The sequence below is a fragment of the Ictalurus punctatus genome, chromosome 17, assembly GCF_001660625.3.
Source record: "Ictalurus punctatus breed USDA103 chromosome 17, Coco_2.0, whole genome shotgun sequence".
NCBI classification, from domain to species: domain Eukaryota; kingdom Metazoa; phylum Chordata; class Actinopteri; order Siluriformes; family Ictaluridae; genus Ictalurus; species Ictalurus punctatus.
This window is the reverse complement of record NC_030432.2, coordinates 5572898-5643684: the sequence shown is the minus strand read 5'-3', so window position 1 is coordinate 5643684 and position 70787 is coordinate 5572898. Positions and strand designations below refer to the sequence as shown.

Sequence of the window (70787 nt, the reverse complement as noted above, 5' to 3'; positions counted from 1 at the left end):
TAATCCTCGAGCAAGGATTTGATTTGGAGTTTCAACCATTACAGTGGCTCCATCTGGTGGTTCATGTATGAACTAATACCTTAACAGTATTAAGTATTGTGTCCTCATGTTGTCTGTCTCAATTGGATGATAACATTAGCTTGTAGCATTTGATTATATAAGAGCAGGGAGAGGAAACAGGACACTGTACCATATGTGTTTACATAAGTAGATTATTTTTTATTACTACCATAATACAGAGTAAGAGTGCAGAACTATCGCTAGACTGTATTCAGGAGAGAATGTCCTTCTGAATGTGCTACATGTGCATTATATTTTGGAGTGAATGTTTTCATTGTTTATAACGGGGTTGTTACATTTGAAGACATTTAAAAGGACTAACACTGGAAATAAATTTGAATTCGTCCTTTGGTGTGGATATTTTTCAAAAGTGAACATGAATAACTGGATGGAGCCAATGATTCAGAATTGTTATTATTATTAGTTTGTAATAATAAAAATAACAAAAAATAATTACGGGCATTTTAATTTTTTTATTATTATTATTAATAGAAATATGTTGGATTAGCATATTGGTTCCATGGCTTACCGGCTGTAAAAGTTTATGTGTAGATTTATTATGGGTTTCTACTTCTCTCTACTCTAATCGATGCCTCCTCGCCTCATGTATCCTACACCCTTCAGGAAAGAAATCGATTAAAGCTGCCGTCGTTAAGGACCTACCAATTCGTTACACGTGTTCAGAGGAATTGTGGAGATGGGAAGCTTCTTGAGTGAAAAGACACACAGACTTTAAAGTCTTGTAAAGGGCATGACGCAAACCTAAGGTACATGTTCTCCACCTCCACCTTTACATCTGGAACATTCTGCAAGCCTCCATATAAGTGCGTTCATCTGGCACACTGAAAATATTAGACGATATAAATTGAACGAAGACCACAATAAATCCAACTGAATGTGCATTCTTAGTATATTTGACTGACAAATACCTACCCACTTGTTGTGGCACGAACATGAGCATTTAGTGTATAAAATAATGTTTTTTACTGAGTTCATTCAGTTTGTACTTAACTCACACTGTGTTGTGTAAAGAATATCATCAATCAATGTCATCACTTTAAGGAGCCGCTTCATTAACAAGGACATCTCATTAGGAGCATATTTTTACCATCGATTCCTCTGTCTACACTTTCCATCCCTGCAACCGTTCCTCACGTCCTCAGAAAGAGGAGCCAAGATGTGTGGAAGGGAAGCAAGGAAAGGAAACGAGGAAGCACAATTAGAAATGAGAAGAGCCCTGTATCTATCTCACACACACACACACACACACACACACACACACACACACACACACACACACAGAGAGCGAGAGAGACAAGCCAAATAAGCATGCCGAATATATATCCACCTAGAATATAGATACCATAAGAGTTGTTATAAGATTCCCTCGATAATATTGTAAATATGAACATCTGTATATAATAAATGCATAACAATGATGCAATAAAAAATGTTTTATAGAATTTTAATTGTCATCTTTATTTCGAATCATTTTGTACACCTTCTATAAATCTGCACCACTTTGGAGGTTATCATTTATGGTAGTGTTCAGCACCAGGAGTAAGATCAATCTTGATGAAACAGGCTATATGTAAGCTGATTTTGTGAGCTTACATCAGCCCAAAGCTTACATCAGAGCTCAGCAAACATGGAACAATCATGGTTTCAGGCGCAAACATTTACTTTCTAGACCTTCTTCAAACAGTTTACAGAATGGGAAGGCTTATGAAGCACTTTCTGTAGTTTGTTTGGTAAATTTACATTATAAGTGTTTGTATTTGACTTTGTGCAAATACTATTGTGTTTTTTTATGTATGTTTGCCCTTGAAAAGAATAGAATAGAATAAAACAATGGACATTAAATATAATAATTACACATCCGATACATATATGACTTCCCGAATTTATCAAGCGTCCACTTGGTGGAGCTACAGCAAGATTATTTACTTCCATACACCCATAACCCGATGAGTGATCTGTATCGACACACCAAACGAGCATTTATGCATTTTAATGAAATTTTAATTATTGATATAATTGTAAATATATTAAACCAAGAACATGACATTAGTGTTGTTAGTGTTGGCCAAAAACCCAGGCAGGCAGAATTCACAAGCAGAGTTAATCGGAGTATGTCTAGGAACACAGGAAGTAAGAATCCTGGAAATATGCCTTAGAAATGCAGTACAAATGAGGTTTTTGGACTATGCGGCATGCTGTGGACTTTGCTGTTTATGGTGGACGTGACAATGTTTGACTGAATTTTAAATAACAGGTGTCAGAAACTGTTTGGCCTTGTCTCAGTGCCAGCCTTATTAGCATGCACAGTCCATGGCCTTTGCAGTTAGGACTTCTTTAGTGTCACTGAAGGAAGGATTGTGGCGGAAAATGTACACTTTGGTTCTGTGAATCTCAGTATCACATGATCGCACCGTGTTCGCTTCACACTGTTCATCACCAATGACCAAACACCTCATGGCATGCATTTGACGGGCACAGACCTAACCGCTTCATGCAGCCTTTTAAAGATGTGGACTTGGAAAATGTATATTATTTTGGTCCGGAGATTATGTGGGGGGTGGGGTGGGGGTTCAGGGGGTGGGGATATATGTTCTATTCTTTTCTTATTAGAAGCATAAATAATTCAGTTTATTTATGTAGTCACCGTAATTAACATATAACTTGGTTGTGCTTTGTTGATCCCTTTTTAGGATTGTAATTTAACTCACTTGTGATTTGCTTTTAATGTTTGTAAAGTCGATGAAACATGAAATGTAGTCACTCCATACATTACCCTACACAAGCAGAGTCGTTCACGATTTTATTTCAAATTTTATTTCAATTTAATGGAAGACAGTATGGGAGAATTTCCATAACCAAACCATTTGACCATGAGCAGCAGTAGCTCATATTCATTTACACGTCCTATTACACTCACTCTAAAATTCAAAAATATCTTACTGTACCTAATATATATTACTATCCCTATAATTAATTCCCATTTGCATATTAAAAGGTCATGCTACTGAGTGTTTAAGTCACTAACAGAGTCTGTTACTTTGCTTAAAAAGAAAACGTCTTATTAACGGGGTTGACGCTGTAAAAGATTTTTAAAAATAATATCTACAACAAACAGTAAAACTTAAGCAAATTACCGTACACATCCACCGTCACAAACGCTTGTAAATGAGTATTTTCCACTGGGGTAATGAATGTGTTCGAGACAAATCAACAGAAATACTTAAGTCCATGACAAAGTCAATAATAGTCAAACATCTTAATTCAAATAGAAGAAAGAGACCACTTAATAATAACGAAAAAAACGAGCTCAATGTAGTTTGTAGCACCCTGAAGAAAAGGTTTTACTTGATATGGAATGCTGTTATTATAACTTCTTTAACCTGTTTTGCTCCACAGCATGACTCTTAGAAAATCTTTTTGGCATTTAAGAAAAAAAAAAGTCATTAAAGTTTGTAGTAGATGGCCACTCTTTTTGAGGAACACGCATATTTCTAATAAAAAACCCCTTGTTCTGTAGAGGACTGAACTCAGAAGGCTGAGTGTGCAGTTTTTCTCGCATGTATTGCACACTCCTCTACTGAGAGCAGCTCTCGCCCAATAAAATATCATTCAGTCACTTCAGACCCAAAGCTGAAAGCAGACCCTTGTAGTTCCTATCAAGACTTCTAGCTTTTTGTGTGTACCAGTCTTATATGATGGGTCTGACTCACTCAGAGTCCCTCAGAGTCCCTGTTGCTTCCTCATGGCGTTTTTGATGTTCCACCTCTGGCTAGTGCAGGCCTGCAGAACCAGCGCGTAGCCGAAGGAGACGTTGGCCTTTACCACCTCTAGGCAGCGACCTGTGGCCCGGTTCACAATCGATTCATTCTGCAAGTACAATTTGAATGCATTTATGGGCTGTGAAGTACTAACAGAAATATTTGCAGCTATTAAATTAGTAATAGTAAATTAGTACTATGTGGTATAATAATGACTTTTCCTACAACCCATGCACCACATGCTATAATAGACCAAAGTAGGATGCCATTATCTTGAATAACTTTAAATGTAATTCTGTTAAAGTGGTGAATTGTTTTCGCTGAAAAAATGATTGCCACCCCACAGTTATTATTTAGTGATGCCTCTCCTGGACCAAACAACAGAATGAGTCTCTTCCTATAATACACTATATGGCCTAATGTATGTGGACCCTGGACCTTCATACTCATATGTGGTTCTTCCCCAAATTTTGCTGTAGCATACAGTTGTAGCTCAGTGGTTAAGACGCGGGACTACTGATCCGGAGGTCGTGAGTTCAGATCCCTAAATCCCTTAACCCTAAACGGCTCGGTTGTATAAATGGGATAAAAATAAAGTTACTCTGGATAAGGGCGTCTACCAAATGGCGTAAATAAATGTAAATGTAAGTGATCATTTCCCTTAACAGAATTTAAATGGCCCAAACATGTTCCTGCACAACCAGATATGGAGTGGAAGAACTCGAGTGGCCATCACAGAGCCCTGACCTCAACCCCACTGATCACCTTTGGGATGAATTGGAACACCAATTGCACCCCAGACCTCCTCACTCAACATGCCTGACTTCACTAATGCTCTTGTGGCTGAACTGACAAATCCTCTATAGCAACGCTCCAAAATTATAACAGCAGAAAGGGGGACTAAATGTGGAATGGGATTTTCAACAAGCACATATATCTAAAGGCAACTGTACAAGGATCTTGGACCACTTCCTGATACATAGCACTTCAAGTCATAGGTTTGGGTATGTAGACTGCCCGCTTTAGTTTCAGACCACAGTTTTTCAATATGGTTTAAATCTAGAGACTGAGATGGCCATTGCAAAACACATCAAATCCATCCATCTTCTATACCGCTTTATCCGTGTCAGGGTCACGATGAAACCTGGAAACCTGTCCCAGGGAGCATCGGGCACAAGGCGGGGTACAACCTGGACAGGGTGCCAATCCATTGCAGGGCACACTCACATACCCATTCATACACTACTGACACTTTGGACATGCCAATCAGCCTACCATGCATGTCTTTGGACTTGGGGAGGAAACCAGAGTACCCGGAGGAAACCCCCGGGAGAACATGCAAACTCCACACACACAGGGCCATGGTGGGAATCGAACCCCAGACTCTGGAGGTGTGAGGCAAACATACTAACCACTACCCCACACATCAAATCAGTAACTGATAATCCACTATGCAGTGAGGATCAGCTGCTTCTCCTTATATGGGAACCTCCTGGTCAGCACTAAGGGGGGGCGGGGGTGTGTGTGTGTCTTTTTTGAACATTTGTAACGTGCTTACATGGTGCTCACCACCTACTTTCACCAAATTTTACAGACTGAAAATGACCTCAATGCTTTCATGTAAGCTGTGGTGAGTCTGAACACTTTTTATCCTCGCTAGAGAACAGTTTCACCACTTGCGTTATTCTCCTCCTTAGTAAGAGAGCAGGATCATCATTTGGAGAGATTCTCATTCTCTTCCTGAAATATCAGCACTACTTATGAATTGTGTTTGTTATTGTCTGGCGGGGTGCACTCTCAGAAAACGTTATCAACCATTGTGTGGAGTTTTGTATGCGGTTTCCACTAAGCCACTCTCGCAGTCTGGACTGAAAGGAGGTAGAAAGAAAGGTTATGTATTGTATGTAACTGCGGTTCAACTAAGTGGAGGACTGCCAGACTACTTACATTACTTGTGTTTATTATTGTTATCTTTCATTTTGTATAGTGAGTGTAAAATTTGAATTGTGAATAATACAAAATACATTTGTCCATTTTCTTGAAGCATGCCATTAATTTGGGAGTTAACTGTAATATACAGCTTGAAGTTGATAGTTTTACCTGTACAAAGTTCCATGTCTTTTGGCCTATGTTGGCGACTTTGTCGCAGTTGACAAGCTGAGGGAAGCTGCTGATCATGTCATCAATCACACAGCTGGTGTCATCTCCAGTGCTTCCCAAAGGTCCCACAAACAGGTATCCCTCCTTAGTATAGCGTCCAAGCTAGCAAACACAAACACCATGGTCTGTGTACTCTGTTAATAATGTACCTGGACCCTACAGTGACCCCTACACTGAAAAGTTTAGTGTTTAGTTCTTATTGACTCTAATGCATTTCTTGTAAGAAAATATAACATTGTGCAACAGTCTGGAGAAATTTATTAATTTACATATGAATCCTACTAATAGCCAGTAGTGACATTTCAGAATATGAAGCCAAATATATTGTTGCTTCGCTACCACTGATAAAAAAAAAAAAAAAAGTTTAAAAAACTGTGCCATGTAAAAAAAAAAAAAAAAAAAAAAAAAAACTCCCCACAGGCATAACCCATTTTCAGACTGCAGTCAGAGGAGGTGTGTTTGAGGTCAGATTTCTTGAGCAATAGAGCTGAGACTCTACCTGTGGATTCCAACCGTGGCAAGGGTGAAGGGTTGCTGTGTGGTTCTCCTTCACACCCTGATCCACACACAGATGGGTCACGTTGGAGTTGCGAATCTGCCATTCAAACACACACACACACACACACACACACACACACACACACACACACACACACAAATATACTCAGCTCTGGCCTTTTTTCCACTAGGAAGTGTATTATTGCGTCATGACTCTCCTAACTCTCTTAACCCTTTACTCTGCTATAAACAAGTGGGTGGAGCCAAAAAAAGAAGATGTGATGCCTTCTCAAAGCCATATATCTGACCAATTATTATTGTTACTTCAAGACCTCTATCCTGAAGTGACTTATACTCACTCTCATGTTTTACTTACTTCTCCATAAAACAGAGTGTTGTTGTATCGCCTCATCTCTGGGTAGATATTATCGAGGTACCACTCAAAGTTTTTACACTGCAATTTTTTCCTCAGTGCCACACGCTCTGATATGTCCCCATAATCAATGCCATGGTTCTACATACACAGAGGCAGTAGAAAGTGTATTATAAACCTTCAGAGAAAGCATGCAGCATATCCCAATGTTGATTTATCACCTCTGAGAATATTTGAAAAGAGATATGGCTCTGAACCAGTTCCTCACCACTGTTGGAATGTTCCAAGCCAGGTAGACATTAGACTTGTACTCGTCCAACCATACTTCAGCCACCCGCAGTGCATTGCGCCTGGTGTGAAAAGCGATGTTGCTGTGGTACGGCTTCTTCGTTCTGGCGACGTGAGCCACCCGAGAGCATGGCAAGACCTCCATACTTCCTCCACACATCCAAACCTTGGATCAACCCACACACATAACAGGTTTTTTTTTTTTTTTTTACATTGTTTATGCTCTTCCCAACTGTTAAAAACTTCATATCAGCCAGTAGTAGTAGTCAGTGCTGTAAATAAAACATGGAGATATTTTGGCACACTAACCCTAATTCCAAGCTCTATATTTTCTCCACCATAGACATCCATGCCCGAGTCCAGCAGACCCAACTCTCCAAAGTAGTGCCGGTTTGCCACGAATGAACAGCCTATCATTGCAGGCGTCCTGAAATGCACAGTATTTCAATATTATATTTTTGCTCTAATACAGTTTGATACACACAAAGAACTAACTATTAACAGTTACCTTTAGCCAAAAGTTTAGGCTAAAGGTATTCAATCTCAGTTTTTCACAACTCTACTCATATTCATACCATACATTTCTTTTGGAAGTTAAGAAATCTACTTCGTTCACATCAGAGGCGATGTTAAAGCAATCTATTAGAGACATTTATTTCAGCTTTAATTCATTATATCAGAATTCCAATGGGTCAAAAGTTGTCTCTTTAAACATTCTGGAAAATTCCAGAAATTACGGGATTATTTTTAGAAGCTTCTGATTGACCAGTTGTCAAAATTAGTTCATTTGCCTTTTTGCCCTTGATACCATGTGGAAAGCCAAGCAATTTGATACCTTGATAGCAAGGGGAAAGTCCTCAGAAAAAAACATTGTGAATTTCCACAAGTCCGTTTCCTCCTCAGGATCAATTTCCAAACAACTGAAGGTACCACGAGCATTTGTGCACACAATTGTATGCAAATAAAAATCATGGGACCTCACAGACACTGCGTCATTTGCTAGTGATCGCCAGTCTCCTTGGAGGAATCTTTTTTGATCAGATGAATCCAATATTGAACAGTTTGGCCATAATGATCAGCACTAAGTATGGAGGAAACGGGATGAGGCTTTTAATATGAACACCATGGATAGCATGGATAACAGTGCTGTCTAACAGTTAAATTTCTAGATTTAAAAACTCAACTCATTCCCTCTGCCTTTTAAAAGTAGAAATCTACTTCATGGTCACAGTTTCCTTTTCTTTACTTGCAAATCAAACTTTTTTTTTGTCCAATTTTGTGGAAAATGCAAGGTATATTCTGGAAAATGTACATATATACACTAGGATACAGTGTACAGTCCCCTGTGAAAGTATTAGAATGGCATGTCCAATTATTTTGATTTTGCTATAAACTGAAGCCATTTGGGTTTAAGATTAAAAAAAAAAAAGTGAATGAATATCAGATGATAGATCAGAATTTCAGCTTTCATTTCCTAATATTTACATCTAGATGTGTTAAACACCTTACCTACATCCAAATCAGGTAACTGGTATAGGAATCACAGACCTACAGGAAGTACATCCTATGGACAAATGAGTCAAAGATCCACTTGTACCAGAATGATGGGAAGAAAAGAGTATAGACAAGGCAAAGAAGTGGAATATTTTACAATGGTAAATAAAAAAAAAAAAAGTAAATCAAATGACTTAAACTGAATTGAGTGTGCATTTCACTTGTTGAAAGCAAAACGTCGCAAAAGAGCAAGCGGGAACTGAAGACAGTTGCAGTAAGGGCCTGGACCAGCATCACCACAGAAGAAACCCAGCATCTGGTGATAAATTTGGGTTCCAGACTACAGACAGTCCTTGACTGTAAAGGATTTGCAACCAAGTATTAAAACTGACAATTTAATTTATGATTGTTAGTTTGTCTAATTACTTTTGAACCCCTAAAATCAGGGGGGATATGTATGAAAATTGTTTTAAACCTATCAGTTGTTTTAGTCACCCGATTTGGATGTAAAAATCTTAAAATTAAAGCTGAAAGTCTGCACTCTGAGCATATTCATTAGTTAATTCCAACTACAATATACTCTGGTAGACAGCAAAAATAACAGCAACTTTCTCAGTGTCCAAATATGGAGCCGACTGCAGTTGGGTAATATTGTGTTCTTTGAGACAGACTAGTTTCAGCTGAAATGACGTGATTTTAGCTGTGTTTATGTGCTGACTACAGTTAGGACACAGTTTTCCAGTACAGTGAATGCAAATGTCATAATTTTGTCTGTGTATATTGTTTTCTCTTTGCTATGATAGTGTTGGATGTTTAGCTGGAGTAGACAGTACTGGCCCTAATCAGGCTATCAGGGTTATCAGGTTACTTAATGTTTATGAAATATTAACGGTGTGGGATTATGCAGATTTTAATACTAATACTTGATTGAAAAGGGAAATATAATGCTTGCACAAAGGTCTACTGTGAGAAGGTTCCACCAGTGAATGACACTGTCATGCTAGTGGTATGGTATTGGGGTAGTGGTGGTCCCTTTTCATTGATTGAATGGGTTGAATATGGCTGAGAAATTGTTTCTAAAAAAAAAAAAAAAATACAGAATAGAATCACGTCCATGCAAAGTGACCTACAGCGCCCTGCAGAACTATTGGCACTCTACTGGAAAAATACTAGTTTCAAAATGATCCGCATGCTTATTTCGTGTGGAAATGATAGATTCATACAGTAAGTGTGGAAACATCTGTTTTCAGATAACACACCTGATGGGTGCCGAGGTATCTCCCTCATCCCACCATTGTTTTGGAGGACTGATGTACATGCACCACAGCTCCCAGTTGAAACCATGGCCTGAGTTCTCGTAGCGTTCCAGGCCAAATGATTTATGTTTAATGTTGTCTATTGAAGGTAGGATGATCCTCTTGGGGTCCTGCTTAATTCTGGACAGAACTGGTTCAGCCCTAATGTGAAAGACAAAAGGATGCCATCATTAATACCTGAACTAGATATTCTCACTTCTCAACCTAGTGGTTCTCAGTTTTTTTTGTTTTGTTTTGTTTTGTTTTTATTTTTTAATCTAAGAACCCCTTTTCTTGATAGTAAGTGTTGCTTGGGCCCCTCCACCCACTGCTTTTCTCCACAGCTATCACTGGAATGCATGTACAAGAGACTGTTGTGATTCAACAGTGCTGTGGTATAATGTTCAATAATGTCTACTATGTTTAAAACACCTCACTCTTTTAGATTTGGCCAAAGCACAATTTATAAATGAACAAAGTTCAAAATAACTAAGTAGAGATACAACTTTGGATGGCTGGCCCCCAGTTTGAGAACCGCTGCTCTAGACGGTCCCTTTTTTTTAATCACCCAGAGAGCTTCTTACCAAACAGGAGTGAATTCTACGTGGGCATCGAAAAAGCCTGTCACCTCCCCTGTGGCCATTTTCCAGCCCTCGATGCGAGCACGGATGAGGCCCTCTCGCTTCTGATTGCGCACGATTTTGACAAGGCCTGGATACCGTTTGTTGACATATTCTTCAAGTGGCCCTTTCAGTTGCTCTGTCACACACATGGAAACACAAACAAAAACTGACGGATGAATCTAGCCAACCCAATGTACATAAAAGGAACAGCTTTCTTGCGCTATGCGTGTCCTTCTCTTTAGTGTGTGCTTGAAGAATGTGCATCTCTGCCACTGAAAAAAAACCCCAACAACTTTACAGTAAGTTGTCATCTACATACATGCATCTACAATGATAAGGGCACAGACGGCTAGGCTACTTGTTTGCCCGCTTCATCATCTGAACAAAAAGGATCGCTACCCCTCACTTTGATGGATTGCTGGACCTCTGCCACTTGCTCGTGCCTAGAGTGTTCTGGAAATAGAACTGTCTCTTGAAGAAAGACTAGCACACGTAGTATGATGGATCAGACACAGGCATCGTTATTCACGACAGGAGCAAGGAACACTGTGAACACTTGCCCTAGTTTATCAGGGATGACGTTCCAAGTCAGAAATGGGCTGGTGGACTGTGGACCGTGTATTAAGTGGTAAAATGTAAACCAGGTCCTGAAACGCAACAGTCCTCCTGCACAGTTTATTTCCAGTGTGGCTGGTTGTAATTTGCAGGTGCTACTGACGAGATCATGCTCAGTTGGATTAGGTGTTATAATATGTATAATTGTCGTTGATATTTGTACAAACCAGCACACTGTTTAAAAAACAATCTAGACGGGCCTAGATTTCCTAGATCACAAGTCAACCAATTTGAGTCGTTTAGTCATTTACATCACCACAGCAAGTAATATACAGTATGAAAATACATACCGTAGCATTAATTTGAAAAATGCTTGATGCTACTAAGTCCACTTACATAACGCCACACAGACAAAGTTAAGCTTTTATTTTTAGGACATTTCCTGCATTGCTCCTTGACCACACTACACTAAACACTAATTATTAGCTTAATGCTTTTTTTTTTTTGGTCTTTATAAGCAACATAGGAGGTACAGTACATGGAGGTACACATGATCCATCTCTTTGTTTCTCACCATCATCGCTGTTATCGTCTACTAGGATGATCTCCTTCAGCAGATGAGGTGGAGTGTGATTGACGGCCGAGTGCACAGATCGCAGGATCACCGACAGCGCCTCGTTCACAAAGATGAATATAAGGGAGATCTGGGGCAGGTCTCTGGGATAAAACATGTTTTTGCACCTTGAGAAACAACAACAAAAAAAGACAATGTCATTGTCACATACACGAATAAATATCACTGTTCCCTTCATATCAAGTATAAGTATTCTCCTGCAGTTTTGGTTTGCACACTTTCAGTCCCAGAACTTGTGGGAGTGATGTGAAATAAATCTATTTATAGCGTCTGCTTTGGAAGGCGCTTGTTGTGGAGTATGGTGTTCGTGGGCATGGCTGACTACATCTTGGGATTTGCATTTCCTCTCTCAGCCTGGCTATGAGGTTCAGAAAGACATGTCAGTGGTGCTGCACGAGATATCTGCATAATATATCAGGAAATGTCCAAAAGTATCTGGGGTGTGAAATGGCATTGTGGACTTTCAGAACAGAAAAAATGTTTATAAGCCTGTCCACTGTTTGTTCTGCACATTACATTAAGTAATAAATGTATACCGTATATGTGTACGGATCTGTTTGGTAAGTTATGAGTCGTACTAAGGAAATAATGATTATATCTGTCACTTACAATGACTAATTTGGACAAGTTGGTCCGATTAAGGCACAATATTTGCTCAAATGAAGGAAATAATGCTTACAGTATATTAGGCATTGTAATTTGCACCACAAAGTGTGGTGTAAATCATAGACAGCACTAAAAATGGCAAACCAGTGTTAAACTAGTGTTAATAATCTCTCGTCAGACCGCTGAATAAATGATCTTTGACCGTGTAAGTACAGGGTCTTAAGAGTCTTGCTTACTTGCTGGGCCGATAGTCCGGGATGGACCTGTCCAGAGAAATCCTGTCACTCAGGAATGCATTGTAGCCGTACTTCTCCTGCAGGTATTTGGCTTGCTTTTCCTCCTCAGGTGTCAGTGTGGAAGGAAAGCCACCTTTGCCCTGGCCTCTGAAGCCCTCAATAAGCCCAAGAGATTTGGACAAACCTGTTGAACGTCGAAAGAACTCAACTGTCTAACAACATACGCAATAGAGACGTCGAGACAGTCACAGAGGAGTGAAATTACCATTTAGCTGTCTGTAGACCACATCTTCCAATGAGCCAAGCCTCTTCAGCAGGACCTCATGACTCACGCTTGGGTCCGAAGAAGATCCGTTGAGGCGAGAGTGACCGTTAACAATTTTGTTCGGCCGTACATCACACTTTCCCCAAAAAGTGACGAAGCCAGCTACCACGAACACGTTCAGCACCACCAACACCTTCCATCTTCTCATCATAAACGCCATTAAGGACAACAGCAACCTGAATCGGATCTTGAACGAAGTGACACCGATTAATAATCAGACGCGAAACTTTATCTCAAAAACACACTGCGGGTTAATCAGTTGTTCTTAATGCTGTCTCAGTGGCAGTAATCTCTCACTGGCTTTGCAGTTTGATGGATCATTTCTTACCATTTCGTCCTGAGGAGATGCATCTCGCTCCCAGAACTAGACACGTTTCTCCATGAGCTTTCATCCAGTGGTGTTGAGGTTAGCCAGAGAATGACATTGTCAGGAAATTGTCTGTTCCTGTGTGTGCGCTTTCACAAAAGCAGTAAAGCGAATGGTTTGTGCTTGAAGGTTTTCGTCCCCCGGGTCTGGAGGTGAAAGTCTGTCTCTGTGGAAGGAGTCCTTAAAAATGCTGAATGGTAAGGGTGTTGCAGGGGTCACGCAGATACATATGAACACAGAGATGATGATGATGATGATGATGATGATGATGATCAAAAGCCTCCGACCGGTGAAGTAACGATGTGAGAAACGTGCAGCTCGCCTCTGGATTCAGTAGAAAGAGCATCACAGTGACAATCCTCTGTAGACGCGCTATGAGACAAACCGCGGAGCGCAAAATAAATAATCCACTCCAAACCGCCTCTGTTTGTTCCTCATCTCGACAGGTAAAATGTTTTCATCTCGGAACGCTGTGTTGTTAAATATTATCCCCGTGCTGAATATATGTTTAAGGAGGGATCCGTATGTATGGCTCCGTCCCAAACCGCATACTGCCCTCCTAAATAGTGTGTCAAAATTGTGCGACTCCTATGCTGGTAACTATGGTAACCCGTGGTGCTGTAGTGTAGGCTACATCTTTGACAATGCGTGCTATTTAGTGTGGCAGTGTGCAGATTTGGACGCAGGTAATGTGTTTCGAAGTGAAAGTGACTATTAATATTGTTCATGTTCGTATACACGGTGCTCTGGACGATACATGGTCTACTGCTATACAGTGTCCTCCGGTAATATTGGCACCCTTGGTAAATATAAGCAAAGAAGGCTGTGGGAAAAATGGTCTTTATTGGAGAAGACTCAGAGCTGTATCTTGGTAAAGGGGGTCAATACTTTGTGCCACCTCCCTTTGCCAAGATAACAGCTCTGAGGGGTGCCAATACTTGTTGCACACCTATATTTAACAAAGTGTTATTATTATTATTATTATTATTATTATTATTATTATTATAAACCTATGCTGTGTTGTTTTTGTGAATATTTTTTTTTTTTTAAACAAAAGATCAAAAGGTTCATCCACAGCCTTCTTTGCTCATATTTACCAAGGGTGCCAATATTATTGGAGGGCACTGTAAGTACATTAAGACATCCATCCAGCCACCTCCAGAATGATTCAAAATAAAAACACAATACATTTAATAACGCGTACAACGATTTGTAAGGGCTGTTTTTGAAACAGCACTTCTAATAGGCTATAAAATGAGATCGATATTGATTAAATAGAATTAAATTGCCTATTCCATTTATTTATTTATTTATTTATTTATTTATTTATTTATTCAAAAACACTTTCACACTCAATGTTAGTCTATCTGGAGCAAATAACAGAAACAGGACAGATGGAAACATACACAACACTTCAAGCTCATTTTTTTAAGATCTGTTTTGTTTGTTTGTTTGTTTGTTTGTTTGCTTTTCTTATGCAGGGTTCAAATTCACTTACTAAGCTCGTTAGTGTTCCCATATCCTCTTCAGTGTTGATCTGGATGTATGGATTGATTATCTTCCCTTTATCATCCATCTATTGTCAGATGTAGAGACAGCCAAGTTTGGGGTAAAAATATCCTCATAGTTAACAAAATTCATGATGTCTTCAGTCTTTTTAAGAACCCCTAAGAACAAAGCCCAACGCATCAGGGATTCCGCACCAATGATTCCACAAGTAGTTCCTGTTGTTATTTTTGTTACACCTGCGCATTCATGCAGTTATCAAATCAACCAATCATGTGGCAGCAGCACAATGCAAAAAAATCATGCAGATAATGTACAGGTTTAAGAGCTTGGGGTAATGTTCACATCAGCCAACAGAATCAAGAAAACGTGTGAACATTGTGACTTGGCATGGACGTTGGTACCAGATGGGCTGGTTTGAGAGTTTCAGAAACTGCTGATCTCCTGGGATTTTCTAGAGTTTACACAGAATGGTGCAGCAAAAAAAAAAAAAAAAAAAAACATTGAGAGGGCGACGGTTCTGTGGGTGGAAACGCCTTGTAGATGAGAGAGTTCAGAGGAGAATGACCAGACTGGTCTGAGCTGACAGGAAGTCTATAGTAACTCAAATATTGACTCTTTACAAGCGTGGTGAGCAGAAAAGCATCTCAGAACACACAACACATCGAACCTGTGAGGTGGATGGACTACAACAGCAGAAGACCACATCAGTTTCCAGTCCGGTCAGCCAAGAACAGGAATCTGAAGCTATCATGGGCACAGACTCACCCAAACTGAACAGATGAGAGCTGCAAAAATAACAAAGAGGTGATTATTTTTCTAATATTCAACTATCCAGTATAGGTTTTCCTAATAAAGTGGACGTGAGTGTGTTCAGAGTTCATTTATATAGGTAGGGTTTGTAAATAGGAAACAGATGTGCATGATTAGTATACAGTTGAGTGTGAACATGAGGTTTGATGTGCTGTAGATTGTAGCCCATGGCGGCCATTTCTGTAGGTCACGGTGGAGTTTCTGGTGGATTCCGGCGTTGGCGTTGATATGACACTGCTCACCTGCTCATTCTTCACATGATTTGTGGACCATCTGTCTTATTGGTTGAAAATTTGAAAAACCCCTGGTGATTTTGCTCAAAGGCAACAGTAGAGTTTCTGGATACCACATTAAATAATAGCTGTTTTTTTTTCAATGATGACAATATTTTGAATAGAGATTATTATTAGTTAACTATGAAGTTATATTCTAGAGTTGATTATGCTGCACATTTCATTGCTACAAGAAATGAGAGCAGAACCTATCCGAGTGGGATGGATACCATCCCGTCCTAAAAGGCCATCCCTCAAAACTATACTCTAATTGTCAATAAAGAGCACCACTTAGACATTCAGCAGTTCAGCAACCATAACCTGCTGTAAGCTACAGTATCTCACAAAAGTGAGTACACCCCTCACATTTTTGTAAATATCTGATTATATCTTTTCATGTGACAACACTGAAGAAATGACACTTTGCTACAATGTAAAGTAGAGAGTGTACAGCTTGTGTAACAGTGTAAATTTGCTGTCCCCTCAAAATAACTCAACACACAGCCATTAATGTCTAAACCGCTGGCAACAAAAGTGAGTACACCCCTAAGTGAAAATGTCCAAATTGGGCCCAAAGTGTCAATATTTTGTGTGGCCACCATTATTTTCCAGCACTGCCTTAACCCTATTGGGCATGGAGTTCACCAGACCTTCACAGGTTGCCCCTGCAGTCCTCTTCCACTCCTCCATGATGACATCACGGAGCTGGTGGATGTTAGAGACCTTGTGCTCCTCCACCTTCCGTTTGAGGATGCCCCACAGATGTTCAATAGGGTTTAGGTCTGGAGACATGCTCGGCCAGTCCATAACCTTCACCCTCAGCTTCTTTAGCAAGGCAGTGGTCGTCTTGGAGGTGTGTTTGGGGTCATTATCATGCTGGAATACTGCATACTGATCATGCTCTGCTTCAGTATGTCACAGTACATGTTGGCATTCATGCTTCCCTCAATGAATAGTGCCGGCAGCACTCTTGCAGCCCCAGCCCATGACACTCCCATCACCATGCTTGACTGTAGGCAAGACACTCAGTGTGTGAGCACTGACAGGCTGACCCCCCACCCCTTCAACCTCTGCAGCAATGCTGGCAGCACTCATACATCTATTTCCCAAAGATAACCTCTGGATATGACGCTGAGCATGTGCACTCAACTTCTTTGGTCAACCATGGCGAGGCCTGTTCTGAGTGGAACCTGTCCTGTTAAACCGCTGTATGTTTTTGGCCACCGTGCTGCAGCTCAGTGTCAGGGTCTTGGCAGTCTTCTTATAGCCTAGGCCATCTTTATGTAGAGCAGCAATTCTTTTTTTCAGATCCTCCGAGAGTTCTTTGCCATGAGGTGCCATGTTGAACTTCCAGTGACCAGTATGAGGGAGTGTGAGAGCGATGACACCAAATTTAACAGACCTTCTCCCAATTCACACCTGAGACCTTGTAACACTAACAAGTCACATGACACTGGGGAGGGAAAATGGCTGATTGGGCCCAATTTGGACATTTTCACTTAGGGGTGTACTCACTTTTGTTGCTAGCGGTTTAGACATTAATGGCTGTGTGTTGAGTTATTTTGAGGGGGCAGCAAATTTACACTGTTACACAAGCTGTACACTCACTACTTTACATTGTAGCAAAGTGTCATTTCTTCAGTGTTGTCACATGAAAAGATATAATCAAATATTTACAAAAATGTGAGGGGTGTACTCACTTTTGTGAGATACTGTACATGGCAGCATTGGGATGGGCCAGAGTGTACTACTACATCGGACACCGCCTTCGCTAAACATCTTTACAGTGTTACGCTTAGTAAACTCTGATTATATCATTAGCTCGTATGTGAGTAAGTATCTTTGAAAACCAATACTTGGCTAAGAACCTTGCCTTAATGGTGGCTTGGCGATTAAGGCTCTGGGGAACAGGTTAGTGGTTCAAGTCCCAGCAGTACCAGGCTCTGGGTTACTGATCAGAAGGTTGGGGGTTCAAGCCTCAGCATTGCCATGCTGCCACTGTTGGGCCCTTGAGCAAGGTCCTTAACCCTGTCTGCTCCAGGGGTGCTGTATCATTGCTGACCCTGTGCTCTGCTTCCTGACATGTTGGGATATGTGAAGAAAAGAATTTCACTGCACATATGTATATGTGATCAATAAAGACTCATTATCAACAAGGTACATGCAACATGATTGTATGATATACATTATGTGTGATGGTCAGGTGTCCACAAATTTATTGCGCATATGGTATAGGTGTAATAATCTTATATTTGGTTTAGTGCAATCTTAATAGGAACTAATAGACTATGTTCAAGGTATTTTTACTTGCTAAGATATCATTTTTTCATTCTTGTGGAATGTTTCTTTGGCAGCAGTGAAGTTCAAAGCTTATACGTACCTTGCTTGTTGGAATTATTCCACACACAACTATTAGATCCTCCCAGTGACATTTAATTACTGTCACTTGCTAAAATTATATTTGTTTTAGAACTTTGTATGAATATTTGGCCAATATAAGTTTTTATAGCTTATTAGTATAGTACATGCATATACAGTCATTCACGAGTCACACAAATTATGCACTGTTTGCGGAGGCATAGCTATACATTTTTATTTGCGCTAATAATGGTCAAGCATGTTTGTGAGAAGTCTTTTCTCGATCACACCTTCATATTCTTTAAACTGGATAAGAAATAGGTTGCCCATGTAATCCAAGGAATAAAAGTGCCAGACATGTAGCTGTAACCTACAGAACTCCCACATACTTCAGTTCCTCTCCACCTATCCAAAAAGCATGCACACACAAATATAAAGTATTGGATAAGGCATGAATCTAGGCAAAGGATTTGTTGCATAATGATTATGTAAGAATATCTGACCCATCTATGGCAAAGATGTTTGTGCTGTATTTTCCTAAGAGTATGCACCTTGAGTATACAATGATGCAGCTACGTCATGTGAGTTACGTTAACACACATGACGTATACAAGTAACGACATCAAGCACCGAGCTAAAACTCTGCAAAACAGAACAATGATACCGCAGTGACTCTCTATCATTAACCACATCCAAGAGAGTCCTGATTGCAAAAATAAACAGGAAATTACCACAATGGAGCCATATAGGCTGAGAAAAGCGGATAATCAGAAGTTGACATCGCTGCAAAAAACAAGATTGTCTAAAAATAGGCTCTACGTGACGGACACACCCATTAAATCTCTTTGATGCAATTTGGGAGATAAAAGCAGACTGTCAGGAAATGACGTGGTTCCGCAATCTTTGAGTTAAAAAAAAAAAAAAAACACCACTGAAATCTCCACCTGTTTTTAAGAAGAAATCTGTCAATCTTTCAATATCTATATATCTATATATAATTCTTTCTATAAGAATTCTTCTATATCTAGCTTAAATTACTCTAAATGGTTCAAATGACTCCAGTAGCTTTTCCTTCAGCGGTTATGAAGTGTCTAGAAAGGTTGGTAAAGTGCAGTAAAATTGCAGAATCTTTTGACCCTCTTCGTTTTGCTTATAGACAAAATCGATCTGTCTCTGATGCGGTCTCACTACTTCCACATACTGCCCTAGAACATCTGGATAAGAGTAATATATACGTCAGAAAGCTCTTTGTGTCTTCACATCATGTCTTCATGGACTTTGCTTTGTGCACGGTGGTGCTGCCATGCTGGAACGGTGTAGGAACTGTTGTTTGAATATGAGAATCCCTGAAGTTTGAACAGTTTTGTTCGATTTAGATTCACGCTATATTTGGTGGTCTGGTTGGGAATAAAAATGAACATGTCAAACGTACTTGGACCTGAGTGAATGAACAATAGAGAATTTCAGGACACAAAAATAACACCACCAAAAAGTCATATCTGTTATTACAGACATTACCTGCCATTTCCCTGTTTGGGACAGAGTGCTTATTGTCATGTAACATCAGAGAAGGAACTCTGGATTACAGTTCCCAGCAGCCACTGCACCACACTATCATGTCACATGCATTTACGGGTATTTATAGCCACAGTTTGCATTACACTGGCTGGCTTACATTTGTCTTATTTTGCCATTGTCATGTTGTCTTGTTTCTCTGCCTAGATTCCATAGTTTATGTGTTTCCTCATTTGTGCTAGTACTTTGCGTACCGTGTCATGAAATTTGTCCTTTCACCAAAACAGTTAAAGCTTTCAAGTAGTCAATGTAGCAAATAGTTCCAACTGCTAAGTTTGTTTTAGGTAATGTCTTTTTAAATAGGGTAATTGCATTCAGACAAAAGTCTATATCGCCAGTGGTAAGGCTTTGCCTTCCTTAATGTTTGCCACAGACCTTGAGGGTTGGGTAGTCAGGTTTCCTGCCACAGCCCTGTGTGTGCGGAGTTTGCAATCCAGCAGGTAGGGTTCTCCTGGCATTCACCAAACCCACACTCGTCCATCAGACTGACAGCTGTTGTTGCTCCTAGACACTTCCATTTCACAATGACAGCACTTACTGTTGACCAGGGCAGAATTTGCATGGCAGAAATTTCACAAACTGACTTGGGGGGAAAAGAGGCATCGAATGTCATCCTGCAAATTCATGCTATGTGCTGGATTTTATGAACTCGATAATCGGAGTGCTGTCCATATATCTTTGGACATGGTGATTGGTAGCTCAGTGGTTAAGACGCTGGACTACTGATTATAAGGTTGTGAGTTCAAATTCCAGCACTGCCAAGCTGCCACTAGTGGGCCCTTCAACAAGGCCTTTAACCCTCATATGCTCAATTGTATAAAAAAAAAAAAAAGAGAGATAAATGGAAGTCGCTCAGGATAAGAGCGTCTGCCAAAATGCCGTAAAATGTAGTGTATATACACCTAAAACGGTGCATGCTGTTACTTTTAAATCTTTTCATCTCCATAAAAAAATACATATTAGAAGGTCCAAAAGGTAAGGTACCACCCCAGTGGCAAGGACAGGTACAGTTTTGTACCCTTAATTCTGAGTTATAGTTAGTGCAGAGTTACAGGTACAGTTTAGTATCCTGTTTCTTCTGTTTGGAGGAAAAATCTTGAGACTCTGTGGTGTTGTTGCTGTGCTGTTTAACACCGATAGACAGCTGGTTATCTACCTGATTTATTACTGTTTGTAGTAGTAGGACCGGTTAGGTTTGCTTCCCTGCGGTTTCTAAAATCAGAAGCGTCGTCACGTTATTTCCGTAATTCACGCGTAAAGATTTTTGTCTTTTTTTTACGTTCCCGTTACTCATCTTCGAATGAATCCGTACAGACTGAGCACTTAACACTTATTTTTATTTGAACACACATGCAAAAGAACCATGCAACAGTTAAACGTCAGTAAAAATGTTGGTACATTTTAGGATAAGGTCTGATATACGACACAAAAAAAAATAAATAAATAAATAAAAAAAACACATTTTGACAGTGGAGTTTTAGCTTTGAAGAAACTTCATAATTTCAAAAGCATAACAATACGTTTCAGAGGAAAACGCCATACAAATGACGTATGGATCCATCATGCTATGGCTTTAACAGTCCTGACTGTGTGGAGACCAAAGCTCGATATAAACGCAGTATTAACTCAAATCAGTCGTGAAAATGGATGGAGCCTGGTTGTAGAAAATCTCCACTTTAATTGAAGAGCAGGCTTAAATGCTGACTTTTTTTTTAAGCAAATGTTCTGTCAAAAAAGCAAAGTGAATGTTTGCCACTATTGTTCACTATGTGTGTGTGTGTGATTGGTTTTCGGTCTCACCAAAATGACTCCTCTAAGAACAAATAACTGATGTCTTGGCTTCATTGTCTGTAATCAACATTAGTTTATAAGAAAAATAAAACAACAAGGATATAACCGTTACTTCCTTTCACAGCACAACTGAGTGTAGCATAATATCCATCGACAAACTCAGAAAGAAGAAGAAAAGACATACATTTCACAGTGACAGACCACATATATCGTGTAGAAACTTTTATGAAGACACACACAGTATGATGTGACACATGGTGTTAGTGTATAACAAAAATGAATAAATAAAAATATATCTATAGCGGCAGTTCTGCATGTAAGGTTCTGCAGTTGTAACAGGGAAGGTTGTCAGTTCAAATAGCAGCAAGGTCCTTAACCCTCCACTGCTCAAGCGGTGTATTTGGAATGTATTTTGGATTAAAACAATTTGCTATGTGTAATGTAAATAGTGTCATACTGGCAACTTCTGATTGCTCACTTATTCAGCAGATTGACAGATGGTCATCCTGGGACTTCCTGTAACTAGAATCAGATCACCGACATTAGACTCTGCGATCCTTTGACATCCCATAATTGCATCTCACAATAGAGAAAACCTCCCAATCTGTAACACATCGTACCCCCTGGCCATTCGCCTTCTAAAGCGGAAAAATAACCTCATAACAGTGGCGGTGTTTTCCAAAATGCATTATGAGAATACATTAATCCCTACAATGTCATTCACTCGCTCGCTAATAAAAACGCAGAGTCGGTCGAAACCGCTTTAAACGTTAGCGAAAGAGACTAGACTCGTGAGTTCGTATCTAGATAAATCATCCAGCTAACGATATAGGCTGAACGAGAAGTATAAAGAAGTAGCACTTGGTTGATTGCATTTAAGAGTACAAGACCAGAGAATTCGCTGCCTTAAAATAGTACTGTGTAGACTTGAATGCAAGTGGCAATTTCAGCATTTCCTGAATAACTGCAAGCTCGGTAACATGAGCAGCTGCATCGCAGGCAGCTAAAAGCATCATAAAAATACAACAAAAATAAATAACCGATGAAACAGGTTCACATGCGTGTAAAATACAACGCTACGATGAAAAATTCTGCATGTCAGGATCTTTCAATATGTACCCCGATCAGTCACGAATAAATAACAACATATAAACATGAACAGGAAATGAGGAGCAGCAGTACATGCAAATATTCTGGTCCTATAAAACATTAAGGCACCAGAGGTATCGAAAAACATTTCTGGACTTCGCGGTTTTGACTTTTGAGTGTTCCGAAGGCATTCATAGTGAGTGCATAAATCATATTGGGAGGAAGAGGGATAGAACTCGATCACATCTCAGGCTTGAGCGCTGGTCATCTTCTGCAGCAGAGGGATCTGTCGAAGGGGAAGATGATCAAATTAGCACTGATCTTTTGGTTCGGCATTATTACTAGTCATGGGATTCTGCGTAGATAACAGGAGGAGTGTGCATCAAAATGTTGAGACAATTTTTAAGCACATTTCTGAAAGTTCAGTAAAACAAGTTGAGTAATTCAATCAACTAGCACAAATACTGTGAAGAAGATAGAAAGGATTTGACTATATAATAATATCATATAAATATAATAGCGCACCTATTATGGGTTTGGAACGTGCCTAATTTTGTTTGAAAGGTCTCATACAATAGATTTACATGCATCCAAGTTCAAAACACACTTTAATGTGCTCATCATTTAAACTGCAGTATTACCTTTCCCCCAGTGATTCAAACGACTCGTTAAATGATTCGTTCTAAAGAATTCATTCTAAACTCATTCTTTCAGAGAGCATACTCTGCTCTGATTGGTCAGACGTCCCAGTCTGTTGTGATTGGTCTACCGCTGTCAGCGTGTTTCAAAAAGGAAACGACCACTACTGTAAACTCCGTCTGTTCACGAGCAGCCAATGAAGATCAGAGGCTGGGGCTTTTTGTTACAAACCTACGTAGGTGATTACAGGAAGTAAGTCTGGAATCACTAACGACTCGTTTCAGTTGTTCAGAATCGATTCCTTCTTTTGGGAGTCAATAACTCTGTTTTTTTTTTTTTCACTTTGATTTTTGAAACTTTGCAGACTTTTTACATTCAAAAGCAGCTCTACATGATAACACACTACATGAAAGGTAATATTTGAAAAACCATAATAGGTGCACTTTAAAGAAATCAGAAACAGAGCCACCCAAGTCTGAGCCTCATAACCATTCCTTAAGTGTTTGCTTGTTTGTTTATATTTTATCATTGAAATCAGGCCTATATATTTTTAAATATAGTAATTTATTGTGCATATTTTGATGTCATAACAGATGCCCGGTGATATAACAGTGTTATTAACATTAACGTAATGGTAATGAGACGTGTCAAAGTTTGATGTCATAACAGATTACGCTTATGCTACACAGGGTCTCAGGGAGCCTGGAGCCTATCCCAAGAAACTCGGGGTACAAGGCAGGGGACACCCTGGAGGGGGTGCCAACCCAACGCAGGGCACAATCTCACACTCACTGAACCCTTTGATTTGGAAATGCCAATCAGCTTACCAACCCCAGGGGTGTGAGGCAAACATGCTAATCACTAAACCCCCGTGCCCCCCCCCCCCCCCCCCCCAATCCTTTATAACAATATCCTAGCCTATTTGTAAATCCATGTGTAAGACTGCTTACATCACGGTTATCAAGGTAGCCCGTTTCTCACTGAACGCACTGGTTTCTTTCTTTTTTCCTGCCCTGCTCTTCTCATCCCCTAAACATATTGATGCTGTTCCTGAATATAAAACAGTATTTACATGCTTCCTTGGCCTTTGTAAATTCAGAAGTTCACAGTCGGTTCACATCATCCCCGTAACCACGAGAACGCTCACGATTGGTGGAAATGCTCCGAGTATAGAGCAGAAACAAAGAAACAAGAGGTACATGGCTGTTTCATTATATTTATAGCATAGTGTTTTTCTTTTATGCTCCAATCTACAAACTGTTTTCTTTTCTTATGTGTGATCACTTTATGGCCGCCTTCTCTAATTAAATTTGTCAACTACCAATCACTAGATTCATAATTCTAAATGTTTAGTGAGCTGCTGTTAATCTTCTAATTTGTAGAAAAAGTTAGTAAAATGTCAATATTATTTTGAATAATATTAGCTTCTTTCACGAACGGTCTAAAAATGACGTTATCTGCGTTTTCTCCAAATGAGATAGATTATCAGCATCTATCAAGGATTATCACAGATTAGTCATCATGATTATATCGTTCTATCACTCAGTCCTACTAACTATAGAACAGATTGTCATTATTGTGTCAAAAATGCACTCTATGCCCATAAGTATTGTGGACACCCAACCATTACTTCCATATGTGCTTGCTGAACATCTCATTCCAGATTTCGTTCCCCTTCGCTGTTATAATTGAAGCATTCTTCTAGGAAGACTTTCGACTAGATTTTGAAGCGTGGCTGTGGGGATTTGAACATTCAGCCTCGAGAGCATTAGTGAGGTCAGGCACTGATGAGGAGGCCTGGGGTGCAATCAGAATTTCAAATTATCCCACAGGTGTTCAGTGGTGTTGAGGTCAGGGCTCTGTGCAGGACACTCGAGTTCTTCCACTCCAACCTTGGCAAACTATATCTTCATGGATCTCGCTTTGTGCACAGGGTAGGCTTGCTGCAATAGTGTTCCCGGTGTTACACGGTGTTCAGCTGCACACCGATTACATCCCTTGCCCAGCGCAGCACCGACCACACTGTCGTTTTACCTTTTCTTGGAAAAAAAAAATCATTTAGTTCAGTTACAGAACGGACGCTACAATTAAAAACTGAACGCGTCTGCTCGATTCAGCATGAGTCGAGTCGCAGCACAGACCAGCAGGAGTCGGATTTCATTCAGCACGTAAGGAGAGTGAGGTGAGCTGACTGACAACACGATGGTGGAAGACTTGGTTTAAAAAGCTCTATGTTTGATATAAGCGAGTTTGTCATTGTACTGTTTTTGTTGTGTTTCTCATTAAGAATAATAACGAACCCACCATTCAAGCAACTGCTTGCCCCAGAAGCAAATTTGAAAGCGAAAGTAAAATTGAAGGGAAACTGTAACACAACAGCAAACAAAGGCATCCCATACATCTCTTGTGCTTCGAAGCTTGAGGCAACAGTTTGGCGAAGAAACACATATGGATGTAATGGTCAGGTGTCCACACACTTTTGGCCAGGTTTATCAGGTTAAAGTGTCATATGTCTGCCAAAGTTTAAAAAAAAAGGGGGGGGGGGTTGCTTATCTAGAGTTCCAGTCATCTGAAGACGTACAAGCTTGAGAAACTAAAAAGCAACTACATACAGTGAATATATATGATGTCATAACATTGTGTCACATAGTTACAAAATGTCTTAATCCATATGATTAGAGCACACTTGACAATCGGTTTTGACATCAAACATTTTGACAAGTGCTGATAATAGTAACAAAACATTAACTTCAATAATACAATTTATGACAGCACGTCAGGTATGACGTGTATTACATGCTTGCATACGTTATGACTCAGGATAAAATGTTACTGGATGTGGACCTGGATCAGTGGAATTTGTCAAGTCCTGCAAAACCTTTAGCTTTTCTTCCCCAGCTGGTTAACTAATCTGATATAGATCTTATGGCAGCTGTGGCTCTGGTGGTAGAGCGGGTTCTCCTGTAGGGTTGACGGTTAGTTTCCCGGCCCACATGACTGAACCCCAAGTTGCTCCACATGGCAAGCTAATGCCTTGCATGGCAGCTCTGCTACCACTGGTGTGTGTGTGAATGGGTGAATGAGAACTAGTGTAAAGCGTTTTGGAACTGCTAAGGTTAAAAAAAAAAAAAAGCGCTATAAGTGCAGAACATTTACCATTCTTAATACACGAGTATGCAGTTGCTGACATGGCCGCCTGCTGTGTCATCACTTAAAACCTAATTCCATCCATTCTCACCTTGGACAGATCCACTCCTGTAAGAGCATTCACGGTCACAGGCAGCTCAGCCAATAGCCGACTCACTTCCCCCGTCACTTTGTTGCCTTCTCCGCTTAGAATCACGATCTCACTGGTTTTGGCCAGAGGTGCAGCCACTTTGCCAGCAATCTGCAAATATACACACACACCCCCTCAGAGATCAGCAACATTATCACCAAAATCAGAATATGAAGGAGATCAGGCATTCACCTCATTCTAAACGTTTACCACTAGTTAACTAGTAAAGTCAGCTGGACTCATGTCTGATCAATTTCATCCTAATCAGAGGTTTGAGTGTTGGAATTGGGCTTTAATTCCATGTTCAACACTCAAACCTATGATTTTGTGGATCAGATAAGTAGGATGAAATTGATCAGACATGAGTCCAGTTGACTTTACTAGTTAACTAGTAGTAAACAGATCCTTCACCTTCGGCAGTGCCTCTAAGACCAGGGCGGTCTGGGCTGCGTCTCCATACTGCTGGTAGGCTTCTGCCTTCAGTCTCATTTTCTCTGCCTCGGCTTTGCCAACCGCCTCGATAGATTTGGCCTCCGCCTCGCCGATCTTCCGGATCTTCTCCGCCTCTGCACTTGCGAGCAACACCTTCTTAATCCTTTTGCGCAAAAGAAATGCTTCGGTCATTGCGAACGTCGCCAATTCGATTAGAAGGAGGACAAACACAACGAACGGGATTTGCATTGCAGCAAGCTGGCAAGAAACAAAGTGAGGCGTCGGTTTAAAAGTGAACTCACTTCTGGCCCTCAGCCAGCTGCTGCATCTTGAAGGCCTCAGCCTCGGCTGGACGTTTGACTGTAGCGATCAGCTCCTTCTCTGTCCTGTCGATCTCTTTCTCCTCGATGGTAATCTGCTTCTTCCGCTGCACCACCTCAATCTCGATCTCCTCCAGACGGATCTTCTGCTCCTCCTTGGCTGCCTGGAGCTCGTACGCCAGCTGAGACTCTGCTTTCTGCTCAGTGAAAAACAAGCAAACAAACAAAAAAGGTGGATATTGTGGTCAATGTACATTTGAGCTACCTGAGCTCATATTTTTCCACAGTGTAATTAAACTTCTTATAAAAACAGTACTATTCAATTCTCAATTCTGATTGGTCCGAAGGCGTTGATTAATTGCTTTATAATAGCAGCTGTGACAGTAGTGCTGGCTGCAAAGCAAATCACAGGATTAACTTAATGCGCTCTTCCTGATATGATTTCTTTTCTATAGTAACAGCTTACACGGGGATTTGTATGGCGGACACTCCATTCTAACAAATTTTAAAAAGTGTCTTTACGTTTATTCCTGGAAGACATGAGTCAAGCTCATGTCAGCTTTCAGCATTTTATAACTGTCCTTTAAACAGTTCTTACAGATATGGAAAAGTCTTCAGGACAGAGCGCTCGGCACGTTCTGTCTCGTTAGGTAACATAGTGTTTATAGCTGCTCTCCCAAAAATGACAGCAGGAATGAACTTGTCTCGCGGACATTTAATTAGCATGTGAACTAGAGGTCGATCGTTTTTGCAGATTAATCAGCACTGATAACCGATTGCGGGAACGATCGGTCATCTGCAAAAATCCACACAGATTTTCCCGGGTGTGTCTGTCGCAGGAGTGGCTGAGAAGAGTCCGCTGGCATTATACCGCACGAGAGCGGCCTCTAGAGGCGAAATAAAATATATCACTGACAAATACATTTTTGTTGTGTTATTTGAAGTGCTGTTTTAATTCATTTTGGATGTCTCTATTTTTGTTATTTTGGAGTGTTGCTTTTTGGTTCAGTTTGGATGTACATCTTTTATTTACTTTAATATTTATTGATAGTTAATATATATTATAGTTATTTCATTTTAAAGAAAGGACAGTCTGTACTGTTTATTTTTGTAATAAAATTCAGCAGTATTTTACTGTTATTTTATTTTTAAAAATTTTAAACTATTATTTGATTTTTGTAATAAAATTCAGCAGTATTTTACTTTGAGTGTTGCTATTAAATAATTTTTTTTTTTTAAATTAGTTGATTAATCAGTTATCGGCATGTAATGCCCAACTTAGTTCTTGGTTAAAATTTTAAAAATAAATAAATAAAATAAATAAATCGGTCATCCTCTAATGTTAACATAATATATCAGATTAAATTTAAAAAATAATTTTAAAAAAATTATAATTGCAAATATAAGGAGTATAAGGAGAATCAAATATAGAAAAATAATCTTCACTATCTTCAGATTTTATTTCTTACTAAATTCATGCACACAGTCTGAGCCTCAGCACATCACAGTCACGAATCTGAATAACACCAGGACAATATTTTTCTTAAATAATAAAAGAAATTGATTTTACTCATCACTTCCTATTGTGTAACACTCATGCGTTCACACTATGAAACTTCAGTTTAACTGCCTCTTAGACTGCACTGTATTTTACATGACATGCTATGTGCTGTTGCATGTATGTCAGATGTTCTTATGCAAACTCCTCTTATTGTGTATAAACAGTTTCTGAGGATTTAACCTGACCTTGGTGTTCACTTCCTGGTTAAATGCCGCTTTTTGCAGCTCCAGCTCCCTCTTGGAGTCGGCCATTTTGGTGTCGGCTAAGAACTTCACGTCCATCATTTCTCTCTTGCACTCGGCTTCCTGGGCAGGGCAAACGGAGAAGTACGTTTGAAATGACGGAAGCCGTGATTGAACAGCTCCGTGCTGGAACTATTTCAGCTAAAAGTGCTCTTACTCTAATTCCGGCGTCTCTTTCTGCTTCAGCTACACCGATGCGGGCGTCCCTCTGCACGGCAGCCGTCTGCGTCTTCCCCAGCGAGCTCAGGTAGTCCAGCTTATCGTAAACGTCCTGCAGGAAAACACCAGCGCTTACGGTCGACTACATATTTTTCAGGAGAGATTTTTACGATTTTCTAACGATAAATTTATTTCAACCAATAATTCTGTCCTGCATCTTTATTACTCAGGCTTCACTGGTTTCTACTTAGAAATTTTGATTTTCATTATCGCGGTAGGATCTAGAAGCCTGTTTGTGTTCATTCTCCACATGAGCACATCAGATGAAGTGATGTTGAAATTAGCATAAAAAGAAGATCTTGAGCACAACACAAATACAAACATCGGGATGAAAGAATGAAAGGAATTATTTTGGATACGGTGATGTTTGATGCGAGTATACAGGCCAGATCTTCGCTGCCGCTTCAGAACTCACTTTGATGGTAAAGCTCAGGATCTCGATGCCCATTCGGCCCACATCAGGTGCTGCAACCTCACGCACCAGCTGGGCAAATTTGTCCCTGTCCTGGTAGATTTGTTCAACTGTTAAAGTGCCTGTGAATTATTTAAAAAACAAGCAACAGAACATTTTCAAAGCTTCAAAATAGAACAACAAAATCAGAAAATATAACCAGATATGGTGGTAAATGTTTCACCTAATATTGAGCGTAAATGCCCTTCCAGTGTTTGCAAGACCACAGCCTTGATTTCCATAACGGACTTCCCCAAAAACTGCTCACAAGCAATAGCCAGCAAGTCGCGGTCAATCATAACCTTCACCTAATCAATATCGGAGTACAGGGATGTGGAATATTTATTCATCTATATGCATGATAAATATTCTTGTGTTCAGTTCATGTTATATAACTAGCGATGATGTGAATATAATACACTGCCCTCTAGAGGTATAACAAACAAAACAAAAAAAAACCTCTGGTCATGATTTGATTGGATTCACAATACCGGCTTCACGATTCAATTAGATTCTTAGAATATTTTTGAACAAACATCTTGGTGCAGAAAAATGATGACTTATTTGTGCGTATTCGTCAAATTGCTTTTTAAGAAGTTTTAAACACTGAAGCAAAATGTACTACAGGTATCTTAAAAATAAACAAAGTGATAAATTCTCTGAATAATCAAAGGATTCTGACCCGGGGAAAATGATCGACTGAAACGTAACGAGCTTCGTAGCAGTGTCACTCTGAGGTATTATTTTAAGTAGCTCCGTACTCAGCCTCGTTCTCGGGCACTGTAGATGGCAGCGGCACAAGGTGACGCTTGCGTTCGATACTTTTTGGCACAAATTGAATTCAATTATATAGACACGATGTGAATCGCAAATTCCCACAGTGCACATGGTCACATTTTCACATGGCATCATTACACCCCTAATGCCATCATGTCTTTGCATACCTGAGCCACTCCGGTGACTGTAATGGCCACGCCTTCTGCCGTCTCCACACTTTCACACTTGGGTTGTAAAGTCATAATCTCAAGTGTAAGTCTGTGGGAGGAAAAAAAAAAAACCCCCATCAGTGTTATATAAGGCCATTTGGTAGTTACTATGGCGTCCTGTGGATGATGTGAAAAATAAGTATAATAAGAGCTGTTAAGCTCGTCAAACGGTGTTGACCACCTGGAGTTTATGATGTTTTATTACAGCTTTTTACCACAGCGCATGATGATCGATATTCTAGAACAGCAGCTCTGACGGCACGATCGGCCACAAAGCAAAACACAGGTCGATGTTAAATGTGCTTATTCCATTATGTTATTGTTTCTATAGCAACAAGTAACTCACATGGATTTGTATGGCAGACTCTCTACGTACTGTAATCCAAGTCTAACAGAAAACAGATTTTATTTAACAAAGATGGTGAGGCTTTCTGTAAGGAGAGGTTTATTTAGCATTTTTGGAAGGAGTCTCCAGTGTCAGCGCTTTGTAACAGTCAGAGGTAAAGCTGCTCCGTTTACTGTTTCCATTACGAGAGAGTCTTAAGGAGGGAGGATGCGGTGTTTTGCGGTTTCTCTGATTTTCTTATTACCTTAGAGAAAGGGAGGAAAAGACTGTTTATATCTGCTATAGAATAAGTGAAATAACAGAGAAGCTAACACGTTTTTATAAAATGTTACACAACATTTAATATAGCTACAGTGGTGCGTGAAAGTGTCTGCATCCTTTAGAATAATGTCTCTCTAAATATATTATATATATAAATGCATAAATATGACCTAAAACATCATCAGATTTTCACACAGGTCCAAAAGGTAGTCAGGGAGAACCCAATTAAACAAATGAGAAAAAATATTATACTTGGTCATTTATTTACTAAGTAAAATGATCCGATATTACATAACTATGAGTGGCAAAAGTATGTGAACCTCTAGGACAGTTAATTTGAAGGTGAAATTAGAGTCAGGTGATTTCAGTCAATGGGATGACAATCAGGTGTGAGTGAGTGAGCGCCCTGTTTTATTTAAAGAACAGGGATCTATCAGAGTCTGATCTTCACAACGCATGTGTGGAAGTGTATCACAGCACAAACAAAGGAGATTTCTGAGGACCTCAGAAAAAGAGTGGAAAATGTTGCAAAACCATCTCTAAAGAGTTTGGACTCCACCAATCCACAGTCAAGACCATCGTTACCCTCCCTGGGAGTGGTCGACCAATAAAGATCACGCCAAGAGCAACCAAGGGTAACTTCTAAGCAACTAAAGGCCTCTCTCAGATTGGCTAATGTTAAATGTTCATGAGTCCACCATCAGGAGAACACTGAACAATAATGGTATGTGTGGCAGGGTTGCAAGGAGAAAGCCACTGCTCTCCAAAAAGAACATTGCTGCTCTTCTGCAGTTTGCTCAAGATCACATGGACCAGCCAGAAGGCTAATGGAAAACTGTTTTGTGGACGGATGAGACCAAAATAAAATTTTGGTTTAAATGAGAAGGGTTACGTTTGAAGAAAAGAGAAAGTGGGTCATGCAGCAAGACAACGACCCTAAGCACACAAGTCGTTCTACAAAAGAATGGTTAAAGAAGAATAAGTTAATGTTTTAAAATGACCAAGTCAAAGTCCCGACCATAATCCAATAGAAATGTTGTGGAAGGACCTGAAGAAAGCAGTTCATGTGAGGAAACACACCAACATCCCAGAGCTGCAGCTGTTCTGTACTGAGGAACGGGATAAAATTCCTCCAAGCCGATGTGCAGGACTGATCAACAGTTACCGCAAATTTTTAGTTGCAGTTATTGCTGCACAAGGGGGTCACACCAGACATTGAAAGCAAAAATTCACATACATTTGCCACTCACAGATATGTAATATTGGACCATTTTCCTCAATAAATAAATGACCAAATATAATATATTTGTTTCATTGGTTTATTGGGTTCTCTTTAACTACTTGTAGGACTTTGTGTGAAAATCCAGTGATGTTTTATGTCATATTTATCCAGAGGTATAGAAATTTCTCAAGGGTTCACAAACTTTCAAGCAGCAACTGATGAAACATCAGACTAGGCAATTATTAAAAATTGCAATCGTTGGCAAATTGCTGTGGTATAAGTGGAACAAAACACTCCAGGACATGTTTTTACTGAAAAACTAATCATACTTTTAACTTTGATTGTAACAGTAACTATTCCTCATATACAGTCCTCTCCGAAAGTATTGGAACGGCAAGGCCAATTCTATTGTTCTGTTATACATTGATGGCATTTAGGTTCAAAATTATAATATGAGACGGCAGATGAGAATTTCAGCTTTCATTTCCTCATATTTACATCTAGATGTGTTAAACAACTTAGAACATGGTAACTTTTATTTGAACCCACCCATTTTTTCAAGTGATCAAAAACATTGGAACATGTGAAGGATAGGTGTTTCTTGCTGCCCAGGTGTGTCCTGTTAAATTGATTGTTTAAAGAATGAATAGCTCTGAATGTCTACTCTTGTTTTGAGTCCCAGGTTTCAACTGTGAAGACTGCATTTGTAGTTAAAAAGGATAAGCCAACATGTAGACCAGAGAACGGTCAATGGGAGAAAAGCAAGCCATTTTGAAGCTGAGTAAGACGGAATTACATGTTGGAATGTCCTGAAAAAGAAAGAAACCACTGGTGGAGTGAGCAACAGCTGATGACCCAAACCGAAAAACAACAGTCAGTGTCATCACCAACAACCTGCATAGAGCAAGGCTTAAGGGATCACCATCCACCATTTGAAGAAGACTTCAAGAACAGAAATATAGAGGCCATACCTCAAGAAGTAAGCATTGGAAGGACAGATTGGAATTCACAAAGAAATACAGAGATGAGCCACAAAAGTTCTGGAACCAAGATGAACCTCTACCAAAGTAATGGAAAGGTCAAAGTGTGAAGAAAGAAAGGATCTGCTCACGATCCAAAACATATGAGTTAATCTGTGAAACATGGTGGAGGTAGCGTCATGGCAGCAGCAGAATCAATTCAGAAGTTTACAGGAACATTTTTTTCTGTGAATTTACAGAGAAATGCATTCAAATAAAATTTTGCTCGCCTTAAAAATTGGCCGGTCTGATACAAAAGGTTATGTTTTATGTTGTTTAACACATCTAGATGTAAATACCAGGAAATAAAAACCGAAACCCTAAACTCTCATATTTATCTTTTGATCTCAAACCCAAATCTCTTTGGTATACCGCACAAACAAATGAATCGGTCTTGCTGTTCCAATAGTTTTGCAGGGGGCTGTATAATTGCCACAGAAAATGATACATAAATAAGGGAAGTTAAATCTTTGTGGCTCTCAGTCCCTAATGCGACTCTAAATGAGCGCTTTATTAAAAACTTAAAACTATAGATGATGTACCCAGACAGCTCTAGTATTGACGGTAAAACGTAAACATGGGATGTGCTAGAAGTGTCTAATTACAAGAACTTTGCCCTTTTCTGATTAGATTTGATCGAGACTGTTCCAATAAAAGATATTCATTTGTAAAATGTCTCATTAAGCATTTTATAATAAACATTTCTCAGTTCACTTACACTTGGTTAGATATTCTCCATGGTTAGATATTCAAATTTGGCATTTAAAGTGTTTAAAATAAGGTCACTTATACAGAACGGCTAAAACAGACACCATTATTATCTAAAAATACATTTAACTTGACAAGAAGTATACATTTAATTTTTATTAAGTTAGACTTTTAAAATGGTAGAAGTACATAACTGGATGTTGACACCTACTACAAAATTTTACGGGTGGTGGCCGACGTGTCTAGGAGTTTTTAATCTGGTCCACCCCTCTGTGATGCTCAAGCTCTCAGACCACTCATCTCATAACACTCAGACATAGTGGCACAACATTCCAGATGACGGTTTCCAATAAACGCATATCAGTGTAGATGAGATATGGAGTATAGATGTATTTTTATTTGATCGCACACCCATGTTCTGCATGAATCCCCTGAGAAACAGAAAAATATGAACTTTCTAGTAACCATGTAAGAAACCATCCACCGATCTGATATTAATAGTTATACCAGAGCACAGCCAGATTATTGACTCTGATTGGTCAGAAGGTGTGCATTATATAAGGGATAATCCAAAGCTAGGTGTGCCTTCTCGTGCATGTTCCACAACATTAAGCCTAATGACAAACTATTAAAATGCACAATGGGTTATACAATAATAAATAAAACAGGGTAACTGTGATATAAGCGGAAGAGAGAGAGAGAGAGAGAGAGAGAGAGAGAGAGAGTATTTTATTGATCCCCAAGGGGAAATTTAGTGTCAACACAGCCACAATACAAGAGCAACACAAAGGACTAAAACGCACAATAAACTCCAGAAATAAGGAATAAACAAGAATAACTCTCCAGGCCGTGCTGTTCTATGAAAACAATGCACTTCAGGGTCACATCCTTACTTAACAGATACATACGTTGTTACCGAGTGCGTTTATTTGTGACTCGTTACACGCCAAAGTAATTAAGACAACTAAATCATACTAGATGACTAGGTGAGAGACTCACGTTTGTGCGTCTGAAAGGAACCACCATGCCCAAGCCCATCCACCCACGACATAGGTCTTCTGGTCCGACCCACAACAGCCACCTAGAAAACAACAACAGCCAGAACCTTCACTCAGATTTGCTAAAAGGGAAAAGTCTGTGGAATAACCTCCTTATAAAGTCTCAATTATTTACCATATATGCATTTAGTACTTTTGAAATCCCCCCATATGACTCTCTCTTATGTTTAATGGCTGGTTTTATTTCAGGTCTCACGTTCTACATGTAATTTCCTTGTATATTTTGGGACAGAATTCTGATTTAACGTACATTTTGCATGCAATACTAAACTGAAATGTTCTACTATTTTACCACGGACAACTTCTGATATTGTGAAAGTGTTAGGGTTTGCCAAAGTCACTAATGAACTACAGTCTGGAAGTATAGGAACGGCAAGGCCAGTTCTACTGTTTCTGCTATACACTGAAGATGAATATGAGACGACAGATCAGAAATTCAGCTTATTTCCTCATATTTACATCTAGACGTGTTAAACAACGTAAAACACGGCACCTTTGTTGGCAGACCACCCGATTTTTAGGTGAGCAATATTATAGGATGGTCTTAAAGTAAATTACGCTTAATATTTGGTTGCATATCCTTTGCTTGCAATAACTGCATCAAGCTGGTGACACAATGACATCACCAAACTGCTGTATTTTTTTTTGTGATGCTTGTCCAGGCTTTTACTGCAGCTTCTTTCAATTGTCATTTGTTTCAGGGAATTTCTTCCTTCAGTCTCCTCTTCAGGAGGTGAAATGCTGCTCAAAAGGGTTAAGGTCTGGTGATTGATTTGGCCAGTCTAAAACCTTCCACTTCTTCCCCCCGTTCTTTGTTGTGTAGGTGGTGTGTTTTGGGTCATTATCTTGCTGCATGATGAAGTTCCTCCTGATTAGATTAGATACATTTCTCTGTAAACTGGCAGACAGATTGTTCCTGTAAACTTCTGAATTCATTATGCTGCTACGTTCATGATTTATATCATCAATAAAGATTAGTGATCCTGTTCCAGAAGCAGCTATGCGAACCCAAGCCATGACGCTACCTCCACCATGTTTCACAGATGAGCTTGTATGTTTTGGATCACGAGCAGATCCTTTCTCCACATTTTGGCCTTTCCATCACTTTGGTAGAGGTTAGTGTAGGGCAGTGGTGGCTCAACGGTTAAGGCACTGGGTTACTGATCGGAAGGTCGGGGATTCAGGCCCCAGCACCACCAAGCTGCCACTGTTGGGCCCTTGAGTAAGGCCCTTAACCCTCTGTGCTCTGCTATCATGGCTGATCCCAACCTCCTAACATTCTAAGATATGCGAAGAAAAGAATTTCACTGTGCTGTAATGTATATGTGACTAATAAAGGCTTCTTCTTCTTCTTATCTTGGTTCCAGAACTTTTGTGGCTCATCTCTGTATTTCTTTGTGAATTCCAATCTGTCCTTCTGATGCTTACTGCTTGTGGCATGGCCTCTATATTTCTACTCTTGAAATCGTCTTCAAACGGTGGATTGTGATCCCTTCACCCCTGCCCTGTGGAAGTTGTTGGTGATGTCACTGACTGTTGTTTTTGGGTTTTTCTTCAGAACTCTCACAATGTTTCTGTTGTTTTCCTTGTCCGACCCATTCGGTGTCTGTTCCTCATTACACCAGTTGTTTCTTTCTCTTTCAGTACATTCCAAATGGTTGTATTGGCCATGCCCAATACCTGTGCATTGCCTCTGATCAGTTTTCCCTCTTTTCTCCACTTCAAAATGACTTACTTTTCTTCCAAAAAACAGCTCTCTGCTCTTCATGTTCATTTAACCTTTTGAACAACAAATGCAGTCTTCAAAGGCAAAACCCAGAGCTCGAATCAAGAGTACACACTCAGAGCGGTTACTTCTTTAACCCTCCTATCATGTTATGATCTGTTGTCTCATATTCATCTTCTGATCTTCAACACAAATTTCTTCAGTGTATCGTGAGAACAACAGAATTGGCCTGGCTGGTCCAGTACTTTCAGATGGGACTAATTTGACTCGCTAAAAGATCATTTTGTACTGATAAAATTCCAGATGGCCAACAGAACAGTAAAAAATATATATACATTTAAAAAATAATAATAATTTAAAACTCTCCTGCTCACACTTCAGTTCCCATTTCCTTTTATCTAAACAGTTGTTCTCATGAGCATCTTTTAAAAGTAATTCTAATTAAAAATATCATTGCAACTGATGCTCCTCAACTTCCATGCTGTAATACTCTCAGTGGACTATATTCCCCTGCAGTACATGTCAGTGTTATTTAAAGAAATCCATGCATATAATTACTAGATTATTACTAGATGTTTAACTTGTTTTGATTCAGAAAAACACAGAGAGGTTGAACAGCTAGCAACAGCTCAGCTTCAAGCTAAAAACAAACAAATAAACATCCCATTACAAACACACGCCTTTTATTTATAAAGACATGTATAAAATATATATTGATTCATACCTTATATTCTGGGAGGGTTTTTAAGTAGCTAGCTAAATGTAGAGTTTAGAGACTGTTAGCTTAGCTCGCTAGTTTACAGCAGAAATGAAACGGCTAATATTGCTTAGCTAACATACCTGATACAACGAGGGCTTCATTCGGTCCTACAGTCAAGCAGCTGCCCATAATCGCACGCGGTGTAGAGCAAGAAACACTGCAGATAAATCAGGAGACAGCTCGGGATTGTGTAATGATGTTTATTTATTTATTTGTTTATTTTTAATCTGCGCGACAGCAGATTACTGGAAGAAGACCTTCCAAGCACACGCACCCCACCCTGATGCGGAAATGTTTACATTCACAGATTAAATCATAAACACGCCTGACCACGCCCATTGTCACTGACTCCCCCCAGTGACGACTGGTCCCGCCCATCCCTTTCTGCTAAAATGTAGATATTCCTAAATATTCCTCTTCTTTTTTTTTTTTTACTCTGCTAAACTTTTTTACTTATAAAAATAAACATTTTTAATAATATTTGTTGTTGATAATGATGATAACGATATCAGTCATCTTGATTAGGTATTCTAGTAATCTTCTAGCTTAATCTTCTTCTAATCCTTAAAATGCCAACCCTACATTCCATCCATCCATCTTCTATACTGCTTACTCCTTTTCAGGGTCATGGGGAACCCTGGACAGGGTGCCAATCCATCACAGGATCACAAGCACATACACACTCACTCACCCATTCATACACTACGGACACTTTGGACATGCCAATCAGCCTACCACGCATTTCTTTGGATTGTGGAAGGAAACTGGAGTACCTGGAGGAAACGTGCTAAACACTAAGCCACCGTGCGCCTGTGCCAACCCTACATTAATAGATGTAAATAATTAAATAAATAAATAAATACATACATACATACATACATAATTGTAACCTTTTTTTTATGTACTCTTACACCTCTACTCTTCAAGCGATTGTGATAACATCACCTCTGCCCTGAGGAGGCTGTTGGTGATGTCACTAACTGTTGTGTTTGGGTTTTTCTTCACAGCTCTCACAATGTTCCTGTCATCAGTTGTTTTCCTTGGCCGACCTGTTCTATGTCTGGTTGTTAGTACACCAGTGGTTTATTTCTTTTTCAGGACATTACAAATTGTTGCATTGGCTATGCCCAATGTTTGTGCAATGGCTCTGATTGATTTTCCGTCTTTTCTCAGATTCAAAATGGCTTGCTTTTCTCCCATAGACAGCTCTCTGGTCTTCATGTTGGTTTATCCTTTTGAACAACAAATGCAGTCTTCACAGGTGAAACCCAGAGCTCAAACCAAGAGTAGACATTCAGAGCTGTTAATTGTTTAAACAATCAATCTAACAGGGCACACCTGGGCAACAAGAAACACCTCTCAGTCACATGTTAAAAAAAAAAAAAAAAAGAAAAAAAAAAGGGTGGGCTCAAACAAAAGGTGCCATGTTCTAAGTTGTTTAAAACATCTAGATGTATATATCAGGAAATGAAAGCTGAAATTCTGATCTATCGTCGGATATTCATCTTTTGATCTCAAACCCAAATGTATTTAGTGTGTAGCAAGAAAAGAGAGAACTGGCCTTGCTGTTCCAATACTTTCAGAGATTGGATTGCAGCGCAATGGTGCAGGGGGTCGAGTTCCAGTCTTACAGCTCCAGGGTCCCAGGGTTCGATCATGAACTCAGGTTACTGACTGTGTGGAGTTTCTGTACATGTTTTCTCCATGTCTATGTGGGATTCCTCTGCAGTTTTCTCCCACTTCCAAAAAACATGCCAGTAGGTAGATTGGCTGAGATAAATTGCCCCTAAGCGTGAATGAGTTTATGAATTTGTGTGCATGGTGTCCCATCCAGTGTGAATTCCCGCCTCATGCCTAGTGTTCCCGGGATAGGCTCCAGATCCACCATGACCACGTCAAGGATAAAGCAGTTACTGAAAGTGAGTGAGTGAGTGAGTGAGTGAACCATACATGTGTATAAATAACAAAAGAGAATGTTAGGGATAAATCCTTGGGATTCTAATGTTAGCATTTTCTATATATACATGAGTGTAATAAACTCACTGAACAGATTCTGCTTTAACCTTTTCCTTATACCCAATATCATTTACCATCCTAAAAAATAGCACTGATATGTACACATGATCAAAGCTCATGTGAACTAGGTTCTTAAAATGAGACCTGACAGATATAGCAAGTGGTCAGTGGTTTTAATATATTTTTTATGATGTTATAGAGATAGAGATCATCATCAACTATTAGGCAAGCTGTTATAGTTGTTATAAATATAATTAGGTTACATAACGATTTGACTCGTCATTTGAATTAAGCAGATTCAGTACAAAGCTCAATAACTTGAAACTGATATATAGCTGTCATTAAAAAAAAGTACTGGTAATAGTATACACACTACAAGTCATGTGGTTGAAAAGTTAAACAATTAAAGGCCCTAATGGCAACTATAAAAATTAATATGATGGAATATAGTTTCCCAGTATGCCTAATAATATATGCTAATTCTTTTAAAAGGTATTTTTTTTCACACCCGAAGGAGTCTGTGGCTCCGGAAAGTTTGTGATCTCCTGCAGTATATGAAGTGTGTATTAGTATCATTGTGATATTAGAAAGGAACAAACTTTTAAGGGATGGTAAGCAATGCAAAAATGAAACGATTCTGCAACCTGAATCCTATATACCTTTATGGAGCTTGGAAGCTTATTTGAATATGACTTATATATATTTGAATTGCATATACACTACCGGGGTCTTAGTGGTTAGCGTCTTAGTGGTTAGCACCTCCGCCTCAGACCTCCAGCGTTGGGGGCTCTATTCCCACCGTGGCACTGTGTGTGAGGAGTTTGCATGTTCTCTCCCTGTTGCAGGGATTTCGTCCGGGTACTCCGGTTTCCTTCCACAGTCCAAAGACATGCATGGAAGGCTGATTGGCATGTCCAAAGTGTCAGTACTGTATGAATGGGTGTGTGAATGTGTATGTGATTGTGCCCTGTGATGGATTGGCACCCTGTCCTTGGTGTACCCCACCTTGTGCCCCATGCTCCCTGGGATAGGCTCCAGGTTCCCCATGACCCTGTAGGACAAGCGGTATAGAAAATGAATGGATGGTTGCATGTATTTAGGGCTCTAAGTTGTTAAAATCTCAATGTTTGAATCATATCTTTAAAGGCAAATCTTTAAAACAATGAAAACATTTTATTAAGTGAATTAAACCGCCTACTTTCAAATATAATTCAACTCTAGAAAATCCATATTCATATTTTGATACTTTATACATATTCATATTTTGGTCAGTTTTCGAGCTCCCTGACCGCAGCTTGGACATGTGGAGGATGAGCTCCGACAGAGTGGCAGCGCCTTGTGTCTGAATTGTTCTCTCTGCACTTCACAGAAGAAGATGCGTGGGAAAACTGTACTGCGCATGCGCGTGGTGCGGCTACAGTCAGCGACTGAACGACGCTCCATTGGGGAACTAAGAGCGCTGGACAAAGACACAAAATGCAGTTTTGAGACTCGAACGTCGCGTATTACGCTGGAGAGTAAGTCTGAGCTTATTCGCAGCTCATTCTGAGTGTTTGAGATATTATTTCACTATAAGACCCGAACAGTAAACCAACACAGGGTAGCACAAAGAAGACTGGGATAGCTGTGAGATCTGAGCGATATTTTTCTCCTACCTGTTTTCTGACTGATCTAGCTTGACGCATCAGGATTGGCTAGTACTATCATGCCTCCTGCTCTATGATTGGCTGACTGCCTATAAGATTAAACTGCTAGCCAATCGGAGCGCAGAGGGTGGGGTATTGGCGTAATACGTGTGGGGGAAAATAATGCTAGCTTTAAAGATGGCCAGGAATTTCTGGCTAACAAAGTCTTAGCGTTGAGCGAAACCAGTTTTTAAGGGTTGACTACAGACACATCCGGTAGAATAATATGAACTACGGACTAGCAGGGAGTGTTCATTTACACGTAGTGCTGAGATGTCGAACCCGTCTGCTTGTTGAGCTAATTTTCCTGACCTAGCACATCCCAAGTTTGCTTTGCTAGCTCGCTCCACAGTTATCCAGTGCTGGCTAGCTTAATGGGCTGCACAGACCAGCCAGCTAACATTAACTTTCCTAATTAGTTAGCTGTCAGTTTTGTTCCGTGGCCACCCCTTACTCCTACCCCTTACTACTACCCCTTACCCCTACTCCCACCCCTACTCCTACCTCTACCTCTTGTGGGTTATTTTTGGTCTGTGATAACAGTGTTGCCTGTTTTGCTTGACTTTAGCTTAGTCACTGAACTGCCTTTGGATTTCCATGACAAGTTGAACATCTTCTCTTAGACACATCTGTGAATAGCTAGCTAGCTTAATTAACCATTAATGGTTAACTATCTTGGTTAACATTTCTCTATCTTGGCAGGCCTTGTCAGTATCCAGCTGTCTTTCTGGTGATGTGTTAACTTTTACAGTCCCATCTTTCCATTTTTAGTACGATATCGATATCAGCTTTGAGAAATACCCGATACTAATCTCTCGACCATTGAGATGGCTCGGAGGTGAGATGGTGACGTGCTTTAAGACCAGTCATGTCCTGTGGTTCTGTCTCGTGTCAGTCAAAACATTCTGGATCAGGGAGAAGGAAAAAACAAAACAAAGAGAGTCAAATCTGATCCACTGAACCAAGTCCAATGTTTCAGGCCCTGAAACATTGGACATACTCAGATACCTATCAGACCAGTGGTTTCCTAGTGAAAGAATTCCCAGTAAAGAATTGTTCCGTAATAAGTTGGTGTGTGTATATTTATATCTCACCAAACTCTAAATCTGTTTGAAATTACATTCATACTATTGTGCAGGTTTTCAAATGTCATCTGAAAGCTTCAGGCACTGGTTTAACAGCACGCAGTGTTTTGACTAGGCCTGCCTTTGCGACTCTAATTGCATTCTTGAAAGATTCATGGCTGTGGCTTAAAATGGAGGATAAGCTCAGGGTGGAGGAATCAGCTGGAGATCATGAGGCGTGTGTTCCCGCTGCAGCATCTCCTGCCATGCTCGCCGGAGAATGACGCACACTGCAGGGTGTACACTGTGGGCCCTGACACCAGCTGTTTCACAGAACTATTTCTAAAGGTCATGGATAGACGCAGGAGATTTCAATAAATAGCGTGAGTGGTGAGGCAGTCGGAAGGCCTCTTTTTGTTCCTGATCTGGGCCGGGGTTTAGGTAAACCCGAGGCTGAAAGCTGATAACCTGTGGCGACTATCAGAGACCGAATACAGTTTGGCCATCGAACGTGATAAGCTATCAGGTCGTGCCTGTTTGATGCTGTACATGTAGCCATTTTGTCTTGCATCACTCATAGTTTTCCAGGAGCTGGTTACCAGGAACGTGTTGTTCCACAGTTCATACGCACCTTCTGACAAGAGGGACAGTTTGAGTATAAAACAAGTGGATAAACGTGTATTTTTGGGTACTCCATGGAGTTTCTTATAAGGAATCATTATGTGTGCTTCTATGTACATCAGTGGTTTAAAATAAAATGGTACGGTATGAGTTAACATTCATTTTCTGCTTGCGTGTCGTCTTGTAGTGTAATAAGGAGTGTGTGACCGTTGAATTAGTGCCTATGTGACATGCTGGCCTGTCTGCCGGTATCAGCCCCCTGTCTCCAGCTTCTCACCCACACGCAGATGAACACTGGACCTCAGAAATGTAAGTAGCTTTTTTTGACTCACTATAATCCCCTTTCAGAAGCCCAACAGCATAGTTCCTTCATGGTGCTGGTTTAGTTGCTTGTAGGGATGGGTACAGAAACCTGGTATTAAACTGGCCCCGGTGTTAAATTATGAAAGACCGTAGTATCAATAAGCTCTGTTGCTATAGGTTCTACTTTCGGTGCTGGAGAGATTAATAAACTATATTTCCTGTTTATTATTGCTAAATAAACGTTATCTTGCGCGTTTTATCTCGCCAACTATTTATAATTTGCGTCAATATTAAGACATTCGTCTGCATTTTGGTTATTCGCAGTCTCGTTCACGGAGGGTGTCTGTCACACGCAACAGTGAGCACGCGCATATAACACGAAAGCTCCCGCTTAATACATACAGTCAGTACGTTCACAAGGACAACAGTAATCCGATATTAACACGATACTCTGATTAAGAAACTAGCATGTAAACAGCGATTATTGATGACCTTAATCTGATTAAAGTCATACTCGAAGTAAACACAAATGGATTTAAGACGTGTGGAGTATTCCTGTTTTAGTCGCATTATTGAGGTGTATTACAGACATGTACACACCCTAATCACATTATTAATGTCGTGTGGGAGTTTTCACCGCATTTTGCAATAGGAAACGATCACACACGGCAGTGCTCAACCGTTTGACGGCAAACAAGAGAGCACGGCTGTGTCCCAAACCGCGTACTTACTATATATGTAGGAGAAATACATGTATCTCAGCTACTGTATAGTAGGTAAGTACGCGGTTTGGGACGCAGCCCACGGCTTCAAGCAGTCGTCTATTTGCGCGTATATCATGACAAATAATTAACCGCACTTGAAGCTTTCGTGAAATTAAAAATGAAACACCCAAAACTGTATACAGTACCATAACGAAGACCAACTGTATGTCGATACGTGAAATTCTGGAGGGACGTCGGATGGCGTGGCGCGGTGACGTAACGATGTGTGATGTTAATTGATCTATGTTCTATAACATGTAAAATGGGAACATGAAAGGAATATTCAAAAAGCAACCCATGTAAACACCTTAATCAGAATAATGTCTTATTTAGAGTAAGGCCAATAATTAGATTGCTGCTGTCCGTGTAAACGTAGTCCGTGACGATGGCGGAGAGAACCAAACGTTCAGAAGTGTGGTTACAGTTCACCAGACGACGCTCGTTGCCACAAGTGCAGCAAGATTTTAGCTTGTAAGGGCATGAACACAAGCAGTTTGTCAATACATCTTTCAAAATGTGCAGACAGAGAAATGCAACGTTTTCCACTGCCTAGCTCGCTCGTGTCTGTTTGCCCCATCTACGTCACGTATGTATACTAGCAACCTTCCCAAATAACAATGACATATAATCATCGCATAACCGAGGTTTCTCACCGCGTCGAAACAGCGTTCATCTCCGACACCGATCCGATGTCTTTCTGCTCATTATAGTCATGCTGAATCACCGTCGTTCACGCCGTTTAAAATAAATGTAAAATTGGTTTGCTTACCTTACTCTGAAATGATGTTGATTTCATTCATGTGAAACGACATTATGCGTTCAACGTATTTTGAAATGATTTTATTTATTTTACATTTCAAAAAATAAAGCAATGGTAATTCTGTTCTCAATTTGTTTCTTTTTTTTCCATAAAAAAAAAACCCACAAAGTACCGATAAGAGTAACGTTAAAGTACCGTCTTGATAAGCAGTATCGGTAAGAGTAGTAATACCGTTAAAACCGTAACGAGACCCATCCCGAGTTGCTTGTTATACACCTGTTATGAGCTGCATTAGATGACCTGCAGGTCAGCAGGGGTGTAATTCTTTAGTCTCGGGGGGGGATTAAATTACGATTCTTTTGGAAACTACTCAGATTATATCTAGATTTGGTTATTTTGGTGAAAATGTGATTGGGGTAATTCTTTAGACAGTAATGGAACATGGAGGAAATCAATCCACAGTTTACGTTTACAGACCCACAATCTATTGCAATTAAATAAAACTTGAAAGCTTACATTTTAGATATGATTTATAATACAAACTTTTCACATAGTTTATTTTTTGGCTTAGGCACATATAATTATTAAATGTTTATTAAAAATAATTCCCTTTTATTATGGTTAATGATATGATATAAAAAAAAAAATTCTACATGGTTATGGGATGTTTAGATTTTTTTTTTAACAGGAAAAACTCAATATAAAAACAAACTTAAGTCCACAAAATATATATATAAAAAAAAGTTGAATGATGTTGGTTTTCCATTAGCTATTCTTCTACCTTGTCCACTTTTCTTAGGGGACACTACACAGAAGATGCGATCTGCACAGTATCCCACGCCAGCAGAGTTGGATGCCTATGCTAAAAAAGTTGCAAACAACCCGCTGACTATAAAAATCTTTCCCAGTAACGTGAAAGTACCTCAGAGGAAGCACCTGCGCCGTACAGTGAACGGTCTGGACACCTCTAGCCAGCGCTACAGCCCCTACCCTACTCAGGTCAGCACCAGGACTGGCCTTTTGGCCGTAGTCAAAGTTCCCGTTAAAAGAATCCTGGAGCATCCTCAAGTCCGCTTCGTCCCTGAGATCGCCATGAACCCACAGAACGGACCCTACGGCACTCCAAGCACTTTAAACCTGCCTCAGACTCTTCCGTGCATGCAGGCTCTCTCTCAGCCACAGCTTTTGGCTCGGAAGAACATGCCCCATTCTCAGAGCCTGCAGACTCAGAAGAACCTCTTTCATTCTCAGAGCATGCAAACCCAGAAGAACCATCTGCGTTCTCAGAGCCTGCAACCCCAACAGGCCCTTCCACGCCCCCAGGGCATGCAGGAACAGAAGGCTGTCGTGCCTCACCCTCCCAGTTTACTACAGCAGCAAAGCCTGGGCCATCAGCAAGCAGTCCATCCTGGCCTGCCTAGACAACAGACTGTGCAACAACGTGCTCTCAACCATCAACATGTTCTCATGCAGCAGCAATCAGGTGCTCAGAACCTCCATCACCTGCCTGAAATGCCTCAGTCAGCCGGCCTGCAGCACTCCCACAGTTTCCCACACTCTCAAACCCCCGGCCCAGGCCTTCCACCCCCTAGCAATGCCATGTCTGGTGCCAAGCTCTCCGATGCAGACGCCCCACCCAACGTAACTGTGTCTACCTCAACCATCCCTCTATCCATGGCAGCCAGCTTGCACCAGAAGCAGCCTAGCGACCTGAGCAGCATCGTTCACCAGATCAGCCGCTTCTGCCAGGCACGAGCCAGTGCCAGTGCCACATCGGTGTGCGAAGGCCAGATCGCCAACCCAAGCCCCATCAGCCGTAACCTGTTGATCGATGCCAGCTCTCGCGTGTGTGCTCATAACCCTCTGCCCTCCTGTGCCCTTGCCAGCACCGCTGACAAAGCTGCTATGACGTTGCCCAATATGGCTCCCATGAACATGAGACATGCTTATCACGATATGAAACAGCAGCCGGCTCAGCCCCACTTACCACAGCAGCACCCCTGGAATCAGCAGCTGTCTCACCTCCAGTCTCTCTCAGATGGCGCTCAGCAAGGGAAGAACCCAGCCAGAGATGGTACAGCAGGGCCTGGCTTTCCCAGCAAGAATATGAGCTACGCACAGGAGGTGTGTATGGGCCAGTCATTTAATCTGAAGACCCCTATAGACAAGCCCACGCCTTCACCTCCCGTCACTGCCATGTCCGGAGCGGTGAATTACAGCAACGGGCATTACGTGCAGCCACCGTGGAATGGCATCTTGCCTACACCCAATAGTGACGGCTCAGGTTCTCAAGAGCTGGGCGTCACGTTCCACACAGGCATGTCGGGGGCGTCCATAGAAAACAGGACTCGAGCGGGCAACGCGGGCCAGATGAACCTGATGCCACCCGTGGAGTATGTGGGTGGAGATTACCAGGCCCCATGCTTTCGAGAGCAGAACACGGGCATGATCCTGAAGATGAGCAGGGCTCAAGATTCAAATAATAGTCGCAATGTGCACATTCACCACCCAGGGTACAGATGAGTAACGGTCTGTTTAACCGAGTCATCCTTCAGTGTTAGACTCAAGTATAAGAAACACATCTCTGCTCCTCGTTCTTTTGTTTCCAGTCTCACAAGTGATCTACTGTATGTTTTCCCCCAATACGTCATGGCCATCAGTTTACCCAGTTTAACCCTGTGCAAGGTTTTAAATGCTCTTCTTTTTGTGTAGATTACAGTAGATTATGAATCAGTCTATGGGGGGCGGGGTACATCTATATAGAAATCTGTGTAAATCCAATATTTATTTGCTGTCACAGCTGTTGAAAACATCTGTTTGAGTGTTTGTTTTTGTTTCTTCTCTTTCTTCACTTTATGTTCTACAGTTTCATCTAGACCTACTCATCAATCAATGCAGTATATGTCAGAGGTGTGACATGCTGTATTTCTTCCAGTTTATTTTGGTGTCGTTTACTTGTTTTGTTTTTTTTTTAATTATTATTAGAAGTGCTAATACTGATGGGCCACACCCCCAGCTTACTGAAGGAATTATAGAGGTGCCATGTTTCTAAAAATGTGAGACTGTTTCCTTCTGTGCCACGCTCTGGCATTTCTGGCACAGGGATCAGATGTTCCCTTTCAATGTTTACATGTTAATTTGCACTTGTAACTTTGAATCAGTAAAAAGTGCAGATCAACGCGGGGTTATGCACCTACGACGAGACTGTTTCTTGATGTCGATGTTCATAAATCGGCCTCCAGACTCTGATTGGACTGTTACTGTAAGGCTTTCTCAGTGTGAATATATTTCCTGTCTTGTGTCAGCCAACATGGTTTCCCTCTGTGATCGGTGTTCGCGTTTCACTTTATTGAATATGGCATAAGGTTTAGTTCTAGGTCTTGTCCGTCTGTCATGAAGTAATCACATCCTGGGATCCCTGGAGTTTCTTTTAAACCGGTGCACGTTGTGCATAGTTTAGTCTTTTTTTGTGTGCGTCGATTTTGGAATACTTGAGTTTCTGAGATGTTATGTTAAAACTAGTTCACTACAGGACTTTTAAAACTCTTCAGGCTACGTGAACCCGATCAGGATCTGCCTCTCCCTTTCAAAACCCCATCGAAGTATGTGTATGTGTGGAAAGAACGAGGTGATCAGCCTGATGTTTATTTAGTACATGTGCACTCAGGCTAGCCCTTTTGAAACCCTTCCATTTCATGGTCATTTTTCTTGGTCTTGTCCATGGGATTTAAACCTTACTCGAGCATTAATGGATCACTCGCAAATTTTATGGCAATATAAAAGAGGACCAGAGGCTAAATGTGATGTGATATGAACACCTGCCTCATTGCTGTACTGCTGTAATTGAAGGCTGTGATAAGCCTTGTGCAACTATGGCGATGGTGTGGACTGGACTGCATGTTTGCTCCATCAGTAACCCCATTGTTCTTCTTCTTCTTTCTTTCTTTATTTTTGGTCAGCAACTAATGATCTGTAAACGTAAACAGGTTTTGATATTTGTTGCTGATACTGGAGAGGTCTCAACTCAGGTACCATTTGAGTTTTAACCTGACGAGTACTACCAGTAAAAATGATTTTCAGAACTACAAAAGTAAATTCATATTCCGGGGGGAGGGGATAAAAACTACAGCAGGTTGTAGTTACATATTCGATCGATTACTTGGAACTTACTTTAAATGGTGTCCGCTGCTTTTGGGAATAGTCTTGTATGCCGAGTGCCTCCCTTTCTCAGGTCTACTGGTGCCTCCTTACATGTCATCTTCCCACTTCATACATATTACAGTGTCTGTTCATATTTTTTTTTATGTTTCTAGTGACGTTGGACGTACTGTACGTATGCGAGCAGGCCATCTGGTAGCAGACTGCAGGTATTTTTACACCGCACACAGGCTTTGGCGTAACTGATGGAGCAAACACTGAGCAGTTTGAAGGTGACATGAATGACATGCGGTGTGTTAGCCTCGCTGGTTACCCCTCAAGAGCCTTAAGTATTTGTTCCTCAGACTGTCTTTGATAACGAGCATAGTGAAGAAGATGCTGAATTATGTTTTTAGCTGTTTTAACACCCCCCTCCCCCCCTTTTTTTTTTATTTAAAAGAAACTTCCTAAGATGAGGATTAACTTTTTGTATTTAGCGATTTAACTGCGTATAGCTGTATACTGTATAACAGTTGTCATTTTGCATTCAGACCAAAATAATTTACTTTCCACTGCTAGGTAATTTATTGTATTGGCTTTGTTATTGCAGCACAACATTTCAAAGTCCAAGGTCTCTCTCTCTCTCTCTCTCTCTCTCTCACTGTCATTTGCCAACAGTAACTAAACGATGCATCTGAATTGAACCCGGCTTTGGGACTCGACACATGCAGATTGCAGTTACCCAGCCCAGACTTGTGTTGATTAATTGTGAATAGATTAACTAGTTCTGGGTTGGCTTCTGCCACTTTGTGATTTCTACTTTTATTTATTTTTTTTCCCCCCTTCCCCGAGAAGCTGCTAATCTAATTCCATCCATATATTAAGTTACAGTGATTTTAAGGGTAGAAGCCAGTTGTAATTTATGCTCATCTTTTTACAATGCAACGTTGTTAATGAATAAGTTCTAAAGTGAATTAATACATTTTGCTTGTCAACTGCTTATCATAATGAAGACATTGTAAAGCTTGAAGATTAGATCTGACACGATCCTTCATCCGTGTGTTGTTCCAGCTCCAGGGCACAAAGTCAGGTTGCTCTTTATAAAAGTTCCTGTTTCTATGTGAAGTGCCTACACTGGGCGGATGGGGACTGCGTGTATATATGTGACTGCCTAGGGGTAGAGTGCGCACTACAAAGATCTGGTGCACTGTTCATGAGCGGGAGACCAAACTGCGTAAAACTACTGATGGGAAGAACGGTGCATGTGTCGCCTCAGGCATAAAAGCTATTTCAATTTGAATATTTGCTGCTGAATCTTTTAGTCTAGGTTAGTAAACCTACGCTGCTGAACTTCTTCTGCCCTTCTGTGGATCGTTTGAGGAAGTTCTTTATATCTTACAGAGCACATGTACGGTCAATAGTACATAACGACGGTTTTTGTTTTGTTTCGGACTCACTCCACGGGGGTTTCATCTTGTTCTACCAAAGAACAAAATGCCGCATGAACGGTAGCAGTGTGCAACTGTAACTTAAATCTGTCATTCCAGATCCCCATGTTTTTCAGGAATAATGTGTTGCACAAACATTCCCCTCTAACCAAAATAAAGGTTGACTTGCATTTGACAAGCGTGTCGTTGCATATGTTTGTGTCCTGTTGTCATGAAGATTCGGAGTGCCAACCTTTCCAAGGTTTTAACCGGATGCTTCAGTTGAAGGTGGAATTTATCTGTCTGGCTGCGGTCACATCTCTTGGTCTGTTTGCTGAGCCTGAATAAGAGTGAATATGGTTTGCACGTAATTAAACAAACTAACAGCCAAATAAATTGTCCGAGGAATACGTTGGGTGTACGCTCACCCTCTTTCATTCATGGGTGAGAAATACTGTGACGACAACATTGTGTGATCAAGTGTGCACAGAACTCCGGGAAAACTCTAGCACGGTTCTGTCGCACTGAGAAGGTGAATCGACCCTGAATTGACCCAGCTGCAGAAAAGTGACCCACGAGGTGAGAACAATCCTCACCGCTCCGAGCGATTCCCAGAAGAGAAACATAAAGAGTGGTCATGTGAGTAACCTGAAAGCAGCATAGCGCGTGTTATACATACGGTTATATACGTACACTCACCAGCCAATTTTATTAGGAAAACTATTACTATTAGGAACACCTGTTTATTCATGCAATTATCCTGTCAGCCAATCAGGTGGTAGCCGCATAATGCATAAAATCATGCAGATACAGTTCGAGATTTAGTTATGTTCACATCGAACTGAATGACTGTGGCATGATCGTTGGTGCCAGACGCGCTTGCTCGAGCCGATCCGCTCTGATTTTCTTGCAGTCTCTAGAGTTTATACAGAAAAACAAAAACATCCAGTGAGCAGCAGTTCACCTTGCAGAAACACCTTGATGAAAGGAGACTGGCCAGGATGGTTTTAGCTGCCTGGAAAAGGTTAAAGTAACTCAAAGAACTACTCTACAAACGTGGTGAGCAGAAAAGCGTTTCAGAATGCACGTCAAACGCTGAGGCGGACTCTGGGTACTAACAGCAGAGGGAAATATCCGAGTTCCACTTCTGTAAGCCACGAACAAGAATCTGAGGCTATTAAACAAAAGTTGTTTTGTGTTATATCTGTGATTTGTTTATTTGCTATGCAGTAAAAAAGCTGAGGGAGCATCCTGTGTGTGTGTGGTGATATCATCATATTTTGCCCGGGGTTATATTCAGCCTCTGTTTTGGGTCATTTTGGATCAAAGCATTGGGCAAATGAAAGTTTTAAACATCAAAGGGTTTCCCAAGACAAGAGTGGGACATTCTTGCTGCTGACAAGAATATCCCATCCTGCACCTGGCAGAGGAGTTTAGGTATCTTGGGATTTTATTTTAAAGTGATAGGGGGGAGAGCAGAGAGCATGCAATAACAGACATAGATCAGGTTAGTGACAGAAGTGTTACAGTCTGTATACCAGTCTGTGGTGGTGAAGCAGGAGCTCCATTTTTGGACAAAGCTCTCTGTTTACCAGTCATCATACCTCTCCTCATCTTTGGTCACAAGCTGTAGGTGGCGTTGCTGGGTTTACTCTACAGGTGCATCTCAAAAAAAATTAATATCGCGGAAAAGTTTAATTTTTTTTCCTGTAATTTAATTAAAAAAGTGGAACTTTCATATGTTATAGATTCATTACACATAAAGTGAAATATTTGAAGCCTTTAAAAAAAAATTATAATCTTGATGATTACGGCTTACAGCTCACGGAAATCAAAAATCCAGTATCCCAAAATATTCGAATAAAGAACCCGTAATACAGAAATGTAACAGAGTGAACTGTTCTCACTCTCCTCTGAAATGAGAGGTGCTGATTTAGGTGGTTTCAGCACCTTCCAAGGATGGCCTCTGGTCGGCTGCCTCTTAAGCTGTATCGGGCTCCGGGACAGACATTAGATCTCACAGTTGGATTCCCCAGGAGGAGCTTGAATCTATGGCTGGGGACAGAGAAATCTGGATTGACCGTCTCAGCCTATTACCACCACGAGCCCTATCAGGAAAAGCGGAAAGAGAATGAAAGCATTGTACAGGGTAATGCTTTTGGGCCTACGATGCTATTCTACCTGCCTAATTAATTCCTCCTGGATAGTGTATATCTATAAGAGAATAAATTTAGACTGCCTTGATGATACAACACTACTGCCTCTGACAATGTCACAGCCATCCATTGCTGGGTAGTCTAGGAATCAAAATTGGCCGTTCTCTCTGGGTGGGAGGGGTCTTATCCTCCCTCTCTACTATCAATCACAGCAACACTATGTACTTATGGGTGTCTGTGAGCTCACCTACATGGAATAAGGCAGATAATGCATTCCTCGGAGTGTGTTACGCCGCCCTGTGACGCAGAAAGAACAGCAGTTCAAAAACGTGGTTGGCTAGCTTCACGTCTCCGAGGAAGCATGTGTTACCCGGGCTGGTGGGTGGGAACTGGCAGGTGAAGTAAAAAAAAGACTAAATATTCACATATGAATCTGGTGATACATTTGGTAAAGACGTTCCATCACAGTGCATTTCAAAGTTTCAGTGCAGGAGTCATAAATAACAGTGATGATAAAATCATCTATAATAACTGTAATAAACACCACAGGTCAATATTCAATTACATATGAGGTGTTATTGCTTCCATCTTCAAGTAAGTACATTATTGCATGGCTAATGACTTTGCATAGTGATCACAAAAGTCCTTAAAGTCACTTTAAGGACAGGTAGTTCCATGTAGCAGTGGTGGTCAGTGGAAAGGATGCATTCGGTATGGGATAGAGTCAGGTTTTTGTGGCTGTTGTCCATTTAAAAAAAAAAAAAAAGCCATAGTTTATGTAGAGTCACATGATTTTGTCCCTTTGTCCTTTGGGTAAATCTGTTGTTCCTGGTGTGTGAGTTGCTCCAGCTCTGGTGGCTGTTTCACAGCCACCTCAGACATGTCTGTACTCTCCCTGTTGTTATTTCCATTCCTAAAAAACGTGCAAAAGCACACAGAGTAAATCAGTGCTTTCACAGACAGAAAGCACACGTTACCATCTCAACACTTAAAACATTTTACTTTGTTAAACAACACACTTTTAGAATCAGTTTAGTTTCAGATTATGTTGAACGTCCGCGGTACAAGTCCCTGTGAACGAGCTGTTACTATAGAAACAATAAGGCATTAGAAACAGCAAAAATAATGCACAACCTGTGACCAATCAGATTTGAGAATTCAACCACGCTCAGCTTGTCCCGTTACTGAGAAACCAGAAAGTACAAAGTCCGCTGTCCTGATGCCGGTGTCAGTTTTATGTCATTTGATAGAGTGCATCACCTTTATTAGTAGGCACTGTTTCAAAGATGATCAAATGTTTGCTTGTCAAATATGGCAAAAAAGCCAACAATTTTCATGGAGTGTACTTATTTTTACACATGACTGTATAAAGAAATAAATAAATACATATGTATGTGTGTGTGTGATTATATATATATATATATACACACACAGTTGTTATATTTATTATTTAGTTCTTACCAGTTTATTAATTTTATTGGACACTTAATAAATAAATAAAGGGGTTAAATCCAAATGACTCAAATAAAAAAAAAAAAAGGTCAGCCCATGAATAATATTAGCTTAATAATGTTAGCCTAATATGTATGTGAAAAGTTCAGGAATAAAAGGCTCTATGGCTCCAAGGATTAGCCGATAAATGAAGTACACGTTTTAAATAAAGCGCATAATATTCAAATAGCTGGTTTATGTTGATAAAATAAATATGTACTGAGCGGGTATATGGAATTTATTTCAAGTTTGAGATTCAGAATTACTTTGGGGTTGGTGTTTGTGTGCCATACTTATTATCTGTTTCAAATTTCCTCTTCCTGTACAGGGTGCTTTTCTCCATCATGTAGAGAAGGACCATGTCACAGAAAAACGCCCCCTTCAGGAGAAAGACAAGAATAAGCGCATGATATTAACCAGACGTTTTTATGCCAAATGACTTTAAAGTGTGGCAAAGCACAACGCAAACCCAGGGCTGAGCCGCGGAGGGTAGTGGGAAAGTTGTACAACAGCACTAGCATAGAACCTTTACTGCTAAGCTTGCCAGGTATACTTAAACCCTTTAACAGTGTTGGGTTTTTATTAACTAGTTTCAATAGTTCCTTTATACGAATGCCTGATAGCATCTAATCATAAAGGTTATATGACTACAAATCTCAAACTCTGTTAGAAAAACTAATAGAGAACATGCTAAACAACGAACAGTTTAGGATTTGAATACTTACAGCACCCATTAACGCAAGACCCGAGCCTATGTTTATGATCGTGGGAATTATATTGAACTTTCCAGCCTGAAAAATGACAGAATGTGAAAAGTTAACAACTTTTAAGTACAAATATCCGAGACTGGCAAAAAATATAGGTGCGGTAAGAGGTTCTGCTGCATACCTTGCCGTGAACCATTATGTCGAAGCGAATCCCATACACCTTAAAAAGTGTCCTGTGGGTCTCTCCGTCAGCATTTTTGAAATACCGTGCATATCTAAAAAGACAGTTGTTAAAAGGGGGTGAATCTGTTACAGGAGGATTCTCAAGGTCAGGTTTTGCATGGCGTGGCGTTTAAAAAAAAATAAAATAAAAATTACCTGAAGTTGTACCCTGATGAGATTGCACTGGCTGTAGTATTCACATCCAGTCGCGTGAAACTGTAGCTCGGGTGGCAAGCTGAGTATCCTTTATCCAGGTCACAGTGCCACTCTATTAGGATTCCTATTGCTCCTCCCTACATAAGGAGGATGTTACTGTAGTCACGTGTAGTGTGTTGAAAAGAAAGCCTAGCTCATATACACACAGCTAGTCACATGTCCAAATATCTAGTAGTAAGTAAGTTACGAGTAGAGCAGAGGAAGCCTCTCATATAAGTATATATAATTTGTGAGTGTTGCTGAACACAATAGCATGTCCAAACATTGTTGTTCAAACACAGTTGGTAGTGAGTTGCCCAGCTAATGTTGGCAAGCTAGCTAAAAGACTAAAAGCGTGGAGAACAGAACATGTACACCTGGTCATTAGCAGTGGGTGTGTGTTTTTATTATTCGTTTTTTGTGTATTTTGTTATTCAATCGGATAGCTAGCTAGACTCTGTGTAAAGTCTAGGTGGGAGCGGGGGCGTGGTCGAGCGTCAGCTGTGGACGGAGGGGAGGAGGGTTGAACCGGCAGATCAGAGTCATTTCCGAGTTTAACTTAAAGTCTATGATGTTGAAGGCGTAAAGACATCCCGGTGCGAACAGGCCTTAAAAGATAACGCTATATGGACACTATGTGGACACTTGAACACTCTATGAAGACATGGGTTGAGAAGGTTGGAGTTGAAGAACTTGAGTGTCCTTCACAGAGCCCTGAACGCAACCCCACTGAACACCTTTGGGGTGAACTTGACACTCGACATCAGTGTCTGACCTCACTAATGCTCTCGTGGCTGAATGATCATAAATTCCCACAACCATGCTCCAAAATCTAGTGGAGAGCCTTCCCAGAAGAGTGGAGGTTATTATTAAAGCAAAGGGGGAAGAAATCTGGAGTTGGATGTTAAATATGCACATATGGGTGTTATGGTCAGGTGTCCACATACTTTTGGCCATGGAGTATATACTAAAGGTACAAAAAGTGTGTGCTTGAGGGTACCACCCGAGTGACGAGGAAAGGTAAAGATGAGTACCCATTTTCTGAGACTGACATGTATGTTAAAAAAAAAACCCTAAACATTATTTGTCCCATAAATTATTTTCAGAACACAAACTCTACTTAAAGCTGCAGTGCATATACTGATCAATGATTAGTAGCTTTCAGAGTTTTGTATTTTGGAATCAGTTCTAATACTCACCAGCACGGCCAGGTCTTGAAAATCATGTCCAGTTCTCTGGACTACATCACCAAGCCGGAATATGGGGCAGTAAGGATGAGCGAGCTTATCATATGAACAGTTCTTCAGATACGCGTCATCTGCCGTCTCCAAAACATTTGACCTGAGGACCGAGTTAAGTCATATTAAAAACCAAACCCACTGACAGTGTATTATAAATGTGTTATAAACCTTGGTAATCGTGTAATAATGTGTTAGATGGCATCGGCAGCGAGTGGTCGCATAATCAAGGCAAGAAAATGCTAACGTTTACACCAATACGCAACACTATGCGATTGTGAGTTATACAAAATAAAGGTCATAAAAGATATCGTTTCTTCTGAGCTTGAAAGGGCTTTTGTGGTATGTCTTTCTGAAGAAATTTTTAAAGATATGCGAAAGAGAAGAGGAAGTAAACACATTGCTGCACACATTTTGAAACAGAACTTTTAGGTTCCTTGCAATGTATTTTGGCATTTCATCACCTTCACACAATTGCTAATGTATTGAAAAAGCGCAAATGACTTACTTTGAGAAGTCAAACTTGGGGAATCTGATGAAGTTCTTTATGTATATGGTGAAGTTTTCAGCTTTTCCTAACAAAGGCGCACTAACAAGACAAGTAAAAAAAAGTACCGTCTTATATACAGCGGAATGTATATACAGAAAAACAACTACAGGAAAACCACAGCCTCGATGGACTAGCATAAGGAGATGAATTTTAGCCACTTATCAAATATATGAAACGGTTTGGCGATCACAGGGTATCTGCAGGTATCGGCACTTTAAATTTAATACTTTTTAAAACCATATACAAGACGTTTCCAAAACAATTTAAGACCTGCACATCACTTCAATCATGCTACATGATACATCACCCATAATGGATCGTCTTCATGCATATACGTCAATTTCTGGGATTAGGTCAACTATAGCAGGGTAAACTTCTACAGAGGGATACGAGATTGCAGCAAATATCCCTTTTACATTACCATTTGCTCCGAACAGTGACAGAAAAAAAATCCAGTATTTCCTTACCATGACTTTCCAAGAGAGGAAAAAAATATATAGAGCGATGGATTACGGCAGTCAGAAGAGAAAAAGATGCCAAATTTACCATCACTTCCTCAGCAGCTGTATTAGCAACCCCCTCGCAGCAGTGTTTACAAGTTTTTTTTATAATTTAATGTTAGGGCAAAGTATCAAGTAGGGTCATAATATATATATATATATATATATATATATATATATATAGAGAGAGAGAGAGAGAGAGAGAGAGAGAGAGAGAGAGAGAGAGAGTCCAGAGTTATAAATATACAGAATATATAAAGAGAGTTATAAATATACAGAAATTTTTGTAAGGAAGGAGAAAAAAAAGTATATATATAATTTTTTTTTTTTTTTTTTTAATGTAGCTATTTTGTAATATTACTGTTGCACTGAATAATACATAATAATAATAATAATACATTTTTAGTTGAGGTACAAATAGTAATAAATAGTACTATAACAATAGTAATCTATTTCTGACTTAATTAACTTTTATGTGTTAGACCTTGTGGCTTTTATTTACTTTTTTACATTTCATTTCTCATTAGCAGTCAGGTGAAATGCTGTAAACCTCTGCCCGCAAAAACGTCTGAGATTACTTGAACGTAAAACCGTAGAGAATCTGGCGCGTGTTGTGTCTAAATGCAGGTTATAAGCGACTCTCAGCACAGACAGAGATGAAGTTGGTGTGGAGCGGCGTTTACTGTGAACCGAGCCGCTCTAACACACTGATGAGCCGCACACACACTCTGAGTATGACACAGTCACACGGGTTTCCCATCTCACACACCAACCAGCCAAAATATCATCCAAACCTGCTTTACAGTGTCGGTCCGGCTGCATTTTTAAGACCTTTGAAACTTGAATTTAAGACATTTTAATGCTAATTAAGGCCTTATTTTTACAACAAGGAATTTAAGACATTTTAAGACTTTTTAAGGATCCGTGGATACCCTGCTATCAGGAATATTTTCTTCTTACAAAACATTAATGCCCTTAACTGCACTGGACTCCTGCACAAATAAATACGTCCCGTTTAATGAGCACAATTCTTCATTTTGTCGTAACCATTTAGTCATTTCGCACCGTCTTTTAAGTTAAGCCTGTGAAATGCTGTTACAGTGTTACGATTATTTTATTCTTACTCTGGTCGGTTGCTTCGTTCAATGGGGCACCAGCCGTATATTTCACAGGTACCTGTAGAGTTCCGGTCTTTCTTTAAGCAGCGTCCTGTCTTAATTCCTGATGGGAACAAATAACAACCAGGCTGTTTAATGCTAATTATTAATGACCAGATTCATTTGAACCTCTGGAGTAGTACACACCATGGCCAGCTATTACAGTGTCTCCTTCTGTGCAGTCTTCATTCCCACGGCATTGACCGTCAAGCACCTTAACACTCTACAAAAGAGAAAGTGCTCGAATTGATTCATTTGAACAATACATTAGCTTGTGTAGAGCTACCATCTGTGAGACACAGAGCGAAAGGCAGGGTTTTATTGTCTGACGCCTTGGCATGCAAGCACGTTTACATGCCCTAATAAACACTATGATATAAAAAGAGTCTGACTGTGACCATATGAGGCAATGTGAAAGGCTTCCATCGAATGTTGACTGGCTACTGACTGGCTTCTTGGATTGGACTTGAGTGAATACATAGCATGCTGAGTCATTTCAGATTTTCTTCCACATACCGGGTCATGTTTCTTTCAGGAGGGGACAGTTGGTAGGAGTGTTTGTGGCAACAAAAGAACGGTCAGAAAACAACGTAGGCTTTATGTATAATTGATACAGACACAAAAGCAACCGTTACTAAATGTTAAACCTGACACCATCAGCACCGCGCCGAGGTTCTCCACTCACAACGACGACTCTAAAGAAAATATCTTCATTTAATGGTCACCACATTAACCTCTATCATTGTACTGAACAGACAGACTCCTCTTATGGTCAATTCTTATATGTAATCTGTATCCTGGCCGCAATTTATCCTAAAGTAGAGCATAACTGTATTCCAATTTCTATTAGTAGGCCTATATGAAATAAAAACGTTGTGCGCTTTAGGTCAATCGAGTTTTGCTTGTGTCTTACCTCAGCACAGTATCCTAATTTCTGGTTTGGGGTTGTGATAAAATTTGTGGTAATGAAGAGCACAGCTTCACCCTGGAGGAATAAAGAGGGTAAAAAAAACATTAGTTATTACACATACTAGTTTCGTACACAAGTTTCCAACCCTGGTCCGGGAGTACCCCATGTCCTGCACACAGTTTTCCCTGCTTTAACACGCCACTGGGACCAGGGATTACTTTACACTCAGACCAGGGTTGGAAACCTGTCCACAATGCATCTTAACACACACACACACACACACACACACACACACACACACACACACACACACACACACAGGTCTCACCTGTTGTGGGATGACATAATCTTCAGGACCCCAAAGCCAGGGTTCGGAGCCTGCCGTGTTCGTGAACGTGACCCCTTTCACTTTAGTTATGACTGAACTCTGCAGAGATTCTTCCTCCTCTTGATAGCCTTTCTTCATCACAAACACCCACCTGGACAGTAATCACATGACCCAAGACTACAATGACCACATTCACACACATCATTTACATTTTCATGCCATTCCCAAATAAGGAAGTGCCCCCCCCCATCCCCCCTCCTCTCTCCCATTTCTAATCTCACGACTGTCATACACGTTAATAACCCATATTATAAGAAGTCGTCATTGTCATAATGATTGATGATCATGATCATGATGATGATGATGATGATGGACATGATTGTTACAAAGCAACGCAGAAGGAAACCTTTGGCACGCACACACGGACATTACGACGTTATAAGCTTTAAGAAAAACACCCAATCAGACAGAAGTGATCTTACCCGATTATATAACCGATTATTGATAGCTGTATGAGTCGATAGAGGACGCCGACTTTCTTGTTTTTGGCGATGACGTATTTTTCTGTCTTGTAATCAAACGCAGAAAGAAAAACACCTTTCAAGTCGAACGGTGCCATTTCTGTGTCTGAGTGTCCCAACAGCACATAGTGCTGAACAAGCTGATAGTGCTGATGATACTGACACTCACACACACACACACGCACACGCACGCACGCGCGCGCTCTCTCTCTCTCTCTCTCTCTCTCTCTCACACACACACACACTTTCTCTCTCTGTCTCTCTCTCTCTCTCTGTCTCTCTCTCTCTCTCTCACACACACACACACACACACACACATCACAAGACAAACTGTACAATGACCAGTTGTTCACTCACCCTGATGATGAAGATCCAAAACCTCTATTTTAACAGAGCACCTACAGGACACCATTCAGCTGCATTAAAGGTGCAGTTGACTATTAAGCACCAGCAAAGCTAGTTACAGGTTCAGTTCAACAACATGTTGTAGCCCCGCCTCAACTGCTGACGGCCACGCCCCCAAAAGATTGACAGAACTTGGATTGTATCTCACTGATCACGCTTTTATGATCCGTCAGACTAAAGGTCATAACTCACAATTTCTGACCTCTGACTGGAAGAAAAAAAAGAAAAAAAACACCTCCCAAAGAACACAAAGCACTTGGTATTCTTACTCGGGAACTCGAGGACGTTCTCCTCAACTCCGAGTTCAGAAAGTGACGTGAAATCAACATGGCTGTGCACAGCATCCGAAGTTAACAAAGTAGCACATCTTACCCTCACTTTAAATAAAGTATATGCTTTAGATCAATAATTCCAGACATATTTGTTTGCTAAATCTATAACATTATATAACATTATATAATCTATAACATTAACGACAGAGTTCGCTGTTTTGAGGAGGAAAATATACATCACTCAGCACAGGAAGCTGGTGAGATTTTTGCTAACAAACGATAAACATGGAAGCGGCCATGTTTTTTTTTTCCCTACTTTGTAGCTCAGACTTCAGACTTTCCACTTCTGAGATAAGTCGAATGAAACCCTGATTAGCCCTGAAGTCCCTGTCGCTAAGACTAATGCTGTGTTTGACTTAACTCGGAAATGTGAAGTCCGAACTTGGACCTACAGTTCCCTCTGAAAGTATTGGAACAGTAAGGCCTTTTATTTTTTGCCTATACGTTGAAGATATTTGGGTTTGAGAGCAAAAGGTGAATATGAGACGATAGATCAGAATTTCAGCGTTCATTTCCTCATATTTACATCTAGATGTGTTAAACAAATTAGAACCACCGTTGGTGGAAGACCACTCAGTCTTTAGTCCAAAACTAAATTACTGTAACGTTGCAGGTACCTGCAAGAAACATCCTGGACCTGGAGCTCATAAGGGACTTTTTTGCATTTGACCGACTACAACAAGCCAAAATCTTTTCTAAGTTGGATCTGTGCAGTGCGTATAATCTTGTTCGTATAAGGGCAGGGGAAGACCATGTTTATTATCCCCTCGGGGCATTACGAATATCTCGCAATGCACTTTGGCCTAAGGAATGCCCCCGTGGTCTTCCAACATTTCATCAATGAGACACTCCAGGAGACGTTGAATCCCTACACTTTTGTTTATCTCAATGATATATTGATCTTTAGGAACTCGCTCAAAGAACGTGTTTCACGTCCGCCAGGTCCTTCGGCTCCTTCTACAGAGCCACCTGTACGTAAAGCTCGAGAAGTCACAGTTTTATCTCACAACTATCTCCTTCTTGGGCCAAAGACCAAAGCGGCCTCAGCCCACGTTGGTCCAGCTGGTCCAATGGTTCTTGGGCTTCACAAACTTTTTTTTTGTGAAGAATTTCAGTACCCTGAAAAACGGGCAGTGCTCAGTACTGGTTTTCCATCTTGTACCGAGCCGATCACCGTGACAATTAATGTAAATAATACTTACTATTTGGTTCATATCCCTGGCTTGCAATAACGTCATCAAACCAGAAACCAGGAAATCTATGGATTTCTTTGTATTTATTTAAAACATATATAATATATAATATTAAACATTAAAAAGAACAAACCTAAGAATGTAAAGAAGCTTAAAATTTTGTGCATGGAGAAGTGGACCAAGATTCCGAGACATTAGCTTGTCAGAAGAGACTCAGTGCTGGTATTCTCACCAGAGCAAGTGATAAGAAATATAATGTCACTACATGGTGCAGAAAAACTAGTACATGCTTTTGTCATCTTTATTCTAGGTTGGATTTTTGTAATGCCTTGCTGTCTATAGAACCAATAGATACAACCACACCACCCCTATCTTATCCACATTGCGATGGCTACCAGTAAAAATGTCACGTTAATGATAAAATACTACTATTGACCTATAAAGCAATGGATGATCTTGCACTGCAGTACCTGGGCAAATTTTTGGTCTTTTGTGATCAGCCACACCTGTTTCAATAAGAAGGTGCAGGCTTTTTGTTGGTACCAAGAATAATGAAGCCTACTGCAGGGGGCAGAGCATTCTCTTTTAGTAATAGAATCTATCCCCCCAGTTATAGAATTGCCTTATTAGTGTTATGGACTTAGAAACAGTCTCAATCTTTATGTCTAGGTTGAAAACCTATTTGATTAGTCAAGTAGTTTTTGCTCTTAGCTAACAGCAAAGATCTGGAGGATTTAGGAGCATAGAGAGTTCCAGAGTGCCCTCTGGCTCTCCCTTTCTCCCTTATATGCTGTCATAGCTAGTCCCAGCTTGTACTCTGTACACAATGAACATCTTCATTACCATTACAGGAGCATGCTTACCTAATAATCTGTGCCATATATATATATATATATATATATATATATATATATATATATATATATATATAAATATTATATATATATATATATATATATATATATATATAATCTGGATTTCTGTAAAGCTGCTTTGAGAAAATGTGAAAATTGTTAAATAAAATTTAATTGAATTGAACAGTGAAACTGTATTTTGCTAATTTTATCGGTAGCCCTACACCATGGAATTAAAGATGGTTGCCATCATACACCATAAGTGATAGCATACACACTATATGGCCAAATGTATACACTGTATATGATGGCGAGGCCACGTGATTTTATCACAAAAAAATATGATTTATGTCCATTACGTTATAGGTTATAACATGCTATTCTTTGTTTACATAAATGTGATGGGTAAATACCACTGAGATCTTGACAATTAACCTGAACAGCAGGGATCTATTGGAGCAGAACTCAGCAGCAGTGAACACACTGGGGAGTTTTTAACTGCAGAGTGAACCAAACAACCACATCAGGGGGTCTACAATATGAGTAAACACAAAGCGGATACCAATAAGCTATATGTATGCACTATGAATAAATGAAAAAATAAGTGTACTTATGCATTACTAAAGATCTTTTCTTTTATACCCCATCGTTATTGAATCTGGAATCTGACTGATCAGAAGGTGTTGATTAATTTTCAATAACAGCAGCGCTGACATTAGCTTTGGCTGCAAGTTCCACCACATTATATATAACTATAAAGTGATTAAAAAAAATAAGTATGACATAAAAAATAGGTATAAAACGATAATAAAATAATAATAGACTTTGTGTTGGTAAGGCATCACATAAACCCTGTCCTTGATTATTTTCCTATCACAGCATGTCCCATTGTATTTTATTTCTTACTTAGTGCACTAAAAGTTGCTAAATTGTAACCAAATGGAACTCTTAATTTGTCAAACCATGATATCGAGGAAGTAATGGGTCTGAGAGTATGGAAGCCCTAAGAGGCCATGCATTATTATTTTTTTTTCTTTCTCTTGTGATCACGACTTAATTTTTACATGATCTCCACAAACTGATTTCTCGTGACGTAATTTTATCAGGAGAAAATCTCATTTGTTTAAAAAAACCAAAAAAACTATAGAAACCCTCATAGAATTTCTAATGGTTTTAATGGAAACTGTAATGGTCTCTACTGGTAATTTGTAGAAACCCTCATAGAATTTCTAATGGTTTTAATGGTTATAATGTGAATTGTATTGGCTTTAATGGAAACTGTAATGGTCTCTACTGGTAATTTGTTTAAATCCTCATAGAATTTCTAATGGTTATAATGTGAATTGTATTGGCTTTAATGGAAACTGTAATGGTCTCTACTGGTAATTTGTATGAACCCTCATAGAATTTCTAATGGTTTTAAATGGTTATAATGGGAATTGTATTGGTTTTTAATGGAAACTGTAATGGTAAATCTCTACTGGTAATTTGTTGCCTGCTATTGGTGGCATGTTATGTCTAGTGGATACCATTAAGGATCTATAATTGTAATGGTTTGACCGGGTAGCTGATGGTTTGTAATGGTTTTAGCAGTGGAAACCATTAGAATTTCTGTAAATGTTTCTATTGTTTTGTTTGTTTTGTTTTTTTTTTCAGCAGGGACGACCTCAGAACTCGTATGTACGGATTTCCGAGGTCGACATGAGGTAAGCATTGATTCGACAAAGAGGAAAAGACTTTTATTATGAAAAGTAACGAATTTCCGGAAGTCAAGTCTCTCGTTTTGTTTGAGACGTCACACCGAAATAACTCTCTGCTCCCTATCGGAGTGCACTACATAGGGTAAGAAGTGTTGGTCTGTGTGCGCTACATAGTGCGCACTATACAGGCTGTAGGGAAGTGTTTGGGATTCAGCCTGGGTTCTTTCGTTGCATTTGTCACATGCTTATTTAGTCATAGCTGTGCTGATGACTGTGTACAAAATCCCACACACTCACACACTTTCCCCTCACACCTACAGGAGACTCATTAAACACTCCTACCTGTGAATAACATGGCTAGGTATGAAGAAGTCAGTGTCCACGGTTATGAAGAATTTTGCAATGCTGTGTCTGAGAGAAAAGGAAAAGACGTCTTTGTGTACTTCAGTGGCGACAAAGATGAGCAAGGGACAAGCTGGTGTCCAGACTGTGTGAAAGGTGAGAACTTCATAGCTGACATTTCAGGATTTCTAATGGAAATTGTGCTGTTTTCTGTGCACGTGGAGAGATTGTACATGTCCATGTACTGTAATGCTACATCACTTTACTTAATCAACCAGGACATCATCATTTCCAAATCTGTTCTTATCAAACAGCAACTCTGACACAATATAACACGAAATGTTACTCTTCTACCACTGTAATGATTTACAGTTGAGGTCATAAGTTTACACACCCCTTACATAATCTACAAAAGTGCATTTAAGAAAATAAATAAATTATTTTTTATTTAGTTCTGCCCTGAATAAGTTATTTCACATCACAGATGTTTGCATCTAGTCCACAAGACACAATAATAACTGAATATACACAAATGAACCAGTTCAAATGTTTACATACGCTTCATTCGTAATACTGTGTGTTTTTATATTTCGTGACCGTTGTTCATGAGTCCCTTGTTTGTTCTGAGTGGTTAAACCGCCCACTGTTCTTCAGAAAAACCCTCCAGGTCCGGCACATTCTTTACTCTTCCAGAATATTCTGCATAGTTGACCCTTTCCAACAGCGACTCTATGATTTTGAGTGATGTCGAATCTTTTCACACTGAGAACAAGCAACCGAGGGACTCAAACATTCACTTTCAAGAAGGCAACAAGATACATTAAGAGCCGGGGGGGGTAAACTTTTGAACAGAATGATCGGTGTAAGTTATTATTTTGTTTAAAGATCTTGTATGTTTAAAGAGCCCAGAAGTCACCCAGAAGAGGATGAGTTCCTTTTGTGTCCGGTTTCTTCCTCGTGTTGTCTCAGGGAGTTTTTCCTTTTCACTGTTGCCTATGGCTTGCTCATCGGGGATCTAAATTTACATCTGGATTTCTGCTTTGTGAAAATATTTATTGTTAAATGCATATATACTAATAGAATTCAAAGGAAATGTGAAACTAAAAATTTACTTATTAATGTAGCACAGTAACATGCTATGCCACATTCAGAATGCCAAGTTTCCTATTTGTAAATACTTTATTTATTTTTATTAGCCTATAAAGTAAGATTTCTCACTTTGATGTGTGTGTGTATATATATATATATATATATATATATATATATATATATATATATATATATATATATATAAATAAATTTGTGCACTTCGATAATTTTGCTTCTAAGTTTAACTGTTAAATATATGCCCTGTTTTTCTATTTAAATACAAATGTCATTTAACTTGTTTGTCTCTACAGCTGAGCCTGTGGTTCGTGGGGAAATGGCTCATCTTCGTGAAGGCTCGGTCTTCATTTACTGCCAAGTGGGAGACCGACCATAGTAAGTTATTTCATGAATCATAAAATTCAACACACATGATATTGTTACTTATGGACGCTTATCCTCACTATCCCTGCACTCCAGCAGCAGCCTGTGACCACATATTTTGGCGTGGCTTGAGGACATGAATAACGACATAACCTCAAACAAAATCAACTAGGGCTGCAACTAACAATTATTTTTATAGTCGATTAGTTATAAAGATTTATATAAGGTTATTTAAAAGAAAATCCACAAACTGAGTGTTACAAATATAAACTTCAGATTGAAACTTTACACAATTGTTTGTCCAATTATATAAGACTGAAAAGAACCCAACACACACACACACACACACACACACACACACACACACCAGAATAACTATTATTCATTCAGGTCTGTAGTTTAATTCAGTGCTTTTTGTGCAGCCATAAAAAATAATGCATTAATACTTCTATATATTCTAAACTAATATACAGGTTGACATGATATAATAGATGTTATATAATATTTATAATATATATTAATGATTTATAATATATAATTATGCATTACTTTTTATAAAAGGTAACGTTGACAAACAGTAAACTGAAGAAAGTCATTGTCGGTGACTGGGTATTTGTTAAAGTTGTGGCGTCGCATTATGTGCGTACGATGTCATGCTCCGTCGACTCAGAAGCGGCGTATACTTCCGGTTAGTACAAAAAATGCTAGTGTTCCATTTGAGATGATTTTACCTTTCTAAAATTCACACACTAGATGGTAGAGTATATAGTGCATAGTGTAAGTGTATAGTACGTCATTTGGGACACATCCTTAGTATTTACTCTCCGAAGCGTGTTTTGAACAGAAGTAACGTAATGAGTAAATCTCCCCCGTGCCGCGCGCAGACCAACTAATCCATAATGAGATTCTTTGAAAACGATTTTCATAATCGATTATTATCGATTTTATCGATTAGTTATTGCAGCTCTAAAGTCAACAATGACTTATATTATAGGCTTCCATGTAGTGAATTTTTAGAGTAACACTATGATAAGTAGTTGAGAGGCGGCAGTATACAGTCTAACACAGGGGTGTCCAATCTTATCCTTAAAGGGCCAGTGTGGGTTCTCAACAACCACACAAAAGACTTGAAACTAGCATCAAAGGATTTGACGTTGGAAAAGCTAGACACATTTTTCTTCTTTTTTCACGGTCTTTGTGTTGGAGCTTCAAATGAAATACAACATAAAACAAAGGCAATTTGCGTAAACACACTACATTTGATATTTTTTCATTTTTTTAATGAAGGAAAGAAAAGATTTATCCAACACCTATCACCCATGTGCGCCACCTTTAGCAACAATAACTGCAACAAAACACTTTTGATAACTGGAGATCAGTTTTTCATTTACTTCTAGGACTAGGATTTACTCCTATGCTTTGGATCATTGTCTTGCTGCATAATCCAGTTGCGTTTGAGTTTCAACTTACAGACTGAAGACCGGACATTCTCCTTTAGGATCTTCTGGTAGAGAGCAGAATTCATGTTTCTCTCAATTATTGTAAGTTGCCCAGACCCTGAAGCAGTAAAGCATCCCCACACCATCACACTACCTCCACCATGCATGACTGTAGGTATGATTTATCTTTTTGTGGAATTCGGTGTTTGGTTTATGCCAGATGTAACGGGACCCCTGTCTTCTAAACAGTTCCACTTTCAACTCATCAGTCCACAGAACATTCTCCCAAAAGGTTTGAGGATCATCAAGGTGTGTTTTGGAAAATTCAGATGAGCCTTGATGTTCTTCTGGGTTGGCAGTGGTTTTCACCTCGCCACTCTTCCATGGAGGACATTTTCCCCCAGTGTCTTTCTGATAGTGGAGTCATGAACAGTGACCTTTATTGATGCAAGAGAGGCCTGTAGATCCTTTGATGTTGTCCTTGGCTCTTTTGTGACTTCCTGGATGAGCCGTTGCTGTGCTCTTGGAGGAATTGTGGAAGGTCGGACACTTCTGGAAAGGTTCACTACTGTGCCAAGTTGTTTTTTTTTTTTTTTTGGAGATAACGGCTCTCGCTGTGGTCCTTTGGAGTCCCAGAGCCTTTGAAATAGCTTTGTACCCCTTCCCAGACTGATGTATTTCAATCACCTTCTTCCTCGTCATTTCTGGAATTTCTTTCAACTTTGGTATAATGTATTACTGGGTAAGACCTTTTAACCAACTTCATGCTGTTGAAAAAGTTCTGTTTAAGTGTTGATTTGATTGAACAGGGTTTGCAGTAATCAGGTCTGGTTGTGTCTAGTCCAGCTGAACCCCATTATGAATGCAGTTTCATAGATTTGGGGAATTAGTAACGGGGGAAAATACATTTTTACACAGGCCCAGTTGGTATTGGAGAAATGTTTTGCTACAATAAATAACATTCTCATTTAAAAACTGTACTTTGTGTTTACTCAGGTTGCCTTTGTTTTATCTTAGATTTTGTTTTCATTTCTGAAAATATTTAGTATGAGAGAGACACAAAAACAGAAGAAATTCCCAAATTAATGAGTGTATTAATGAGAATATTGAAATAACAGTAAGTTTTCAGTCACCCACCTCTGGCTCACCACCATGTTTTAACGTTCTTCTGCATTTATGTGCGTTTATGATTCTCTCCTTATTGCTAAATGTCTTTATATGTTGTGTATTTATTTCAATATAGAAATTTAAGTGTTCTATCAATCGCTCTGTGTTTGTCTTGTTTTATGTCTCGTGTTTATGAGTTATATATATATATATATATATATATATATATATATGAAAAGTACTCTGTAATAAAAGTTATAATTGTTTTGCCAGCTGGAAAGATCCGAAGAACGACTTTAAGAAGAATCTTAAACTCTCTGGAGTTCCTACTCTCCTACGCTACGGCACAGTAAGTATTCCTTATCAGGGCTATGATATTAAATTTGGGGGAAAAAAAATTGCCATGTTGTTTTATTTTAACATTATGTGTAATGATGGTGTGGTGTGTATAAATGACGTTCAGTGTGTTATACGTTTTCTCTAGCCGCAGAAGCTGGTGGAGGAAGAGTGTTTCAAAGCGGACCTGGTGCGCATGATGTTCACGGAAGATTAACGCCTCATGCTGGCGTTTTCCTACATATCCTGACATTCTTTTCAAAACATTTTAATTTAATGTTGTACTTTTTCAATGTTTTGTGATCATGCAAATACAGTGTGTGTGTGTGTGTGTGTGTGTGTGTGTGTGTTCACTGTGAAGTGAAGGGCAAAGTCTCATTCTGGCTCTGCATTCTGTATCCGAAGTATACTAAAAGTCTATGTGCTCACAAAATCACTGTATAAGCAAATACAAATATCCGATGCTTTCACTTAAGTGAGAATTCCAGTTTTTGCGCAAACTAACAGTAGAAATAATATAAACTTATTTGCAGTCACAGAATGTCATTTGTAACTGTACAAAATAAAATGCTTACGAACAGTCGATGGTACAGGTTTGTTGGTGAGCTTGTTTTTATTTGCCAGGTATGTTAGACATACAGTAAATCTGTCTCGGTGAATGAACAGGAATATCTCAGTCCCTCCAGAAATCTCATCAAAATCAGGAAAACTCTCTCAAAGGAGGCTGTCCATCCACTATTAATTATTTCCATGCACTGCCAGTCCATTCAAGGGCCGGCTGGAAATGAACAGAAATTGCTAGATGTACTTTATTTATCTGAGAAGAAAATATGAGTACTACAGTAGGTGAAGAAGACGTGATGCTAAATAAACAGAATACGTTCATCTAATTACACAGCTGTAAATACAGTGTATATGCCATACACAGTGCAA

At 39.8% G+C, this 70787-nt stretch overlaps 6 protein-coding genes across 12 annotated transcripts in view; 3 read left to right on the top strand and 3 right to left on the bottom strand.

Annotated features, from left to right (window-relative positions):
* Positions 1–1495, top strand: part of caln1 (calneuron 1) — a 58169-nt gene extending 56674 nt beyond the window's left edge. For both annotated transcript variants that reach the window (XM_017490246.3, XM_017490245.3), the window contains exon 6: positions 1–1495. This exon is cut by the window's left edge and continues 2439 nt beyond it. The gene's annotated coding sequence lies outside the window, so the exon portion shown is untranslated.
* A 95-nt stretch (positions 1496–1590) lies between these two features.
* Positions 1591–14879, bottom strand: galnt17 (polypeptide N-acetylgalactosaminyltransferase 17). The gene is made up of 13 exons (XM_017490157.3): positions 14792–14879; positions 13255–13665; positions 12867–13113; positions 12602–12785; positions 11700–11866; positions 10532–10706; positions 9912–10109; positions 7468–7585; positions 7139–7324; positions 6874–7011; positions 6499–6594; positions 5940–6101; positions 1591–3948 (listed from the first exon to the last, which is right to left on the bottom strand). The coding sequence occupies exons 2-13, from the start codon at positions 13255–13257 to the stop codon at positions 3802–3804; spliced, it is 1821 nt and encodes a 606-aa protein (XP_017345646.1). The 5' UTR covers positions 13258–13665; positions 14792–14879; the 3' UTR covers positions 1591–3801.
* Positions 14880–21137: 6258 nt separating this feature from the next.
* Positions 21138–38228, bottom strand: flot2b (flotillin 2b). Of its 3 annotated transcripts, XM_017491395.3 has the most exons (12): positions 35380–35461; positions 34592–34811; positions 31171–31414; positions 30783–30873; positions 30023–30146; positions 29803–29921; positions 29326–29439; positions 29112–29231; positions 27348–27562; positions 27025–27208; positions 26575–26724; positions 21138–22983 (listed from the first exon to the last, which is right to left on the bottom strand). In XM_017491395.3, the coding sequence occupies exons 4-12, from the start codon at positions 30855–30857 to the stop codon at positions 22945–22947; spliced, it is 1140 nt and encodes a 379-aa protein (XP_017346884.1). In that variant the 5' UTR covers positions 30858–30873; positions 31171–31414; positions 34592–34811; positions 35380–35461; the 3' UTR covers positions 21138–22944. The 3 variants fall into 3 exon arrangements, with proteins under 3 accessions (XP_017346884.1, XP_017346883.1, XP_017346885.1); XM_017491394.3 differs by lacking the exons at positions 31171–31414; positions 34592–34811 and adding an exon at positions 38005–38228; XM_017491396.3 differs by lacking the exon at positions 31171–31414.
* Positions 38229–41320: 3092 nt separating this feature from the next.
* Positions 41321–50900, top strand: fam222bb (family with sequence similarity 222 member Bb). The gene is made up of 3 exons (XM_017491060.3): positions 41321–41457; positions 43498–43619; positions 45937–50900. The coding sequence occupies exons 2-3, from the start codon at positions 43541–43543 to the stop codon at positions 47658–47660; spliced, it is 1803 nt and encodes a 600-aa protein (XP_017346549.1). The 5' UTR covers positions 41321–41457; positions 43498–43540; the 3' UTR covers positions 47661–50900.
* A 1494-nt stretch (positions 50901–52394) lies between these two features.
* p2rx8 (purinergic receptor P2X, ligand-gated ion channel, 8) lies at positions 52395–61189 on the bottom strand. 3 transcript variants are annotated; one of them, XM_017491063.3, is made up of 12 exons: positions 61034–61189; positions 60156–60306; positions 59831–59902; positions 59065–59140; positions 58885–58981; positions 57219–57299; positions 56672–56813; positions 55434–55570; positions 55237–55330; positions 55074–55139; positions 54615–54727; positions 52395–53770 (listed from the first exon to the last, which is right to left on the bottom strand). In XM_017491063.3, the coding sequence occupies exons 2-12, from the start codon at positions 60291–60293 to the stop codon at positions 53632–53634; spliced, it is 1155 nt and encodes a 384-aa protein (XP_017346552.1). In that variant the 5' UTR covers positions 60294–60306; positions 61034–61189; the 3' UTR covers positions 52395–53631. The 3 variants fall into 3 exon arrangements, with proteins under 3 accessions (XP_017346552.1, XP_017346550.1, XP_017346551.1); XM_017491061.3 differs by lacking the exon at positions 61034–61189 and adding an exon at positions 60638–60885; XM_017491062.3 differs by lacking the exon at positions 61034–61189 and adding an exon at positions 60638–60883 and having other exon boundaries at positions 54642–54727.
* A 4212-nt stretch (positions 61190–65401) lies between these two features.
* txndc17 (thioredoxin domain containing 17) lies at positions 65402–70444 on the top strand. Of its 2 annotated transcripts, none has more exons than XM_053687240.1 (4): positions 65402–65658; positions 66903–66984; positions 69792–69867; positions 69982–70444. In XM_053687240.1, exons 1-4 carry the CDS (start codon positions 65514–65516, stop codon positions 70000–70002), a joined length of 324 nt encoding a protein of 107 aa, XP_053543215.1. In that variant the 5' UTR covers positions 65402–65513; the 3' UTR covers positions 70003–70444. The 2 variants fall into 2 exon arrangements, with proteins under 2 accessions (XP_053543215.1, XP_017346553.1); XM_017491064.3 differs by having other exon boundaries at positions 65406–65658; positions 70003–70444.
* The last annotated feature ends 343 nt before the right edge of the window (positions 70445–70787 follow it).

Bases quoted from the DNA above. Each gene is read 5' to 3' on its own strand.
- galnt17 (XM_017490157.3), bottom strand. The intron at 10,707-11,699 runs GTGAGAAACAAA...TGTGTGTGACAG, and splicing joins AGACGATAACAGCGATGATG to AGCAACTGAAAGGGCCACTT. The intron at 6,102-6,498 runs GTAGAGTCTCAG...TGTGTTTGCTAG, and splicing joins GCCACGGTTGGAATCCACAG to CTTGGACGCTATACTAAGGA.
- flot2b (XM_017491394.3), bottom strand. From the start codon at position 38,053: ATGGGCAGCTGCTTGACTGTAGGACCGAATGAAGCCCTCGTTGTATCA. The intron at 30,147-30,782 runs GTATGCAAAGAC...GATATTGATTAG, and splicing joins CAGTCACCGGAGTGGCTCAG to GTGAAGGTTATGATTGACCG. The intron at 26,725-27,024 runs GTGAAGGATCTG...GTATATTTGCAG, and splicing joins TCTTAGAGGCACTGCCGAAG to ATTGCTGGCAAAGTGGCTGC.
- fam222bb (XM_017491060.3), top strand. From the start codon at position 43,541: ATGCTGGCCTGTCTGCCGGTATCAGCCCCCTGTCTCCAGCTTCTCACC. The intron at 43,620-45,936 runs GTAAGTAGCTTT...CACTTTTCTTAG, and splicing joins GAACACTGGACCTCAGAAAT to GGGACACTACACAGAAGATG.
- p2rx8 (XM_017491061.3), bottom strand. From the start codon at position 60,774: ATGGCACCGTTCGACTTGAAAGGTGTTTTTCTTTCTGCGTTTGATTAC. The intron at 59,903-60,155 runs GTGAGACCTGTG...TTATTCCTCCAG, and splicing joins ATTATGTCATCCCACAACAG to GGTGAAGCTGTGCTCTTCAT. The intron at 59,141-59,830 runs GTAAGACACAAG...TCTCTTTTGTAG, and splicing joins AATTAGGATACTGTGCTGAG to AGTGTTAAGGTGCTTGACGG.
- txndc17 (XM_017491064.3), top strand. From the start codon at position 65,514: ATGGCTAGGTATGAAGAAGTCAGTGTCCACGGTTATGAAGAATTTTGC. The intron at 65,659-66,902 runs GTGAGAACTTCA...TTGTCTCTACAG, and splicing joins GTGTCCAGACTGTGTGAAAG to CTGAGCCTGTGGTTCGTGGG. The intron at 66,985-69,791 runs GTAAGTTATTTC...TTGTTTTGCCAG, and splicing joins CAAGTGGGAGACCGACCATA to CTGGAAAGATCCGAAGAACG.